Source organism: Apium graveolens, chromosome 4 (assembly GCF_009905375.1).
Source record: "Apium graveolens cultivar Ventura chromosome 4, ASM990537v1, whole genome shotgun sequence".
In the NCBI taxonomy this organism is placed as follows: domain Eukaryota; kingdom Viridiplantae; phylum Streptophyta; class Magnoliopsida; order Apiales; family Apiaceae; genus Apium; species Apium graveolens.
Genome location: NC_133650.1, coordinates 282951480 through 283023568, shown reverse-complemented (window position 1 = coordinate 283023568; position 72089 = coordinate 282951480). Strand labels below are relative to the sequence as shown.

The window sequence follows — 72089 nt, the reverse complement described above, 5'->3', positions numbered from 1 at the left end:
AGGCTAGGCTTTCAACTTTTGATATACCTGACTTATGTATATTTATGAATTGTAATAATGGCAAAGAATATGTAAATTATTCAGAAACCCTTTTTAAGGTGTAATGGTTTATAATTGTGGAATAAAATGACTTGTGTTATTTTGGTATTCATCTCTGAGACTATAACTTGTGGTGTGTGTGTATATTGTGGGGTCACAGTACGCAATAGTTGGTTGACTGTTAAGATTAAGTATTGATAAGGGAAATGGAACTCGTGACAACCCGAATCCCCGACCCCGGATTTGGGGGTGTTACAGAAATGGTATCAGAGCTAAGCGTTATAAACCTCAGAAATGATGTGGCGTTAAGATAATAAGTTCACTAAGATAATAAGAACTCTTGCCAAGTTCATAGTCGGGCTACCTAACGTAGTACTGACAGTTAAAACCCTTATGGGAACCCTTATAAATATCGTGATAGAAGCGTAGTTCGTTATCGTATATGGTAGCGGGACTCCGAACCCTGAGATTGAGGAGCAACATTGCGATGATATTTTATTACTTATTGGAGATCAGATTGTGGATCCGATAGAACGTCCTAACGAGGGACCGAATGATGTTCATATTGAGGATGTAGCGGTTGAGGATGTTGTCCTAGAAGGGATTGTTGCTGAGTAGGATCCTGTGGAGGATCTTGACAAGAATGAATAAAGGACCACTGATGAATTGATAACCATGGTTAGGGAAACTATCAGAGGTAGGATTGGCCGGTCACTACCGGAGGTTCGTTCAAGTTTGTAAAGATAGTAGCCCCTTTAACGCGACTACTCGTAAAACTGAGAAGTTCGAATGGACAGAGAAATGCGAGAACAGATTTTAAGAACTGAAGCAAAGATTGGTGACGGCCCCTATGATGGCGTTGCCAGATGGAAAAGGAGATTTTTTGATGTGTAGTGATGCTTCGCATAAGGAATTAGGGTGCTTCTTATACAGCACAACAAGGTAATCGCGTACACGTCAAGACAATTAAGGGAATATAAAATTCGATATCCCCACCCATGAGCTTGGGCTCGTGGCAATAGTTTTCCCTAAAGATTTGAGGCACTGTTTGTATGGAGAGAAGTGTGAGATTTACATAAGCCGTAAGTGCTCTAGTATATTTTCACGCAGAAAGAGCTCAACATGCGCTAGAGGAGGTGGTTAGAGCTAATCAAGGATTACGATTAAGAGATTCTTTATCATCCAGGGAAAGCCAAAATGGTGGCTAATTCCCTTAGTATAAAAGAGAGACTCAAGATGAAAATGTCTTTGGGAGAGTTGATAATAGATTTTGAAAAAATGGAAATAGAAGTGAAGGTAACTGGAGCCGATACTGAAAAGCTGTTTGAGATTGTAATGCAGCCCAAATTATTGGAAAAGATCATATGGTGCCAAGAAAAAATGATGAATGAAGGCAGAAAGCCAATAACTGGAGAAGAGATTAATACTGAGAAAGATGATAAGGGAATAATGAGGTATTCCTACAGAATTTGGGTTCCAAACGTTCAAGGGCTTAAGGACGAGATCTTAGATGAAAGTCATAGTTCGAGGAATAAGATTTAGGGCAAACCCTGAATGTGATAGTCAGGGAGGTCGCCATCAAGAAAGAAAGAACCCATAATATAATGAAATGAAAAACAAGGATTTTAATGTATAAGATAACCCTGATTATGGGAGAAGGATGAAACATTTCATACTGAGAAAACAGAAGTTGAGCAAGATAAGGAGACCCGAGACGGTACTCCTATACGGAAATTCATGGACCTGTCTAAACAGAACTTATTCTTTTATTTCCAACCACCACCTTGAGGAAACAATGCGGTAGGAAATTCTTTCATGACCTTTAAGTCGCTACGCTCTCAGAGTTCCAAGGAAATAGCTGACCCAGTCGAGGCAAGAGCCTGGCTAAAAGAAATACAGGAATTATTTGAGATTCTAAATGATTGACGAATCACAAAAGACTATTTTTGTCACTTACCCTCCTAAGAGAGAGGCCACCCGCTGGTGAAAGGCCAAGAAAGGCACGGAGCCAGAGGTTATAATAAACTGATTAAAGTTCAGTCAATTGTTTTCAGGAAAGTACTTCCCAAGGTTATGGAGGTAGTGTAAAAGCTTTAGAGCCAGAACAAAAGTGGACGAGTATAATGAATCATGAATCTAAGTTGTAAAAGTTGTCAAGATTCGTTCTGAGGACACGAATCCAGAATGACGGGATGTTTAAAATCAATGCTTATGTTGTGATGGTTCATGTAATGGTTGTAATGGAAATGAAAATAAAAGAATGAAAAGGGAAGGAGTATAAAGGGATATAAAGGAAATAGAGTTGAGAAGTGATAAGGGAGTTAGGTATGGGAAACCCTAAGAAACCCTTGCAATAAATATAGAGAAGTGTGTCATCATCAGCGCGATGGTGACTGATCATGAGATAAATTCAAGGTTTGAAGGCGTAAGCGATACGTATAGTTAATTCCCTTGAAGTTGACAGTATTCGATGAAAATTTGAGATTGATCGATTGATTAATAAGGAAACACGGATGGGCTGAGGAGACAAGAAAGTAAGAAATTAAGAAAATTGGATGAAGGAAGTGACCTTCAAGAATGTGAAGTGTAAGTAACGCATGTGAAGATACCCAAAAAGGGAGACACCAAGTATAGAAGATATCTCAACATTGAGATGACTGTTGAGATAAACAACAAAAGTAAATGAGGATTTAGTAAAAAGAAGTTCACGTTGAACACGACCAATATCTTCTAGAACATCCATGTTATCATTACTGAATCAGGCAAGAAAAATAGATAACCGTTGTTATCTTTTGGAGGCCATATTGATTGACCTCATTTTGAATACAGATGTTATTGTGAAATTATGCATATACTATCGAGATGGGAATGATTGAATAAGATACCCTTATCAGGGATATATGACTTGATTCATCCATATAAGGATGCAAGTACCTTTTTAAAGGTGGAATTAAGGACATAGCCTCAATAGCTTGAGATGAACCATAGAGGAATGCATAAAGGTTGGCATTTCACCCTTAATAGGGACATTATGAGTTGGGTAGTATGGAACGAAGGACTAAGGTAACAACAACCTTTAGAGATCAGTAGAGAAATTTTTCAGAAGTACTTAAACAATGGTTCTAGTATTAGTAAATGGTATCTTGATATGCCCTGTACCTAGGGAGTATCGGATGAAGAATTTAAGGATAACCTTAGAGGTTTTACAAGGAAAAAGGTAATATTCAAAGTTCTCAAGAATAGAAATTTTGATAAAGAAAATATGACATAATTATAATAATGCCAGGTGGGCACGTGTTGAACCATAAGAAAGTATAGATCGACCCAATGAAGGTCGAGATTGGTGAAAACGAGAAGGACTCAAGATAAGAGACGTCCTAAGTATGATCGAGAGTCAGTCATGACAATGTTCACATCTAAAGACTAAGGCAATGACTTATGGAAAAATGGTGATTTTTTTTCTCTTTTCTTTCTCACCAGGATTTAAGAAAAACATTTTCACATAAGCAGTGATTGAAATGAGGTAGAAAATTTAGTTGGAGGTGGTTAAAATGACATTGATTGTAAGGAAATTTTACTATCAGGAAATGCCAAAGAGGTGGCCGACACTTTAAATGTAAGAGGATAATTATAGGCGCTCGTGCCAGAGGAATACAGTGATGATGGTTGAAGCCGTGAAGGTTGTATTATGCTTTGGAAGATTGACATTCCTTCTGATGACTATGCAATACCCAACCGTAATAGTAGTTTGGTAAAGGTTTAATTCGTGTAATTTCCATGAGCGGGCTATCTATCTTAGAAGGTACTATCTTGAGATAAGCCAGGACCATGTTACGAAATGACTAAATGAACCTTTGAGATGCATGTCTCCCAATAAAGACATATGGTTAATAATGGTATTAACCTGCTATCATTGCTTTGATTGAAACTCTTCTGCAATTTTATCTGCTTCATGTCATGAAAGTACGTCAGGATCTGTAGTGTTCTTCATGAATTATGAATGGTGATTATTTAACTCCTTAGAAGAATTTGATACGACAGGTATGGACTCCGTATGGTTAGCTATTAAGATTCCAAGGAAAACGAATGACGACAGTAGGTCAGTGGTGGACCATAGTAATGCAACAACGATTCTTTGAATAATGAGCCGATTACAACCATGAGAGTTGTAGTGTAATGGATGTTGAGATTGGGTACCACTAATCGGGTTGTGGTGATGTATAAGTTATCATTAATAGACTAATTAAGTCAATTATTTACCTATTGAATACTTATTCCTTCTTATCAATAGAGAGTCGTATTACTATACGAGGAAGGTTGCGGTGCAAGCATAGAATTCTAGTAACGATGATGTCTAGAATGAAATCCCAGATTCGATTTTTGATGTCGAGGGAGTTTCAAAGGTGATTGTGTATAAGCTCGAGCAAGAGCATGGGTTCATAGAATGATGGACAGAATATCAAAAATATTTAGGCATGTGAAATACGATGCTATAATACCTGATGTTGATATATATACGTATATGTTTTGTTCTCCTATGACAAACCTCTATAGTTTAGAGGTAGATTCCAAGCCAGATATTTTGTGGCAGTATATTTTATATATATACAATTCTCTTCAATTCATTCTTTTCTCTCCTTTTCATTTTATATAAGCTGAGAAGAACAACCCTTCCAGAAGGGGAGGTATTATCGAATGACTATCTATCTGTGTGATAGAAGCCTAGTAGGATACCACATATTATTTAATTGCTTGTCAAGTACTAAAGGCTGGCCACCTTCTGTACTAACTATACAATAGAACAAGTGTTCATGATCATAGTGATCTCTCAATAAATTCCTTTACTTCTATATGATTGATCAAACTTTGGGAAATAGAAGCAGCTGAAAAAGGAGTAGTAAAAGTATGGTGGTATTCATAATGGAAACGCATTCGTGACACTAAGGTTTATGCATTTATTAAAAGGTTATAGAACGCTAACGAGCAAAAGTATAACAAGTATAATATTAGGAACGGAAGATAGTAACGGTTACGAACTGGAAAAGAATGGGTATTGAGAAGTAAAAGCTATAATGCTAGAAGCTATGGTGAGAGTCTGTGTAATAGACTTGAAAGAATTCGGAATGGTCACTTGGCACGGATTGAGTTTTCTTACGACAATAGATCATATGTCAGTATCGGGATGTCGCCTTATGAGATCCTTGAGGGAGCACGATGTCGATCTCCCTTAAATTAAGATGAAGCTGCAGAGCGCAAGATGCTCGGACCAGCAGTGGTCCAAAGGACCAAGGATATAATAGATCTAATCAGAGGACGGCTGGTAGCAGCCCAAGACAGACAGAAGAAATATGCAGACCTAGCCCGAAAGGACAAGGAGTATGAAGTAGGGGACTTAGTACTGCTAAAAGTATCCCCTTGGAAGGGATTAATGAGGTTCGGAAAGAAAGGGAAACTAAGCCCAAGATACATTGGACCTTTTGAGATACTAAGACGGATTGGGAAGTTGGCTTACGCGCTAGCCTTACCCCCGAACCTACAACAAGTTCATAATGTGTTCCATGTGTCAATGCTAAGGAAGTATCATCGGGATGCCAGACACATAGTAGAGTATGAGCAGGTGGATATGCAACCAGATCTGACTTACGTGGAGAAACCAGTAAAGATTATGGATAAGAAGGAGCAGTAGCTTCGGAACAAAGTGATCAAGCAAGTCAGAGTGCTATGGCAGAATCATAATGTGGAAGAATCAACTTGGGAACTAGAGAGCGCAATGCTAGAAAAGTACCCCATTTGTTTTCTATTTGATTCCGGGACGGAATCCTTTTAAGGAGGGGAGACTGTAATAACCCCAAAATTTTGGACTTTTTGTAACCCTTATGAATAGTGATTTTGCTGATTATGCTGAATAAGAAAACTTTTCATGCCACACTCTGTAGGGGTTCTTTTATTGTTATTCTGAGATCTTATTAGTACTCTATATGGTATATAAGTGTATGTAAAGATCGTCAGAATCCAAATTCGAACACTTTGATTTTTCCCGAAAATCCACCAGATACCGAAAGGATTGAGTAGAAGGTAACAAGATAAAAAGGATTTAAATTCAAGGATTATAAGAGAGGATCATAAAAGGAATATAATGTATTGAGAAAGGTTAAGGGAACCCAAGTAATAAGATCCCGGGTATGATCCCTCAAATGATAAACGAAAACGAAAGTTAAGCGAAGCGTATAACAGATCATCGATCATTAGCCAAGTAATTAGGAGTTAATCAAAGAGGTTAGTGATGATGATGTCATCACACCAACAAGAAGAAGACAAGTGTGGAAAGATGACATAAGAGGATGACGTAAGCATGACACAATGGGAAGGAATTGTTGGTTGATTATAAGCCACACAAATTTTACCATGGTAAAAGGTTAATTAACAACAAAAACAAAGCAACCAAGCAAACACATTCATTTCTCTTCCCCCCATCTCCTTGCTCACGGTTTTTTGAAGAAAAACAAGAAGAAAAATTTCCAAACCCAAGCTCCACTCAATCATAATTCAAGAGGTTTATTTCTTTGGATCCTATATTTCATAACTAAGAAGAGCAAGTAGTTTGAGTGCTTGAATCAAAGGTTTTCTATCTCAAACAAATCATTTTAGTTTAGGGTGAATAGTAACTTTCAAAGAACAAATTTTTGATTTTTGATTTTATTTGTAACGTCAAGGTAGCTTAAGCATAGATAAAGGCTTCCATGGGCATTCCAAGGATCTTTCATGGATTAAAAGCTTCAAGGAAGGTATAAAACTTCAAACCCTAGTTTTACTTTGAATATTTAGGAGTGGTTTTGATTAATATAGTTCATGAGAAGCATGATGCTTGTGTGTTTAAAGTTTGCTTGGGTTTGTAGTGATTTAGATAATTGAATCTTGTTTATAGTTAATGAAACTTAAGTATAGTTAGTAGTTCATGTTTGTGGTTGAATAAATTGGAAATCTTGAGGATATGGACTGATGTATTAAGGTTTGGATGAAGTTTGGTTGTATTGGTGGTTATGGGTTGAATTGTGGTTGATTTGTGGATGATTGGAGTAGTTAAATTTTGGTAATTGCGTAAACATAGCGTCGTAATGCCCAATTTACCTTAGACTGCTTTTGTTCTTAACATCAGGACCCATGAACTCACTGTTAGGTTTTGACCATTCCCATGATTAGATAGTTCATGTTACGAGCTTCATTTTAATATGTGGTTCGCTTGAATCCGATGTGCGGTTTAGGAGAAACGACCGTTTTAAGTAACGGCGTTTCGCGAACGAACCATCACCCCTCGCCTTACTTTGAAACCTTGGTTAAGGTCCTTAAATGACTAATTGGAGTTTGAAACAATTATGTAAAGTGTATTAGGCAGTTGGTAGGGTAGTCGCGAAAGAATCGCCTTAAAATTCCTAATGGTTAATTTATTAAAAATGGTGGTGTCGAGGGTACTCGAACGACTATGTGATTCGTTAAGCGTAGGAGTGACCATAAGCGAACGTTAGGGTTTAATTGGTTAAAGTCTAGTTTCTTTAGCGATCGGGGTTTAATTCCGACTTATGTTGTTGTTCATAGGTTATCGGACCCACTCTAAGCTTAAGTCTATCCGGGAACACTCAGACAAGTTTTCTACCCGTTATACTGTTGTTGTGATGTATATGTATATGCATTATCTAGTTATAGATGCATGATGGTTAATTAGCAAATCTTGCGATATATTGGAGCATGATGATATGGTTTATATGCATGTCTGTTTCATAATCTTGATATCTATCTATTGATTCCAATGCATATAATTGCATAATAGCTATGCTAGAGATAAGCAGTAGTTGCGTATACCCTTAGTATAGGGGACCCAAAGACGAACATTTTCTAAAACCGGGAGTCGATGTTCCCGAGTATATTATATATATTTACATATATATATATATATAGATATAGTTTTCAAAACTATTAATCGAATAAGGTTTATTCGATAACTTTATTTTTATTAATGAATATTACTTTGAATATTCATTCGAGGACTTATGACTCGGTTTATTTTATTTAATGAATATTATCTTGAATATTCATTCGAGGACTTATGACTCTGTTTATTCTATTTAATGAATATTATTTTGAATATTCATTCGAGGACTTATGACTCCGCTTATTTACTAAATAATATTCTTTATTTTATTAAAGAATAATGTTTCGATAATCAAACTTATTTTCAATTATTCAAATAAAGATCGTACTTCGTATAAGTATACCTTTGGTTATTTATTATTCATTTCAAGTATGAGTTTTAAAACTTCTACTTCAAATTATTTATAAAGAGATTATCCTTATGGGAATATTATTTAAATAATAATATTCAGATATTTTCTAATATATCGGGACTGATTTATTTCCTTAAATCAGCATTACTCCAAACATTCTTAAAAATGTTTTCAAGTCTTCAAAATGATTTTAAAAGTTAAAGCGGATCCCAAAACTCATTTTTATATTTAAGATCTTCCTTTCAAAGGGGATTTAAATACTTGCTCAAAACCTGAGGGATCCGGCTCTGTGGTGTATTTTATATTCGCAACGAGGTTGCTGTTTTGATAAATGAATTGATTACTTACCCAACCTTCGGGAAGTAAGTCCATCTATTGAGTCGGCATAAGCAACATGGGCTCAGTGGGCATCCATGAAAGTGTAAGTGGCTCAGTGGGAGTCCATCAAATACGTAAGTGGCTGAGTGGTAGTCCAGCATAAGGTCCTATTGCGGCCAGGGTGATGACCAGTTGGGAATTCGTCCATCTACTAGTAGAAAAGGTTACTTATTGGTATCTTTGCCTGATCAGCAAGATATCAGGTTTATGCCAAGGTTTTCTCCTTTCCAAATTCATTGGATATTACAACTCTGTTTATAATTTTCATAACAGAGGTTTTCAAGGAGTGTATGAAATGTATATATATAGGTGTGTATATATATCGGGACTTAATGAAGTATCTCGTAACTTCATTATTTATAATGATATTTCAAGGATTGAATCTATACAAATCTTATCTTGTAGTCTCATCTATGTGATGAACTTTTGAAACGGATTATACCTTGAACGGTGGTAGTTCAAGTAGTATTCGGAAAAGATATAAGTATATTGGAGTATCTCGTAACTTCACCTTTTCAACTTATATCTGGTTAATGATTATCTTATACATGACAAAGATTTTCAGAAAAACGTTGAGACAAGGTTTGATATATGAGATCACCTTGCAACGATATTTTTATACAGTTATAAACTGGAACTCTGCGTATATTATGCATGGCAGAGGATTTCAAAGATTTTGAAAAGTATATATACATATACACTAAATATTTTGTGACTTGGTCGCTAAGAGGTCAAACTTGGTCCAATTCTTCTTGACCAAGACTTTCATGAGTGCTATGAGAATGCTCATATATTGTTAATCATTATACATATTATTTTGGTGGGCTTGTTGCTCACCCTTGCTTTCTTCTTTCATCACACAACAACAGATAGACAAGATGAACAGGACCAAGCTCCCAATTCGTGAGCGGATAGGAAACTTTCCCCAGTTTCCTGTAGGCGTTGATGCCGTTGTAGCTGAGGTAGGATCTACCAATAGGCTAGGCTTTCAACTTTTGATGTACCAGACTTATGTATATTTATGAATTGTAATAATAGCAAAGAATATGTAAATTATTCAGAAACCCTTTTTAAGGTGTAATGGTTTATAATTGTGGAATAAAATGACTTGTGTTATTTTTGGTATTCATCTCTGAGACTATAACTTGTGGTGTGTGTGTATATTGTGGGGTCACAGTACGCAGTAGTTGGTTGACTGTTAAGATTAAGTATTGATAAGGGAAATGGAACTCGTGACAACCCGAATCCCCGACCCTGGATTTGGGGGTGTTACAAAAACTATTTTATCATTATTTATATAAATTCTCTAATTTATTAAATATGATTAATTAATAAATTAATCATGTTTATTCTACATCGTGAGGAATACTTCTCACCAAATCACGACTATCCGGATAATACGAATTTACTGCTTAGAATACCAAGAACATTTCAGTGAATAGTTACCGTATAATTAATTCCTTCTACCATGCAATGTCATGATTAAATACAAGGCATGGAACTCGTGTCAAGCCTATCTTATTTAATCATATGATTTCCCATTCACTATGCTTAGTTCTAATTAATGTGAATTAGAAACTCCTTTCTAATTTCATTCACTCTGGCCAGAGATTCCTGAACTAGCATAAGTGGATCATCATTGAACATTCTCTTCCTTTCACTGGAAGGGGTAGATCCTTTATTGATCATACACTATCTTCGTGTACAAATTCCTACACCCAGTAGAGCCCTTATTATTGTCCCTGGAGACTAAGAACTAAACCAAAGTATAGTTCAGTGTACACAAGATGACTATGATGACCTTAAGTCTAAGGATACTTGTACAACTATCACTATGTGAACATCTGCTGATACGTGAGTGAACTTCATCAGTTGTTCATCTGTGTGAGTCATGTTCAATGGACTTATTCTATAATAAGCACCTACATACTAGCTATAGTGTCACCACACAAATGTCTATGAGAACAGACATCCTTCATAATGAAGCAAGCATAGTATGTACCGATCTTTGCGGATTACTAATTACCAGTTAGTAATCCTACGACCAGGAAATATTTAAATTCAGAGTTATCATCTTTTTAGGTCTCATTATTATGATCTCATCATAATCCATAAAAAGCTTTACTCTGAACTGTGGTAAATCTTATTTAAACACTTAAATAGATAAAGCCCGCAATAAAACCAAAACAAGTCTTTTATTAATATCAATGAAATCAAAACAGATTACATAAAAGTTATTCCTAAATCATCATACATGATTGAACTTAGGACACATCTCTCTCGGGATCAATCTCAGTTTTTGATATAGTCTTGACTTTGAAGTCTCAGAATTTGACATTTCCCTGATCACAATGCCTTTTCCTTAGGCCTTGGAGGTTTCTTTGCATCAGAAGCTTTAGACTTAAGATTTGTCTTCTCAGCTGTAAATCTAGATTTTTCCTCCTTGAGAGTTTCCAAATCCATTCTTGGATTTTGTTTCAGAAATAATCTTCTAGCTATCTCCTCATCAAGTGTCTGGATTTTAGGATTTTTATAATAAACAGTAGTCTGCTTCCCTTTTAGCATCAGAGTTTGTAAAAACTTTTGAGAGTCTTTAGATCCTGATTGAATCAGAATATCAGAACTTGACATCAGAATTTGCTTATCGGAACTTGACTTTAGACTTTTAGCATTAACAACATCAGAACTTGACTTGTTCTGTGTAGAAGATTTTCCTTGAACGTTTCCTTGACCTCTACTCTTATCAGAGTTTCCCTGGTCATAACCTTTATCATCCTTTTTCTTCAGTATTTGAGTAGGTGAGCAGTTGGACTTAACTACCTTCTCCCCCTTTTTGGCATCATCCGGAAGTAAGAGAGAAAGAAGAAGTTCAACTGAAGATTGGATTTCATCCAATTGAGTTTTCTGAGAAACTTGGTTAGCCAGGACCTCAACAATTTGGGCCTGTTGCTTCTCTTGAATCTTCTCAATGGCTTCAATTTTCTCAAGAGTAGGTATGATATATCTGTTCTTGTCAAGCTTGATCTGTAGATCTAGCTTATCAGATGTTCCTTTAGTGTATCAACCTTTTCATGAGTAGAAGAATGTAGACCTTGAAGATGTCTGGTAGATAGAGCAGTGATCTTGAGTTGTGTCTTTAAATCAGCATTTGTGAGCAACTCATCAGCTTTAGCAATATTCTCTGTCAAAATGTTAGAACTTGGAATGAAATCAGTGTCATTCCACTTCTTGGTCCACTCCACACCTCTGTGAGTATCCTCCCTGGGAATAGGTGCTTCCTGTTCAATAAATTTCTTCACCAATTCTTCCTTTCCCAGAATGAGAATTGGAGTCTCAACAGAAACATTGTCTTCAGAATTTGAGGAAGACTCATTATGTTCTGACAGCACAACAGTGTGTGAAGCAACTGGAGATTCGGGAACAGCTTCATTTGAATTCTGAACATCAGAATTTATCTCCAGAGCTGGTGTGGTTCGTGTAGATGGTATCTCAACATTTAAAATTGGAAAATGAGTTGGAGATTATTGAGCTTCTTTAGATGGAGCTTGCAGATAAAGAACATTTGGTATATTCAAATTATGAATATCTATTTCAGAAGTTGTAGTTTGTTCTTCAGCATCATCTGTAGCTTTAATAGGAGAGACAAGAGGTGTTGACACAGTATCCTGAGCTTGAGTAGGGAATGGCAGAGCTTCAATTACCACATGTTCTGATGAGATTAGAGATTCCTGATCCCCTTCCTCAGCTTCAGTTGAATCCTCAGATATAGGCTTGGCCTTGTACCTTTCTGCCCTCATTTTCTTTAGCCTCCTTGCCAATGAAGGAGTTGCTTTAACAACTTCAGAACTTACAGATTTCTTCTTCAAAGTATCAGAACTTTGAGCTGCAGTTTCTTTCTGAGAAGTAACATTCTCAGCTCCCTCCAACTATCACAGATTTTGATGCATGAACCCGTGCTTCAACTGTTTCCTCATCATCACAATTTATTATTGACCATAATTTTAATCGAAACATTCATCAAAGGATAAAGTTCAAATAGATGAAGTAAAGATTAACAAATTACAATTAGAACATGCACAGTCACATAATATGAGAGAAACAGAGACTAAATCTTGCAATTAAGGGAAATTCCATTAATATATCAAACGAGTACATTTCATGAAATTTATAGATTATATGCAAAAATTACAAGGTAGTCCTAGTCTAAAAATCTTAACATCAACAGCCTTAGTCTAAGAAGTCTGACAAAGCTGATGGTGAAGAGATACAGATGGATGACATTTAATTCTTCTTCCTACTTTCAACAAAGAGAACAGCAAGACGAATGATTTTCTCCTGCTGTTTAAGTATACGGAGATGAACTTCTCTTTGGAAAGACAACAAATCATTTTTAATGTTGTTTGGAAGTTGAATCCAGATGTCGAAAGGAATGTTGTTGATAGGATATGAAGTTGGAATTCCATTTCTAAAAATGGTCACAGTGTCTGTGCCATAGCAGTAAAACCAACTAAAATGTGCCATTATTTGAGGGAAATGAAAAGATGTGATTTTACTGAAGGATGATCAGTCATTTAAATAGCCAATGGAATACCAAGGGACGTGAGGACTGTTTAACGATTAAGAGTAAAAAATAATGATGTCTCGCCTCCCTAGACCGATGTGTAATAATAATAGTCAGTAAAAGTTAAAGCAGGAGTTAATGAGCACGAGAAATAAACAATAATTACTGTGCACATTCAGTTTTTCAAGACAAAAACGTTTATCACTAACCCATAATGATTATGACTGTTTTTATCTTACCCAAATATATTCTGATTTAAATATGACTGTTTCAGTTTTTACCACAAATAAGTCAAGTAAAGAATAATGCCACGTAAGCATCAAGGATTCCATCAGGATTTAATATCAGAACTTAAACTTATATCAGATTTTAACAGTCATCAGAATATGGCTTCTGTACTCAAAAAGTGAATATCTTTTTCTGTGATTCTTCATACAAATACTGACTTGTTTTCTTCAGAGTTTGATCATCAAAACTTCCATCAGAACTTGTCCTCAAAATTTATGTAAATGACACTTAACTGTTTGTCAAAAACAACTTGCTCACCACAATAATTTTCATCATTCATATGGAGTGAAAGTGTGTGCATTCAGCAAAATATCAGATAAAGATTAAAGTCTGATAAACTTCAGTACATCTTAGAAATAAGGCATAACTAAGAAAAGTGCTTAAAATCTGTCATCAATCATGAAGTCTATTATAGAACAAATTTATGCAAGAGTCCACCTCAACTGTTTGTGCTCATTTTATGCATCTTTTGAAATTCCTTTTTACAGTGGCTTCTCAGTGTAAGTGAGTCACGACTGCTTATCAGGATTTATGTTGTTGTCATAGTATTTCTCCAGTAATCAGAGAATGTGAAAAGTCTCCAAGAAAAATTATTTGCTTTTCTAATGCATATTACTTAATACCAGTAATGCACTTGGGTCTCCCCTTCCACATATTTACTCTAGATCTCAAAGGAGTACCTGACTTTTATTTTCTTTTCTTTTCTGTTCTTTTCTTTTGATAAGTGAGGCTTATCAGCATTTAGTTCATCCTTAAGATTTATTGACATCAGAATTTGACAGATAAGAAGTAAAAATCTTGTTTGTGACTTAGTAATAAGATACACAAAGTAAACTTGACTAAGCTCAAAATCAGAATTTGCTTGTGTTAATGAGTTTCCACATAAACAACTAATTCAAACATGGGATTTCTAGTATGTTAAAGACTACTAGGTCAGCATCTAGCACAGTTATCCTCATTGGATTGAATAGTCACAGAACATTCAAAACACTATCAGAGTTTAAAGATCCACATCAGATAATAATCAGTATTTAATGAATTTCAATTAAAGAACAGATTTCATGAAGATAAGACAATCTGTAAACACTGATCATAAAGTCGGATGCATGAGAACAAAAACTAAGCAGATTTAGAGAAAGAACCTGAAACCATTCCAAGTTCATTTACCAGTCTTGTAAAAGTAGCTTCACATAGTGGTTTTGTGAAGATATCTGCTAGTTGTTGATCTGTTAGAATAAAATGCAATTCCACTATACCTTCCATCACATGTTCCCTTATGAAATGGTACCTAATGTTGATGTGCTTTGTCATTAAGTGTTGAACTGGATTACCTGTCATAGAAATAGCACTTTGATTATCACAGTAAATAGGGATTTTAGAAAATTCTAACCCATAATCCAGTAACTGATTCTTCAACCAAAAAATCTGTGCACAACAGCTTCCTGCAGCAATATATTCTGCTTCTGCAGTTGATGTGGAAATTGACTTATATTTCTTGCTAAACCAAGAAACCAATCTGCCTCCAAGAAATTGGCAGCTTCCACTAGTGCTTTTCCTGCCTATTTTGCATCCTGCAAAATCTGCATCCCTGTAGTTAGTAATATCTACTGGTGAACTAGTATCTTTATCTAACTTGGTTGCAGTGGCCATGGGAGTGGATGCAGTTGAACAATCTTGCATTCCACATTTCTTCAGTAAATTTCTGGTGTACTTGGATTGACAGATAAAAGTACCTTCTTCATTTTGCTTGACTTGAAGGCCCAGAAAATAACTAAGTTCTCCCATCATACTCATTTGATATCTTGACTGCATTAGCTTTGCAAACATCTCACAGAGTTTGGCATTTGTAGAACCAAATATGATATCATCAACATATAACTGTACCAAAAGTAAGTCCTTTCCATGGTTGAGGTAGAACAATGTTTTATCAATGGCACCTCTGTGAAATCCACTTTCTAGAAGGAATTGAGCTAAAGTCTCATACCATGCTCTAGGAGCTTGCTTAAGGCCATAAAGTGCTTTGTCAAGCCTGTAGACATGATTTGGAAATTTTGAATCTATAAAGCCTGGAGGTTGTTCAACATAGACCTCTTCTTCCAATTCTCCATTAAGAAAAGCACTTTTCACTTCCATTTGAAAGACTTTAAACTTTTTGTGAGCAGCATAAGCCAAAAAGATCCTTATGGCTTCTAATCTAGCAACTGGTGCAAATGTTTCATCATAATCAATACCCTCCTGTTGAGAGTAGCATTTAGCAACCAGTCTTGCTTTATTTCTTGTAATTATGCCATCACTGTCAGTTTTGTTTCTGAACACCCATTTTGTGCCAACAACTGATCTGTTCTTTGGTCTTGGCACTAGGGTCCAAACTTTATTTCTTTCAAATTTATTTAACTCTTCCTGTATTGCTTGCACCCAATCAGCATCTTGAAGAGTTTCTTCCACTTTCTTTGGTTCAGTCTGAGATAGAAAAGAATGATAGAGACATTCATTTGATGTTGCAGTTTTAGTTCTGACACCTGCTTCAGGATCTCCAATAATTAAGTCAGGTGTATGTGATTTGGTCCACTTCCTTGCAGATTGAAGTTGACTTCTAGAACTGGATCCTCCCCCATGATCCATACTGTCTCCATCAACATTTTCTGATGCTCCCCCTGTAGTTATGATCTTTGAGACTTCAGAATTTGACTTGGATCCTTTAAGATTTGAAGTATCAGAGCTTCCATAATTATCAAAATTTGACTCATCAGAGCTAGATGAATCAGAACTTGAAGAGTTAGTGACAGGTTCTGATGCTTCTGGAGAGTCTTGAGATGTGGTAGGATTTCCAGCTTGCTCCCCCTGGACAGGAGCATTTTCCTTTGGAGTTGTTACCACAGATTCAATGACATCAGTACTTACAAGATCAGAGTTTAAGTCATCAGAATTTACAGAATCAGAATTTAAGTCTTCATTTTCAAATCTCAGCTGATCGTGATCATTGAAATCTTCAAGTCCAGTAATCTTCTTATCATCAAAAGATACATTGATAGATTCTATGACAACCCTTGTTCTTAAATTGTAGACTCTGAAGGCTTTTGTGGAAAGTGGATATCCAACAAAAATTCCTTCATCAGCTTTTAGATCAAATTTTGATAGCTGCTCAGGATGAGTCTTAAGAATAAAACACTTGCAACCAAATACATGAAAGTATTTCAGATTTGGCTTCTTTTTCTTCACCATCTCATATGGTATTTTTCCTTGCTTGTTTATGAGTGTTGCATTATGTGTAAAACAAGCAGTCTGCACAGCTTCAACCCAAAAGTAGGTTGTGTAAGTCATATGTCATACCCTATTTGTATATTCGAGGATTCAACTCAACTCAAATAAGAATGTAATAAGTAAATAGTGGATCTACCGTCAGAGAGATCTCGCAAAGTAATATCTGTCAAAGGATTCAGAAACAAGGTTCATCTACAGACTTGAGGAATTAATTCACTGGAAGAAGTTCAAGAAATTGATCATGCCTCAGTGATATAAATCAAGAGTGTGGATTTAATCAAGTGACAGAGATCTCATCAGAGTATCATTAATTACAAGGATTTAATCTGAAGAAAATCAAAGTATCAAAGTCAAGACATGAAGAAACGTCACGGAAGTTAGTCACTCATGAACCAGACAGTACATCGAGTGTCAACGTTGAAGTGGTGGAATTGATTCATAATTCTCAGTGATTTTCAGAAGATATTCAGAAGATTGGTTGCTGCTCAGGGTTAGTATTAATTCTCTATTAATTAATTAAGTCATATAATTTAATTAAGAAAATAAATTATATCTGCAAAGATTAATTTATTGATTAATTGAATTAATTGATTAATTAATTCAGAATTAATATTAAGGTTTTTCAGAATTTTAATTGATTTAAAATCTGTTATTAATTCAACAAAACAACTGATTGTATTAGTATGACAATCGGTATGACAATCAATAGTCATACCGAAAGTCATGCTAATTCAGTTGATTGTCTTATCAGAATTATTATTAGATTAAAATCTGTTATTTATTCAGTAAGACAATCTGGTTTGAACTAATATGACAATCGGTATGACAATCAATAGTCATACCGAAAGTCATTGTAGTTCAATCAGATTGTCTTGCTACCGAAAGTCTTGCCAGCTGTAGGATTGTCATTCCAGTGCAATTCAATTCTGTTGAATGAATTAAAAAGACAGAGAAGCAGCAGAAAGAAATTATCATCCAATCCAAGACAGAACAAAAAACAAGAACACAGAAAGAAAAAGTAGCCGCCTCTGAAACATTCCATTTTTCATCTGCTTAATTCAAGATCAATTTCTAGATTGTAAAGTTAAATCCAATCAACTAGAAATCTTTATCTTGTTCTTGTGTAACAATCTAGCGGATCAAAATCCCTAGAACTTAATCTCAAATTGCGTTTAGCATTTGAATCTTTTTATTACAAAAATAGAAAAAGTTCATGTCGAATTTATTCTAGATTTGTGATAATTAATTTGAGATTAATTCCTTGTAATCGATACAGTTGTTGTAACACCTTTTAAGTTTAATAATATTTTTATTTAACTTGAATTTTGTTTCACATTTTTTATTCCGCATTTAATTCGATTATTCGGTACTGTTTGTATTCAACCCCCCTTCTACAAACACATTGGGACCTAACAATTGGTATCAGAGCCTTCTGATTAACGAACAAATCAAGATCCTAGACTTTTGTGATTTTTCAACTCCTTGAATTTTTATTTATTCAAAAATTCATAATGACTTCACAAAAAGTTGGAACCGTTAAAATTCCACTATTTGATAAAGAAAATTATATCATGTGGAAGAAGAAGATGCTATTATTTTTACAAGTTGCAAATCCCAAATATTTGAACTTGTTAAAGAAGGGTCTAAAAACTCCGATGGTTATTGAACCAGAGGTGATAGTAGATGATGTTGTGATTACCATAGCTAGAACCTATCCAAAAGAGCCTGAAGATTTTACTCCTGCTGAGAAGGAAGAAGCCTCCTTGGATGCCAGCCTTCAATTAATATTAATTAATTCCCTTGATCCCTTGATGAACAGACATGTGATGAACTGTAAAAATTCCAAACACATGTGGGAAACTATTGAGGTGATTAATGAAGGCACAGAGGAAGTTAGGGAGAACAAGTTGGAGATCCTAACCTCTGAGTATGAATATTTTAAATCAAATCCAGGAGAAGGAATTACTGAAGTGTTTGAGAGGTACAATGCGTTGATCAACAACCTGAACATAAATGGGAAATATTATTCAATCAGGGAGGTCAACAAAAAGTTCCTTTTAACACTGCCAACTCATCTTGAACATAGAATCACTGCCATTAGAGAAGCTAGAGATCTGAGTGAGATTTCTTTGGACAGGCTCTATGGAGTGTTAAAAACCTATGAGTTGGAGCAGATTCAACAGAAGGAAGTCTACGGGAAGGATAGAATGGTCAGCACATCTACTGCACTTGTAGCTGAAGGTCAACCACAACAACAATCTCAACAGTTAGAAAGAATGGTACAGTTTTCCAAGGGTGAGGAAAATGAGTTAGTAGCAGAATATGATCCTCCTACTACAAATCAATCAAGTGATGATTTTTATTCCTTGGAAGAGCTGGAGCAATTGGAAGATGAATCAATGGCCCAAATTGTCAAGAGATTCTCTAATGTCAGATTCAGGAGGAATCCCAAGCTTAAGTATAAGTCCAACTACAACAAATTCCAGAAAGGTGGATCTTCATCCTCTAACACCAGCAGTGGTGGATACAAAACAGGGATGGTTGATCGGAGCACCATTAGATGCTATAACTGCAATGAGTTGGGACATTTTTCCACAGAATGCAGGAAGCCAAAGCAAGTAAGGAAGAACTCTTATGATTCCAATCAGAAGAGTAACTCTGAAAGGGCTTATCTGGCAAAGGGAAGAAGCTGGGATGATACTGATAGTGAAGATGAAGAAGAAGGGAATCTTGCTCTTATGGCTATTGAGGGAAAAGCTTCATCATCAAGAAAAGAGATAAAATATACTGATGCTGAATTAGTATATCATCTAGGAGGCAACTTAGATAATGCACGTCGTGATAATGAACTGTTAAGTTTACAGATCAAAGACCTTGAGAAAGAGGTCAATGAATTAAGACTTGTGCATATTAATCAAGACAAGTTAAAAGAACAAGTATCTTTTCTAGAGAATAGAGTTGACTGTTATAGAAAACTCGAAACTATTCTCAAAGACAAGATCACTGGTCTTGAGACTAAGGTTAGAGCCTACTTCAATTCTTGTTCGAAGGCTAAAGAGTTCTACAGTAAGCAAGCTGTTAATCAAACATCTGGAATAGGTTATGATTACAATGTTGCTATTGGAGAATTAGACATAAACTCCCCTCCTCATGTCTGTGCAAAAGGGAGGGAAGTACCACATGTGCTTAAGGGTGTTAATGAACCCCTCTATAAACCATCAATTGCTGAACCATTTGATGCGACCTCTTCTGTTATTCAAGAAGAAATACGTGCTGAGGATCATGCTTATGAGAAGATTGTTTCCAAGTCATGTGAGTCGAAAGTTCCAGTCAAAGTTGTGAAAGCAACTGAGACTAACTCAGACACACATGAGTTGGATAACAATAATGCCATGTCTACCATGCATAAATTGCCTGCTGTTAATCACTCTCATAAAGCATGTAGTGTTGCTAATTGTATATCTTGTGCTTTTAATATGATGTATGCTTATTTTAATGGTAAGCATGTGTCTAATGATAAGACTACTCCTCTTCAGCATGTGAATAACAAGAAGCATGATAGGTCTAAGACTGCTAGTCCTTCTAAGGCTAGAAAGGAGACATTTGTGCCTAAGCCTTACAAGGTCAAATGTTCAGTCATTGAGGATGTTGAGATCGTTAAAATTAAAAATGTTGTTTTGCCTGACAAAGGACAATTCTACAAGTATGCCGGGCCCAACCAAGTTTGGGTTCCGAAGAAGGTCTAATCCATTTGAAGTGCAGGGCATTAAACAAGTGTAACTGGTAGTGTGGATTCTTGACAGTGGATCATCAAGACATATGACCGGAGATAGAGCCCTGCTATCAAATGAGGATTGAGAAAGCTGGCCCCCTGGTTACCTTTGGAGATAACAGTAAAGGTTTATCTGAGGGATATGGCTGTTTGCAAGCTGGGAATGTTATCATTGTAATTTTGTATATTGTGCTAGGTTATTATCAGGAAGCAGTATCCAACATATAGCACCAGTGACGAGACTTGAGAATATTACGACATATCAAGCACCTGCTGTACATTACACTTGGAATTGGACTCTAGTAAGATGTGTACAAGTGTACTCCTGGTTGGTGAGTCAAAAGAGGAAGTCAATGCACCACAGTTCATGGACTTTGCAGCTGCAGATCTATTGGACTATGCAATCTCTTCTTCACAATCTCACTTCAGGTTGGTATGAACTAGTGTACTACTCAAGCAATCGTCAAGAACATGGTATGGCACTCTAACTGAAGTTATTGTTTAATATGAACTAGTAGAGTCGTCATATTTTTAACTCTCTTATCACTAGGCACAATCATATTGTTTTATATGTGCAGTGGTATATTGATTATGCAATATAACAATTAGTATCTAAAGTACTTGACAAGTATCGGTCAATGATATGTTGTTAACATTATGTTGCAGATATTTGTAAGCTTTTGATATGAATGAGAATTACTTAGACTTTACCCTAAGTGATCAATGTTTTATCAAAAACTCATTCATATTGAAAAACAAAATCAAACTTCTTTCTACATTAGTGATTTCTTATTTCATGTAAAATCTTTTGAAATCACTATTGTAAATCATTTTCTCTCTATTACCATATGTTCTGTGTTACAGGTTCAGTCTCCAATGACTTTCTTTCATTGACAGTCATGAGGTTGAAAACCCACAACATCTATCCCAGACTGTAAAGACAAACACAGAAACAGAACCAACCAACACTCTCTTACCACTAAATGTAGTATGAATGAGCGTGAGGGAGATAGTGCCTTAGTGCACCACATAAGGAAGGTTCTGTAGTCAACCCAGTAGCTCTGTCTCCTACATAGATGAGTAGTATTTAAAACGAGACAACTGCTAGCCCCCATACATCTTCTCAAAAAGATGTAATGGCTGAAAAGGCACAAAAACAGTTACTAGATTCATCCTCTCAACAGGGTGCGTCTATTGAATTTTGCCTGTCGGCCAAGGTATCCGATGTAGTGTCACCACTTCAAACATAATCAATTCTTGATGCATAAGGAGAGGTTACACACACAAAGGATGAGTTGACGGAAACAAGAGTTTCGACCATTTTAAGGTCAGATTCGATTGTTCAAGGTTCGTTAGTGGACCAATTGCCTTTACAGGTGTTAGGAGAGGATACTGATCCAAAAGCCATATGTCAGTGGTCAGTGTCTACCTCCCCAGGCTTAAATCCCCTGGATGCATCTGCGGATAGTGGATCTAACATAGGCGCAGATCGGCAACTTGTTGACAATGATTCAGATATTACCTGATGAGTCACAAGGAAATGTCTTCACAGACATTAGAAGGGAACTTTGATCTTTATGCTAAATTCATTGGATCATTGTTTACCTTCCCAGAATTCAAATCTGGAACCCTAAAAGGGAAACTAGCAACTTGTAAATTATGACTCAGATTCATCTGACGAGTTTAACAAGGATGGGGATTTGTGAACTCCCATTGCACCACCTGTGACCTCCTTAAGGATGGCTAAGGTGATTTTCCTTGCAGGTACATCTGATTTTTGGAGCTATGAGAGGAGTGATACACTTGTGAGAATGAGTGTAAACACGAGTGGAGAGAAGAGTGAAACACATGTGAGGTACACTAAAACACAATCACACACTCACAGTGAGGAAGAAAGAGAAACTACTTGTTATTTCTTTTCCAACCAAGTGAAATATGAGAACTCCTTCAGACGACGGCATACATTCCTTCTTTAAGGGGGAGATAAAAGCTTAAGAAATAGTTTGGAGGATTCCTCAACTAAGGGGGAGAAATAGCAGGGAGGAAGAAAAAGATCCTACATGTACACTACACCACACCATTGTTGTTTGTAACTACGGATCCTATTGTACGGGAGAGGTGGTAAACACAAGGTGATTTTCTAGTAAGGGAAGAAGCTGTTTTCAAACGGGGAGTACCATTGGCTTTTATCTGCGGATCCTATTGTACGGGAGAGGTGGTAAACGAAGGTGATCTTCTTTAATCAGTTGATTCTCATAGGGGGAGAAGCAAGAGAGATATGGGCTTCTCAACAGGAAATGTGGTTGTACAAATGAAGATGGAACTACTTGAAGATATGTTCAGTCTAGAGGAACATCTACTTGGAATCTGGAAAATGTTAAATCTAGTCCAGAACTTTTCTACTATTTACTTTGCATTTATGTTTATATCTTTTTCTTATTTGTTAGTTGAATTATCCTCTAGGTATTTGTGTGTTATTGTCTAACAAACAAATAGGGGGAGATTGTAAGTCATATGTCATACCCTATTTGTATATTCGAGGATTCAACTCAACTCAAATAAGAATGTAATAAGTAAATAGTGGATCTACCGTCAGAGAGATCTCGCAAAGTAATATCTGTCAAAGGATTCAGAAACAAGGTTCATCTACAGACTTGAGGAATTAATTCACTGGAAGAAGTTCAAGAAATTGATCATGCCTCAGTGATATAAATCAAGAGTGTGGATTTAATCAAGTGACAGAGATCTCATCAGAGTATCATTAATTACAAGGATTTAATCTGAAGAAAATCAAAGTATCAAAGTCAAGATATGAAGAAACGTCACGGAAGTTAGTCACTCATGAACCAGACAGTACATCGAGTGTCAACGTTGAAGTGGTGGAATTGATTCATAATTCTCAGTGATTTTCAGAAGATATTCAGAAGATTGGTTGCTGCTCAGGGTTAGTATTAATTCTCTATTAATTAATTAAGTCATATAATTTAATTAAGAAAATAAATTATATCTGCAAAGATTAATTTATTGATTAATTGAATTAATTGATTAATTAATTCAGAATTAATATTAAGGTTTTTCAGAATTTTAATTGATTTAAAATCTGTTATTAATTCAACAAAACAACTGATTGTATTAGTATGACAATCGGTATGACAATCAATAGTCATACCGAAAGTCATGCTAATTCAGTTGATTGTCTTATCAGAATTATTATTAGATTAAAATCTGTTATTTATTCAGTAAGACAATCTGGTTTGAACTAATATGACAATCGGTATGACAATCAATAGTCATACCGAAAGTCATTGTAGTTCAATCAGATTGTCTTGCTACCGAAAGTCTTGCCAGCTGTAGGATTGTCATTCCAGTGCAATTCAATTCTGTTGAATGAATTAAAAAGACAGAGAAGCAGCAGAAAGAAATTATCATCCAATCCAAGACAGAACAAAAAACAAGAACACAGAAAGAAAAAGCAGCCGCCTCTGAAACATTCCATTTTTCATCTGCTTAATTCAAGATCAATTTCTAGATTGTAAAGTTAAATCCAATCAACTAGAAATCTTTATCTTGTTCTTGTGTAACAATCTAGCGGATCAAAATCCCTAGAACTTAATCTCAAATTGTGTTTAGCATTTGAATCTTTTTATTACAAAAATAGAAAAAGTTCATGTCGAATTTATTCTAGATTTGTGATAATTAATTTGAGATTAATTCCTTGTAATCGATACAGTTGTTGTAACACCTTTCAAGTTTAATAATATTTTTATTTAACTTGAATTTTGTTTCACATTTTTTATTCCGCATTTAATTCGATTATTCGGTACTGTTTGTATTCAACCCCCGTTCTACAAACACATTGGGACCTAACAGGTTGGCTGCTTTGCTTCATCAAGCATAGTTCGTGTAGCTTCAATGAGAGTCCTGTTCTTTCTTTCTACAACTCCATTTTGCTGTGGATTTCCAGGTGCAAAAAATTCCCGTTTAATTCCATGCACTTTGCAGAACTCTTCCATGATTGAATTCTTGAACTCAGTGACATTATCACTTTTTATAATTTTAACAGAATCTTTGACCAACTTATCCAGCTGTCTGACATGATCAGTTAGAGTAAATGCAGTTTCATTCTTTTTGTGCAAGAAGTACACCCAAGTGTACCTTGTGAACTCATCCACTATAACCATAGCATATTTCTTCTTTGCAATAGACATGACATTGACCGGACCAAATAGATCAACATGTAGTAGGTAATAAGGCTCAAGAATTGATGACTCAGTTTTGCTCTTGAAAGAAGATTTTCTTTATTTTGCCTTCTGACATGAATCACAAAGGCCATCCGGAGCAAATACTAATTTTGGCAGTCCTCTCACAAGATCTTTCTTTACAAGCTCATTTATGTTGTTGAAGTTTAAATGATAGAGTCTTTTGTGCCAATTCCAGCTTTCTTCAATTTGATGCTCTACTCAACAGACAGATTGCAGAACCATCAGAACTTGTTGAAAGTATGGATTCATAAATGTTACCATGCATGTAACCTTTCAGAACCACTTTTCCTGTAGAATTGCTTACAACTTCAAAGTGTTCTTCAAAGAAATCCACATGATAATCTCCGTCACAGATTTGACTCACACTCAGCAGATTGTATTTAAGTCCTGAGACAAGAGCTACTGTTTCAATGATAACATTCCCAAGATTAATACTTCCATATCCCATAGTTTTTCCCATGTTGCCATCTTTATAAGAAACTCTTGGGCCAACTTTCTCCACAAAATCTGAGAGCAGGGCTTTATTTCCAGTCATATGTCCTGAACATCCACTATCCAGTACCAGGATGTTTTTCCTGTTGCCCTGCAATCAGAAAGACCACTAATGGTTAGTTTTAAGAACCCAGACTTGCTTGGATCATTTGGCCTTTTTAAGTTTGTTAGAATTTGCAACGGATTTAATATCAGAGTTTATGCTAACATGTTGTTTATCAGACTTTGCATCAGATTTTATACTAGAAGGAATTAAAGCAACTTTCTTCAAAGAAGGTTTTATTTGATAATAATCATAGTATAAACTATGATATTCCTTACAAGTATAAATGGAATTCCATAAACTACCACAATGAAAATAAGGATTTTGTGGCTTAAACCTAACAGAATGACTCTTAACTCCTGACTTAGGAGGTAAAGAGTTTATATTCTTATTCTTCCTTCAAAAAGAAGCAAGATGGTTAGAGTTTCCATAGTTATAACATTTCTTTCTAGGAGCATTAGGAACAGGCATATAATTATATCTTTTATTCACACCTTCCTTTCCATTCCTATTTTTGCTAGTTGCCTTAACCTTGTTGACATTCCTTATTTCTTTTAGCTTATGCTTAAGCTGCTTCTTTGTCATTAAGCCTATGTTGACTTCAGCTGGTTTATCCTGTTCTAATTTGTCAGAAGTTGACTTCTCTTTAACTTCTATCACAGACTCTTTCATCTTTTCAGAATCAGACTTTACAGTTTTAGCTACAAACTTAATAGGATTTACCTTTGGCTTAACAGTTTGTTTAACAACAATTGGCTCAATTTGTTCAGTTCCTTTTTTACTTTTATCATCTCCATAACCTAAGCCCTCTTTCCAGTTTCCACTACTTAATAAATTCTGAGTTGTTCTGCCATAGTTAGTCCAAGTCCTGATAATCTCTTTTTATTTTTCTAACTCAGTTTTTAGAGATTTATTCAATTTTAGCAATTCATCTCTAACATAAAAAGCATCATCTCTTTCTTTCTGAGTTTGATGGAACATAACTAACTCTTTTTCTAAATAATCATTCCTTTTCTTAAAAGCAAAATTTTTAGAAGTTAATCTTTCACATGTTAAAATTTGATCTCTGTAGCTAATAAACATGGTTTTATGATATAATCTCAACTCAGTAATATCATCAGTATGAAAGGCATAAGTTGTTTGAGGTACCTTTAATTCAGCAGTTTCAGGGCTGCCATCAGCATTTTCCATTAAAGCATAACTCACCTCATCTTCAGAATCTGAAGTGTCTGTCCATCTTTTCTTCTTTGTGAGAAGTGCCTTGCCTTTGACACTTTTTCCTTTCTTGCAGTCAGGAGATATGTGGCCTCTTTCACCACAGTTATAACATTTGACATTTGAGTTATCTCCTCTGTCAGACTTTGCACCTTTGCCTTCATATTTTCTGAAACCTTTCTTATTAGTACTTCCACCTTTCTTGAAAAACTTCTTTCCCCTTCTGAATTTCCTGTAGGCTATCTTTGTGATACCTTTCACCATAAGAGCACACAATTTCATCATCTCTTCATCAGCATCTATTTCAGGTAAACTTTCAGTTTCTGAATCATCATCATCAGAACTTGATGATTTTGAATCAGACTTTATGATGAGAGCCTTTCCTTTGCCTTTCTTTGATACAACCACTTTGGGAAATTCCTCCTCGGCCTTAAGAGTAATTGTCCTTGACTTTCTCCCAATCTCTTGCTTCTTTGATCCATCTCAAGTTCATAAGTCTTGAGCATATCATAAATTTCATCAAGAGTAGTTTCATCAAGAGCATAGTTGTCTCTTATAGTAGTAGACTTCAAATCCCAACTTTCAGGAAGAGCTAAAAGGAATTTTAGATTTGAATCTTCAAGATCATATTCCTTGTCCACCAGTGACTGATCATTCAAGAGTTTGACAAACCTGTCATATAAGTCAGTTAATGACTTATCACCTTTTGAGTCAAAGTGCTCATATTCTTGAGTGAGTATAGTCCTCCTGTTCTTCTTGATTGCATCAGTTCCCTGGCATCTTATCTCCAAAGTATCCCAAATCTCCTTTGCAGTCTTGCAATGAATTACCATGTTTGACATGACATTATCAATGGCACTATCCAGCAAATGCCTTACCTTTGCATCCTTGGCAATGGATGAGATATCTTCAGCTGTATATCACTTTTCTCATTTGGTATGGTCTTTGCTGGCTGATCTGCAACTACAACAGAGAGCTTGGTTGGCTTATGCGGTCCTCCATTAATTCTGTCAAGGTATTCTGGATCTGTAGCTTCTAGAAACATAGCCATCTTCACTTTCCATATGGGGTACTCAGAAGGTCTCAGTATGGGAACCCTAATAGTCTCATATCGACTGTGGATTTGAGTGTTTTTAGTTTCTTCAGTTTTGGTGGGCTTGGTTGGATTTTCTGCTTCTTCAGACATGATTGTTTGGATCTTTACTGTATGTGTATTAGCAGATAGGCTCTGATACCACTTGTTAGGTCACACAACACTGTAGAAGGGGGGTTGAATACAGTGTAGAATACAATCAAATCAATTTTGAACACAAGTAACAGTAAACAGATATATTCGATATAATAAACTCTGTTACAATGGAACTGTTTTCTCTCAGTGATGAACAAATATCACGAGAGCTGCAAGGTTACAATGTATGATCTTCTCGATAATGATGACACATATAGTGTAAACCTATGTCTGTGTTTATATAGTACACAGTTACAAGATAACCTCTAATTGATATGGAATATAATTCTGTCTCCTAAAATATATCAATCAGATATCTTATATAATTCTTTCAGTCCTCTAACTTTTTCCATGCATATCTTCTTTTGTATTAGTCTCGATCTTCTTTCATGTAAATCAGCTTCCTTCCTTAACTATAAGTCCTCCCGTACTTAAGTTCTGATATCCATCTTCTGATATTTATCTTCTGATATTCCTAAGTTTTGACTTCCAGTAAGTACTGATTCCAGTAAGTACTGATATTTCCTGTTTGTTAAGATCTGAAAACTAAACATGAAACATATTAGACATGACATCTCAAATATATCTAACAAGGAAGTTATCAGAACTTAAGCCATCAGGACTTACATCAGAACTTAAGTGCGGATACACTTCAGGGATGAAAAGCTGCTGATTTACAGGAGAGGATCTGAGTTAAACAAAAGAAGATATGCTTGGAGAGTTGTACAACTAAAGGACAACAATAGATAATCTCTGATTGATGAATTTTAGGAAACAAAACATATCATATCAATTAGGAGATATCTTGTAAATGTGTAGTATATAAACACAGATTAGGGTTTACACTATATGTGTTATCATTCACGAGAATATTATTCATTGTAACCCTAACAGCTCTTAGTGATATCATACATCACTGAGAGAGTAGATTAAACCTACTGTAACAGAGTTTGATATATTGAATAAACTTGTTTTATGTTACATACTTGTGTTTATAATCGAATTGATTGTAGATACTATATTCAACCCCCTTTTATAGTATCATTGAGGCCTAACAGATCATCATCCTTCATATAAAACTTCACTAATCACCATCGTAGCTCCTTATCATCGATAGTCGTCGCAAATGAATCCCATTCTAGGCTATCCCCGTATAGGGCATGCCGGAGCTCCAGAGATGCGTTCTTCAGCGCTCGTCCTTCTTTTTCCTTTACAGTGATCCGACCCGTTTCCTCGAAGATCCAATAAAATATCAATAACGATTTTATGACATAACAACTACCCCCGATTTTCTAGTTTGTTAAAAATAAAGTGGAAAATCTTCTTTACTTCCTTCGATCTTCCGCAAGTAATTCTAGTATTATTGTCTGCAACATCTTCACTTCATCCTTTGCAAGATAGCTCTTTTACATAAATATGGGTAAACTTGTTTTTCTGTAAAAAAGCGTCTAGTTGATATGATTTGTCGTAAAATTTTCTTCCAATTTTCCATGACAAGTACTTCAGTTTTATTCCACAAAATCTTTCACAAATATTTTTCACAAATATCTTTCACAAATATTTTCTGCAAATATCTTCCGCAAATATCTTCCCCTCCATCATTAAAATCGTGCGGGGCACGTCCTAGCCCACGGGGTTCATTCCGGGATTGAAACTTCAAATTTTAAATTTTGCTTCCAGGCATACATCTCTTCTTCAGCTTCATACGCTTTCTCATTGACTTGCATGTTATATATACGTAACTTGTAGATCTTATATAATCTTCGCGTTGACCTCCAATTATGTTTGCTCACGAATTTAATTTGAAAATCAGGGCATCAATTGCACCCATTTTATGCATGAGGGCGCACTCGAGGCACGCCATGCAGCTCCTAGGTCGCGACCCCAAATTTTCCTTCACGAGGCGTGCCCGGAGCTTATTTGGATCCCGGGTTGTGACCTTGTTTCCTTGTTGGGGTGTGCCCTTACTCCTTCAAAATATATTTTGATTTTTTTGGTGTTATGGTTCATCTTAACCACTTTTCCTTTTATCACAACTGGATGACAACTCGCATACTCCTTTCCATTCATTTGCGGAATTCAACTGTAACTTGAGGCTTTTCACCACCCCGTTTCGGTCACCATCTCCTTTGTCATCTTCATTGCTTCATCTTCATCATAATTTATCAACTTAATTTGGATGTTCGTACGTCTCTCTAACTTGTCTTTCATTTGGCGTCGTATAAATATTTCTTTCTTTTTGTGACATTATTTCTTTTGTTCTGAAAAATGACAAAAAGGTGACGAAGTTAAGTGGTGCGGCCGCGAAAAGAGAGAATTTCATAATTCGTCTTCTTGGAGAGGAATTTATCATTGAGACTCTGATTATGGAAGATAATCTTAGAAAGATTGGAGTTCTCCACTCCGGCTTGAAGTGCAAGAAATGAGTTTTCGTTGAGAAAATAAATTATGCAGATTCCGAGAAGGGCTTCCCTTCTTCCTCTGGTATGTCCCGGGCGCGCTTTAGGTAGTACGCACCCTCGGGGCACGCCCTAAGAGGTGTAAATCCTTAGGGGTGCACCCATTAAGAGTACTCTCCCTTTATTTTTTTTGCCTTAACTTCTTTTTCACACCCTTATGTGCTACACTTTGCATATATTTATTCGTACGCACATATATCATCTCCATGTTCACTTTGCTCACACCTTAACACATATATCTTTACTTCACATATTCCCTTCATATGTCATGTCTTACTTGCGTATATCATACTGAGCAGTCTTATATTTATCTCTCAAGTGTGGCACCTCATATTCTGAAATGCTTCAAGCTTGATTTGGCTTCTAAGAAGGTGGTTCTCAAGATGAACGTTATTGAGCCTTCTAATCGGCGCAAGGTGCACCCTAGTCCTCCTCCCATTAGGGTTGTTCATGTGTTCCTAGTTCCTTCTCCTAAGCGTATGAGAGTTGATGTAAAAGGTTGTGCTCCTCAGGATGATATTGCTCATACAGATGATATTATCCCCCGAGTGATGTTCTTCCAACTATGGCTTCTCCCTATATAGACTATCTTCTGCCCACCCCCAAGAGTAGGGGTGCGCTTTCTAATCCCTCTGTCTTTATGAAAGTGCGCCTTTTAGGCCTTTTACAACTTTTGTTGCTTTCCATATGTTTTTCTACATTGTGACTATCACTATGACTTTTATTCGAGGTACAGGCCTATGTAAAGTCCCTGCAAATTTGTAAAACTTGTTTACCTATCACACTTTACATTTAGACTCCATATTATGTATCTTGTTGCATGTTGTCACTTTACTTTTGACTTAAAATATTTTCATCTTGAAAAAATAACCAAGGAACTTGTAACCAAAATGAAGTAACTCCAAAAATTCTTCCATTGGGGAAACCCACTTCGGGCGCGCCCTGAAAAGTATAAGGCTCCTTCGAAATGCCTTGCTCCTTATTGCGTGCCCGAAAGATATTCTTGATAATCTTGAAATCCGAGATTAAAACGAGAAGATGAGTGAACTCGTAAATCAAACAACTTAAATTAAAAAACTTCAATGTTGAAGGAGATGATGGAGCTTCCTCGAAAACTTTGCGTCTTCTTGTTTACTTGAACAATGTTCTTATTCTTTGCGTGTTCTAAAAATTATCTTCGACTTTCATGCGACTTCTCATTTGCACTTCACGTCTTGAAGTAAACATAATGACGAGAATTGATCTTCTTATCTTGAAATAAAAAACTTCAAAATTTCATCGATGATGCACAACACACCTTAGCACAATGCGCTCTAGCGTATGCACTGCCCCCCAGGCTAGGAGGAATTTTATTGCTGCTTAGTCTACTATTCAAGGATATTTTAATTTTGATCGAAGATATTGATGCATGTGGGCTTGTGGTTCCAAATGATATTAATGAAACTCTGGATGATCCTGGAGATATTAATGAAAAAAGTAGCGTTTTGGAAATTGAAGATAAACCTTTGATCGGGAGAACTTTTTCTAGTACAGATGAAGGGTACAATTTTTACAACAACTATGCCAAAATCGAAGGATTAGGTACTCTTATTCACTGGATAAGTAGACCAAGAATTACTAATGAAATAATAAGACGATGATACGTATGCAATAAGAAAGGGAAAATATGATGGACAAAAGACAAGCTGAAAAAGTTGTCAATTATCGTCGAGAAGTACGTACCAATTGTAATGCTATGATAGAGATTGCTTTAAAAATGGGTCATGGATAATTGAAAAATTCATTGACTTGCACAATCATTCTTTGACTCAGTGTCCTTATCAGGTACTTAAATATCGATCTTATAATAACTTTCATAAAACATGTGAATGCAAATCTTTGATGTCAAAACTACATCATACCGGGTTCAAACTTGTTGACATATCAAGAGTGGTCAGTGTTGTAAGTTGTAAAAAAGTGACATAAATTACTCCGAAAGAGTGTTCAAATTACTTGAGGATTGATAAAAAAATTATGTCAATCGTGAATGTTATGAAATTATAAAACATTTTTAGAAAATTTCAACAGCGATAGTAATTTTAATTTTGCAATGGACTTGAGCCACTTGGAAAAAGATGGGACACTCAGAAGTGTTTTTTGGGCATATGGGATTTCAAAAACTGCATACTCTCAGTTTGGTGATATTTTGGTCTTTGATGTTACATACAAGATAGACAAATTTAATTGTCATTTGCTCCATTTGTAGGCGTTAATCATCATCTTCAGTCTATTTTGTTTGGATCAACTTTGTTAGAGAATGAGACATATCAAACATTTGAATGACTATTTCAACAGTTCATTTAAATGGCTATTTCAACAGTTAAATAGAGCAAATTCAAATTATATTTTCAGTTTTTATTATTAAATTTAGTATATGAGGTAAAAAATGAACCACATGGAAAAATAAATAAAAATTGGCCCATTGAAAATTATATTTTATATTAGTTGGTTTTATATTATATCTTTGCTTATCAAAAAAATAAATTCAGCCCGATTTCCTGCATTACATTGTTCATATGTCAATGTATGATAACTCAATGAATGGTGCTGCCCAACTTATATTTTTATTTAAACGACCTAGTTTCAAGATGTACTAGTAGAATGGTACTCTAATGTAGCCTTTATAATTTTATTCAGTTGTAATGACTAATTTGCCCCTATATTTAAATTTTAGTTAAAAAACGTGTTGTTAGGTGGAATCAAACTCTCGCATGTACATTAACAAACACATGTTCTTACCACTACACCATATTTTCACATATGTTATTAGTAATACACATAATATGTGAGTGTTATAGATAATAAAACATTTTTTTTTAATTCAACATAATTAGTAGATAATTTAAATAATTAATTTTTATAAAATAAATAACTTTATCTATCTTCCTACATCCACATGTATCAACGTGTTCGAGATTTTTATAAGGACAAATCGATAAATAATGTATATCAAAATTGCTAGCTTGATTTATTATGATTTATTATGGTCTTGACCTAATTTTTTAAAACTACAAAGGATTTGGTCCAGATCATCACATGGTCGGGTAAAGCGACGGGCTTTGTACTCAACCAACTTTTTTTTCCGAATTCCACTTTGTTAAAACAATATGTACATTAATATCAAATATAAACAGTGTGTATGTGAATTTTATAATAATGGTGAATTCTTAAAGTGCAAATTTTAAATTCTAATTTATATTTCATATAAAATCAAATTTTGTTTTTTTTACAATTTAATATTAAAAAAATTATGGCAGTTAATGTAATTTGAAAAATGTATTGACTTAAACAATTTTAACAATACTTTGTTTACAAAAAAAAATATAAATTATATATTATTTCATATCATTCAAATTACATATATTTAAAAGTTTGTGAATGAAATACGATACCTCTAGTAATTGTTTATATGGTAGGAAACAATTTAATGTTATCATATAATTATTTTCATCTTTGAATTTTAATATATGAATAAAAGTTATGCACACACTAAAAATATGATTTTATTTGATCTATTATAAGTTAAAAATGAAAAATAAAATACATTGATCACAAAATTATCGTACTATTTCTTTCATAATAACATTAAAATATTAGAAATATAATTACTAATATTTATAAAAAGTTTGGCACGAGAAGCTAATATATATAATTATTGAATTTGTATATGAAAAAAGGTTGAAATCATTCACGAACAAAATGAAGAACGATTGAAAAACACTACATTAGTCTCTATACTAGAAAATAATATATTTTAAAGTACATGTCACATGCATAAATAGTAGATATGTTTATATTTGCTTAATAAATATTTAGTAAGCACGAACTCTTCATTTTGAATGTCATATGTGAGTCCGACTCTCTGGACTCTTCGGACTCTCCGACTTGGCCCCGATTCTCTTGAGTGCGTATCGGAATTGTTACGTGACGAGTCGGCATGAAAACGGTATTGGATTCGCCACCGACTCGAGGGCGACAAGTCTCGGACTTGATCCAATTAGGATAAACCTGTTAGAATTTATACTATACTACAATAACCAGGATGAGGTATAGTTTGGTTTAACAGTTATCCCCTAATTTTAGTTATTAAAAAAAAATAAACAGTGTTATATATCCATTAAATACTAAATTATTAAACTACTACACACGTAGTCTACTTATCCCACTAAACTACAACCAAAACTTATCTTACTATTTAAAAATAAAATAAAAAATAGTGTTATATATCTGCTAAAACTACTAAATTGTTAAAATACTAGATATAGTATACTTATTCAATTAATTACGACCACATGTTATCCTATTATTTTTTTTATAAATTTATTATTATTATATATTTATATAAATAATTTTAAAAATTATAATATAACAGGATAAATAAAAAATTTATATTAACGGGAACCCGTGCATTGCACGGGATTTAAGCTAGTCATGATTTAACAACCAAAAAAATTGATTATTGGTTAGAGTAGTGACCTTATTAATAAAATAGTTCGTTATTTTGTATTCTTGTGCATAGCAATAAATATTTCGTTCAAATTTGCAATCGAATACAATTCAATGTATGTTTTAATTCTTTGTTTACTTCATGTGGATATACTGACGATTTCAATCATTCTATGGATTACCTTTTGATTTTTTTAAATGTAGACTAATTGAATAACCTAAACCGATTACAAATTACATGAAATAAACAAGAAAATATATTATTTACTTAATGATCTAAATTTGTAACGTTACGTCTTACATGCAAATTGATAGTACATGCAGTTCCTGCAAGGACCATGCCCGGACTCTTAACCCAATCCAGTCCCGCATACCACTAGTCCTAACTGGCCCAGTCCCGCAAGCCCAATCTTGGGGAATCCCAGCACGTGAGATACTTGCCTAAGCACATGATAGAGACAGTTATCACCCATCAATCATGGGAATAATCAGGGCGCGTGTTAGAGGATCCTCAAAACATTCCTCATCCAGTCCTGAACTGACACGTGTAAAACATTCACCCCAGCCAGGTGTCCTCCGCTCCTAGAACCAATGGCTATGATTCGAAGGTACCAACCCCAAAACCCTATTCTTGGGCTATAAATAGCCCAAGAAGGTAAGGTTTTGGGGTTAATCGCTCTCTTGCACTCATATACACACACAACCACCCTTCATTCATATATATCTTCATCTTCCCCGAAAGCGAGTTCTTACTCTCACACCGGAGGCGCCGCGAGACCCAAACCCCCTTCCGGTGTTGTTTTGTAGGAACCCCACCACAGCTACACCTCCACAGCGGCGAAGGATCCAGACACGGCATCGAAGGAGCGGCCCCCCACCAGGAGTTATCACAAATTATACATATTGATATTTATTCAGAGCATTTTTTTGTGAGCCATACACAACTTATCAATAATAAATAATCAAAACACTATAATTATATGTTAAATAAAAATATTCTATAAAATAACTAGTGTATTTTATATTTACAATATAATGGAAAACTAGAGAAGGTATTTAAGCACTGCGGCATCGGGGTTGAATGGTAAAAATTTTGTCCATCCTCAAACTTGTCTCTCGACGAACCAGAGAGGAGGGGTATGTTCTTAAACAAGTTACAAGTTTTATTTAATTTTTCATTATTTTGAAGAATTAAGTTCATTACTTGTTATTAACTTATGATTTATAAATGAAAATTTAAAGTATTTCACTTATACAAATCTTATCATGTATATAGATATATGAAAATATTTATTTTATTATTTAATTGCCTAAATCAGTATCCAAGACTATTCAATAAATATATAACTTGCGTTTAATATTTGAATGAGAGTTATACTTTGTGTTAAATTTCAATAAATAAAATAATTTTAAATTCATATAATTAAAAATCTATATTAAATTAATAATATTTCATATTTTTAATACCCTTTTTCTACCCTATAGTTTAAAATACTATATCAAACAATTAAGGTTTTTGTATATTTTTAACACCAATTTTGATATTAATGAACTTCAAAAAAAATATTAAGGATTAAATTATGTGTATTCAATGAAGATTTAATTATTATATAATAAATGATATTGAACATTTTATATCGGTGTTGAATAATAAACTTGAACAATTTCCACGTTGGAAAAATTTGTATTGATCCCCAATCTATATACAATATATATAGAAGTTCTATGAAGACCGCATTTTTATCTCGGAGACCTCAGACCTATATTCTGCAATCAAAACATTATAAAATATATTATTTTGTAAAGTATAATTTACCAATATTACTAATTCATTAAAATTGTTGAAGATTATTTAAGTTTGATAGATATATTGTGTATGTTCTAAAATTTGAAAAAATGTTCTGCAAACTAAATATGTTTCGAAAAATAAAACATTTTGTAATGTTCTACATGCAGTACATGTATGATATTCAAAATTTAAAAAAAAAAAATAATCTTTGTAGAATATAATTCATAAAATAATATATTTTGCAATGTTTTTATGTAAGATTTTAGTTGCAGAATATAAGTGCTCTCCGTGGTCTCCAACAAAAATGTGGTCTGCATTAAATTTGACTCATATATATATATATATATATGTTACACACAATTATATTAAAAATAAAATATTAATAAATTCGCCCATTATTTCAATAGATCGGTCTATAATTTGATCACTTAATTTTAATATAAGTGTTGTAATATTAATATTTAAAATAGTATTATTTGATAATAAAAAGCATTAAATTCAATAATAAAATATTGTATTACAATTTACAAATAGCTTGCGTTTTAGAGAACAGAAAAATGAGAAAAAGGATCCAAATACGTGGAGGGGGGCATGGGAAATGGAATAAAAGACTTTCGAGTATAATCAAGACCAAAGATTAAGAAAGGTGATATTTGTTTATAAAATATTCAACCTGTTCGAAGGAAAAAAATGTCAAAAATAACCATTTTTTTCATTTTTTTTAAATAACAAAATAACCATTTGAAAAAAATAAAATGATCAATTTTAATTGATTGAATAAAATTGATCAACTTTTCAGAAATTGGTCATTTTTATTATTTTTATATAAAAATAAACTAAATTTATCTTTCACCCTAAACCTGCTAATTATTTTTTAAGATGCATCAATAATAAGCTAAATTATATTTTTAGAGTTAAAGTTGGTGCCACTCTCTTACAAAAATGAAATAAATTTCTGACCAATCAAGCAAAGAACGGAAGTCGCAAGGAAAAAAACTTTAAAGGGCAATTCTTACATGGGTCCTATTCCCTGACAATTATGTGTCAGGGGACCCTTAACCAACACATTATTTCCTGGCCGTTGGATGAACAATCATAAGTTGTTATTACAGGGATTACGCAAGGACATGATTCAAACATAAGGGATTACGCAATGGTATTACAGGGATTACGCTAGGTAGCTGAGGAGGAGGAGGCGGAGGCGGAGGAGGAGGCGGAGGAGGAGCCTAAGGGGAAGAAGGGGAAGGAGGTGAAGGGGAAGGATGTGAAAGGGAAACAGGGGAAGACGGTGACGGAGGTGAAGGAGGTTAGGGGTAAGGGTAGGGGAAGGGGAGGGAAGGGTAAGGTGCAGGCTGATGTTGTTCCTGATGATCCTATGGATGAGGATGTTCCTGGGACTGGGATTTTTGTTAAGAGAAAACGGGCTATAGGTAGGCGTGATAGTAGATTGGCGCCTCATCATAGTTTGCCACATTATAGAGGCGGGTTTGATGGAGTAGCAGCTAATATTGTGTCTTGGACGCCATATGCCCACTTTCACGAGGTGGAGGAGGATTCAGATGGGGATCATGACATATCGGCTGAGGATTGGGAGGCTCATTACTTTGGTCTTGCCAGGATTCCAGTGCTATGCTATGATGTTGTAGAGTATCAGCATTCAGACATGGTGATGAGACAATTCGGGTTCAGACAGGGTATCCCACGGTCACCTGTTAACATGACAGAGTATAGGAAGCCTATGATTCCGTTTAATCCCTATGACTGGCAAGGTATATGGTTTGCTGAGATTGGTGAGTGGACCCGTTTTAGTCAGCACCCCGAGGTTGTAGTCGCTCATCAGCCAGACGCAGTGGATGACACAGGCTACATGCAGTGGTACTCGGGCATTGCACGGATGCGTGTTGGGAAGCCACAACCATTGCCAGAGCCACAGTACAGCACCCGCGAGTTGTTTAATAACTCGCAGACATTTGACCTTGTAAGTTTGTTAATAATTGTTTCCCCGATATTTTGTAGAATTATTTCCTCCTTTGCATTATAGTAACATCTGATTATATGCCACAAATGTATTTTGCAGATACAGAAGGGGTTGGCATGTCCGCAAGCTATGGATAATAGCATTCCCCCTGAGTATGAGCAGGATAGCATTCCCCCTGAGTATGAGCAGGAGTTTGGGAGGATTGCCCCTATATGTCTTGAGCCGTACTGTCGATTCATGCCGGGATGTTAGAGGTCCGGCATATATGGCTTCAGTGTTCCAGCATGTTTATCTTTCTCCCAAGGTGCTGAGGCCTAAAGTTGGAGAGACTCGAGAGGCCGATGTAATTGACATGACACAGCCGTCTCAGCGGGTGTCACAGGCCCCGACATAGGCATCTGTATTTGCAGCAGGCTCGTCTTCCAGGGCTGAGAAGATGGATATCTGCCGCCCTGTGGAAGAGAAATGGGATATAAATAAGAGACTAAAGTGGGAGAGGATGGACGCTATTAGGAGGGATTGGGGATGGGGTGGTTTTCCCGGGAGTGGTCCTAGTAAACACGATCTTAAGTGGACCTTGGACACAAGTGTTATGCAGATTTTGGAACCCAAAGGATGGCTAGATGATAGGATCATATATGCCTACATGGTATAATCTTTGACCTTCTTTCATTTATGTTTTTCTTTTTGTTTCATTTATCGTATAACATGTTTCTTGCAGTGGTTATTGCGTGATCGTGAGGAGGCCATAGCTGCCTCGGGGGTGTATCCGAGGATGCCTTCATACTACTACATGGATCCACTTTTTATGGAGTTGGCGAAAAAAGTGGACTACTCACGTCCGTATTCTGCGAGGACCATGCATTTCTTTGTTAATTGGGCGAGTTGTGGGGTAGGTCCACCAATTAACCAGGTGGACTACATATTTCTTCCTGCGAACGTGAACCAGAACCATTGGATTCTCATGGTATTTTCTGTGAAGGAATGGGGCGTGATGGTACTTGATCCTATGCACTTCAACGCTCAATATCCCGAAGAGGAAGAGTGTGTGGTAATAGTTCTTCGACGATACCTTATATTGTAATTTATAAATCTTTCCTTATTGCTTACGTGAACTAATGTTGTTTTTTGTTGTGTGTTAGGTTGGAGTTGTTGGAGGAATGTTTCGTTATGTTGGAAAGAATAGAAATATCCCAGATGAAGAGCCTTTAGTTCATATTTGGGATGCAATGCCTAAACAAGATAACTACTCAGATTGCGGTGTGTACGTGTGCAAATATATGGACTACACCTTGCAGGGATATGACCTGCTAAAGTGCGTTGGGATGCCTCGGACGTGGAGATCTTTCGTTATAGGATTGCGAAGGAGCTTCAAAGAGGGATGGCTAAACCCATACCAACACATCACATGAGGCAAAGGATGGAGAGGGTAGCCGGAAAGAGTAGTAGTTAGGTCATTCATCTAGTTGTGTAGTTTAGTTGAACTTGTTTTGTTACATTTGAACATCATCGCGTCCCCTTTATTTGGTTTAATGACAATTGACACTTGTTTCGTTTATATCGGTCGTTTATCGACCGTGTCCCTTTCCCGTCCCCTTTTTAGTTTTATGTTTCTATTTTTTATTGATTTGTATATATAATGGCCCCCATACACTTGTGTGCAAATTTTAAAAGGTTTGGAAAAATTTCAAAATTTGAGGTTTTGTAAATTTTTGGCGATTTCGCCCATATTTGGAGGGGTGCCTAAATTTGGCGAATTTTTTTTTATATATTTTACAGGTTGCTGTTGTTTGACTGTGCATAGACTGTTGCTTGTTTGGTTGGTATCCTGTAAAACAGGTGGGATGTGCCTTTCCAGAAGGAACATTTCCAAAAATCTTTCTGCGCTTTCCGCGGAAAATAAGTGCGGAAGGGTTAATGCCTTCTACGGTTATTTTCCGCGGAAAGGACAGAAAGATTCTGGAAATTTTATCCCCTATTTTATGTAAAATCTGTAAAATAATGATGTATTTCAACTATATGAACTGGATTATGAAATAAAATGTAGATTAGAATATCGATTCTTAAGACTTCCAAAATTTAAGAATTACTTGACTATAATGACTAGCATATGGTCATTTTGCCAACTTTGCATGTAAATTCCCATGCATGACAAGCATAAATATTACAAAATAAAGTTGCATTCTATTTCATATCACATTAAAAGAGTTGTGTTTCGACATAATAAGTTTTCAAGTAATGGATCAATGACAAATTAGAAATTACATAATTGTCGCAATTCAAATTCAAATAAGTGCTTAACTTGTCTAGTTTGACAAAATTACATCGAAATAAAAAAATACTTAAATAAAGGGAATTCTCGTACGAGCTACCCTAACTAAATAGATATCTCTAAAAAGTTAGAGAAGCCGCCCGATAGTCGGTGCGTTGAGACCCCGGGGGGGGGGGCGTCGGCCCTGACAATGCATGTAACCCAATAGAGCACAACAACACATTCTTCACGGAGCACACCTTCAGTGACTTCTCTATGGGTCTCGTGATCATTCCATATTGTGACCGGAATGGTGCTTGACCCATCGTAGAGAGTGAATTTGCACCATGGTGCACGCCTCCAAGCCCATGCGGTGGTATCATCACCACGTAAGTGGGACACCCAACCCTTGACGTGATCAATGCGTACTTGGTCCCAGGTGGCACCCTCACGAGGCTTCAACTTACGTATGTCCGCGATCCTATCACATTTCATAATTTTACCGCCATCCCATTCGGACAGTCTCCAAGGGCCATCGGGGGAGTCCTTACCCAAGTTCAAAAAGGGGAGAAAGTAAGGCGGGTCATTGCTCCAAACTCTTACAAACATGCAAGGAAGGGTTAACCAGTGGCATGCTTCGGCCCAAACCCTTGAACGGTATGCCTCTTCTTCTGGAGGGTGTAACTACGGGTATTCTTCCTCCACTAGGGGAGGTCCTTCGTTTAACCTTGCTAGTTCCTCGCTCCATTCACGAGCGATTACATCCAACTCGCTAAATATTGGTGACATACAATCCTCGAATTCAGAGTCCGAGTCCGAGAATGTGTTGCTAATGTGAGACACCGACTCATCATCCAAAGTATTGGTCATTTCACCTACATATAACAAAAACAAATGCATGTTAAGAAAATGAGGTGGAACTACTAAAATCAATATAAGTGTAAAGGACGACAAAACAATATATAAGAGATTGTTATATAAAATTTGAATTACAATTGGCCACTTTGACTTTTTCTCAATTCTTCCAATTTCACTGAACATTTTCTAGCATCATGTCCCTCAATGTTGTAATGTCCGCATTTCCTTTTTTTCTTTGCAAGTTCCTCAACGGGACTTTTAATTCAGTGCTCTTTTTTGCGTCCTTTGGTTTTTGAAACAACGGGTTCAAGAATAGTTTCATGCAACTTCTCTCCACTTTCTTGAGAAATTTTGGTATCAAATTCACTTCCAACACCTTCCACCCCATGAACGGGCATTTTCTCAATAATTTCGGTCTCTCGATTAGTAACTCTCACGACATACTCATAACGTTCCTTCGACGCCATGCAACTATGACTAAAACCCATAGTAAGTAAAGTCATGTGATTAAATCTTTCTGTTGGAGTCAAATCATGGGATAAGGCATCATCTCCGGGCATGTGATATGGCAACACACCATCAACTCTATTGGCATCCCTAGTCCACCTCCGTTTTACAAAATGTTCGGGTAATTCGGCAACACACCTCTTTGTCAACACGGCAATAATATGACGATACGGCATGCCCGAATGCTCAAACATTCTACATATGCAAGAACCCCGAAATGACAACTTGTTGAAGGTAACGAGATAAGTGGTTCTCTTATACTCAACCATTAATGGTTGATAACATTTGTAGTACGTATCCTCCACATCTTCTAAGGAACGGTCTCTATCCTTCTCCACAAAGTACTTTGCGGCCTCAACCAATTGCTCTTGAAATTTTTTGAACATCTCTTTCGTATAAATGGAAGCGGCATGTTGCTCCAAGGCGGTGTTCAGTCGCATGCAACGAATTTTATGATATGTATTATAATCCTTTTCTTTCTCACGCATAAATTGTCTTTCTAATGCTTTTTGTGCACCCTCAACAAATTCTTTCAACCCCGTGCAAGACCCTACATAAGCATCAAAAAAGGCATTCATTCCTTCGCTTCTTGAAGTTGTTTTTTGACCCGCGGAAAAAATGTTACGTGTATAAGCATCAATCCACTTATGCTTCAATTTATACAAGCCTTGCAACCGTGTATTATCCTCCAACTTGTACTTCAAGATCAATGTTTTCCAACTATCCTCAAAAATTTCTTCGGTCAACGAGTGATATATGCAATTGTTGAAGTCACCTTTAAATTCCTCCTTTGCATAGTAGGTTGAGAGCTTCTCCAGAAATTTGTTACTAATGTGCCACGAACACAACAACTGTGTCATGTTCGGTTGTTGAGATTGAATTGCCCCCGCCATCGCTTGATCTTGATCGGTGATAATAGCCAAAGGTGCTTTTCCTTCAACAGCCTCTAACCAAGTACCCAAAACCCACTCAAATGTAGTCTTCAATTCATCACGCATTAGTGCAAAACCAAAGAGAACCGATTGATAGTGATGATTCACCCCGGTGAACGGCACAAACGGCATAGCATACCTATTTGTTCGATATGTTGTATCAAATGCAACCACATCACCAAAATTTTTGTAGGCCAACGACGACCGGGGGTCAACCCATAATAGACACTTCAATCTTCCTTCTTCATCAATTAGAGTCCGAATAAAAAAAATTCTTCCACTTTCCTCTTCAAACCTATGTTACAAATCCAATCCCGCTTGCGCATCATTCACACCCAAATTATCTTTTCTAAAATCTCGCACGACATTTCTCAAGTGTTGGGCATGAAACCCTACTTGCTCCTCTCCTCCATGCATTTTTCCAAATATATTCATTTGTTGTCTAGGCGCAATACCCGAAACATGTAAACTCTTAATTAAATTCTTTTGGGCGGCGTTTACATGTCACTCCCTTTTAATCAAATTCATCTTAGAAGGCGACACAATATCGTGATTGTGATTTAACTCCAACGATGTTATCTCCCAATGCCTTGTATTTCGCCTATTAATCACATAGATCCTAAACTTACATCCACTTCTAGGAAGTTTATCTCTACGCCTTTTCTTCTTCTCACTACCGACACTTCCTATCAAAACTTCTTCATCCTCTACGGGTTCTTTATCGCGATTTTCTCCCGCTAAATTACAAACATAAGTACGGGCATATATTATTTTGTCCACACGCCTTTGTGTATTTTGGATTTTAATTGCAAACCCATTTTTCAAAGCATATGCCCTAATTATATTTTCGGCGGCTACCAAATTAGGGAAATTTTGACTCAAGAAAGGAATTATAATAACTTCTTCCCCAACAACACTCTTATCCCTACCCTCATGCACAAACTCACTATTTTCATGCAAATCTTCATTTTCAAATCTATGTTCACTAACATAAACATTTTCATCACAATCATCAACAAGGTTTACATAATTTACATTATCATTACATAAGCAATTACCACTAATATCAACAACCTCACTATTTACAACATTATCATTTTTTCTCAAAGCTTTTTCTACCTTAAAACCGAGCAAACATCTTATCCATAACTACAACAAGAAAAAAGCAAGAAATTGAGTTTACCAAATGTAATTAGTGAATAAGGATGAACAAAACCAAGAATTCCCCCAAATTTGCTCTCCAAATTGACAAATGTTGCACAAAAAGGGAAGTGTGATCGTTTTTAGGGTTATAAACTGCAAGTACAGACGTTCCGCTAATATTATCCGCGGAAGGGAAATATGTTCCGCGGAAAAAAAGCGCGGACAGGGTAGCATTCCGCGGAAAAAAAGCGCGGACCGGCCAATTTTTTTTTAGTGTGTTGGTTAAGGGTCCCTTGACACATGATCGTCAGAGAGGGAACAGGACCCTTCTTACATAGTCTTATATCTGTACAGTTTCCCTTTAATCTCCAACAACTGAGAACTGTTGGTCTGTATAGACAGTTTCCCTATAATCTCCAACAACTGAGAACTGTTGGTCTGTATAGCAACAAAACAATATATGATATTTCTTCACTGATAGTAAATGACTAAATGTACATACAACTCTGATGTCACTGGCTTATATCACCGGTGATTAGTGCTGACTTGACTAACTAACAATCTCAGACACAATTTTCTAGAAATATAACAAGACACGGACACAATAGACTATAGCTGCTGAATGCTAATTAACTCCAACCCTTGAATCTTGATCACTTGACTTCCCATAAGGTGCGATGATTTGTGTTGCAGACTGAACCTATTGCACCCTGCTGCTAATTTCATGTTCTTGCCTTGTATCTGTATAAGAAGTCATATTACAATTGACATAACTGGCTCTTTTACATTTCATAACCCAGATACAAGTAACATGTGCCACGTATATACAATATATGCATTAACCAAAGAATCCTTCTGCAGTAGGATCTGCTTCATTCATTGGATCAACATTGCTACTATCAGTACAATAACTTTTGAACTGGACCGTGTCTAAAGTTGCTAACAGAATCTGTTAGCTCCCAGAACTTACAATCACCCTGCATTATATTCCTTTGTAACTAAAGAAGCCAATCCTTCAGCATCAACACTCTCTGTTCCAGCAAATGAAGTTTTGTCAAGGTTACACGCTCTTCCAGTTTCAGGTAAAGATGGTGTAGCATCAATTGCTGTTTTGGCTTTGGACAATGAACATGAACACGTCACACGTTAACTTAAAGTGAATTGGGGTAGATTTAAGCTACCCCAAACAAGCTTTTGATTCTACTCACAGATGAAGCCTTTGCATATGGCAGTATATACTGAAAAACATCAGCACACTGTTCCTTCGTCTGATGGTGACCGCGGCTTGTATTTTTGTGTATGACTAGATCTTCTTCACACAACGAATCAGATCTAAGCTGCAAACCGTACAAGCAGAAAAAACACTGATCCAAGGCATTTTCAATCTTCAACTCGAGTTCCTCCCTTTCATCTTCAGTTAATTCATCGCTACATTCAGTATAATGGTTGCTTACATTGTCCGATTTGTGAACCACCACATCAAACCCATCACTAGAACCTTTGCCGTATTCTAAACCTATCTTTTCCTTTTCTAGATCTTTTTGAGATTGGATTACATTTGATGTCATCCACCTAACAGTCTCCTTTTCAAAATTACTTGTTTCATTTATCCCAGTAGGGTCCAGGACAAAAGATGAATCCAACTTTCTTAAACTTTGATAGTGAAAGCTGCTCATCAGCTGGGTCACCTCCATTCCTTTGTTAGATGAGTTTGAATTTGATTTTAGCTTCATATCCAAGGCAAATAGATGTTTTATTGCAAGTTTAAGAAATTTTCCTTCATCCTCCTCACCATCTCCACCCGCACAGCAGAGGCCATACTCTGCAAGCATTTCAGGAATTGCGACAATCAGTTCAATCTATGGCAATAAGTCAGTCAAATGAAGCATGACAAACAAAAAGGAGAGAATTAAACAGCCAAACCAACTAAAATATAGAAACATTTTCCAAGGGAAGGTGAACTTGGTTACCTGTGATTTTACAGGAACACTGGGGATCAGATGTTGAAGTTTAAAGAATGCAATTGCTGCATCAACAAAGCAGCCTTTCTGCCATTGTTCACTCTCCTCGGAAATAGCAACACCGGAAGACCTCCTAGAAAAATTCATGTTCACGATGCTGCACATGAGAGCTAGCAGCGATATTTGAATGTTGCCAATGATAAAAGTGAACTACAAATTATTGCAGATTCCCAACACTTCAGAAATAAAGCTGTTAAGGCTACTATGTAGTGGCTTTTAACAAAACATCCCCCCTGGGGTTCCTAATTGCCGCTTCAAGCGAGGAACAGACCAAAATAAATTGAAATGACAGATAATTGTGCACTCCTTCTCTTCTTCTATAATGTAACTATAGTAACATAGGATTTCACGAGCACGAATTTTGTTTTTAACAAAATAATTATTGGCTAACAGCATCCTTGTGTTAGTGAGGGTTGTACATTGACTTTATCGGCATATAATATTTTATGGAGCACAGATATTGCTTCCTATGGAAAACAGTTGTGAGAATAATGGAGTGTCTTAAATGTGCACCGAGTTAATTGGTATTTAGGGACTACGATGACATGAAAGATGCCAAATTTAGATATTAACATGAATATTGTCACTAAAGACGAAGTAACAGTTACTCTAGCGGTCAGTGCAGTGCTAGAACTAAAGTGCAACAAAGTTATATCACTTACAGAATTTCCACAAGGAGTAGTGAAGTTCTTTATTCTTGAGACATCTTGAGAGATCGCTTTCACTTCTTCCGCAACCAAGTGATTCCATCGGTTGGTTGAGCCTCTCAATTCCTCCGGAAGGGTGCTTGACTTGAATTCTGACATCTTAAATGTCGAGCTTTCCAAGGCAGGATTTGCAGAGATACCGGCTTTTTTCATTAGTATTTGCAACTTCCGACAGTGACACTTTAATTTAACCTCCACATCCAATGGCTTCACCTTTTCACAAGCTTTACTAAGAACATTTCTATAACTTTGCTATGTGGCACGAACACAGATGCAACAGGATTGTTCACAATTTTCTGATCAGCCAGAAGTGAGAAACATATACTAAATTCTTTGAGAGCCTTTGCCTTATCACCATTCAGGACGGATAACTGACCACATAACCAGTAATACCGAACCCAGAAAGAACTATTATCATTTAGCAAATAACTAAAATCAAAGCTTCTTTCAGAATTATCTTCTGAAGTTTTGTTCCCAGATGAACCCATAGAAATTGGATGCTCCAAAATTATGGACTCGATGACTTTACAAAGAAGATAATTTGCATCGGACATCGAGTCAAGTTGCACAGATGAGTCTGATGAACGAGACCCAAAATCAAAATACAGCTCTGACAGAAAAAGACTGCACTCAGGAGTCCTGTCCTGTCCCCAGTGCCTTGTCAGTTTCTCCAACTCAAGAAACTTAATAAATGCGTCCTGGTAGAGAATGCCTTTAGCAGAAACCTCTTCTAAAAGTAAGTGGGCCACATGATAAGCACCATAATTTTTTGAAGCTTTTTCGGCAAATCTGGTAACTTCATCAAATTCACTACTGTACGAATTGGTTGCAAGTCTGATTTACAACTTCTAAGCCTTTCAAGACGACTGCTGCGCCTTTCATGGGGTTGTTCTTCAAATGCATTTGGTTCTTTCACCCTAAAAACATTGCCCCTCTCTGAATTACAATAACCAGTCAATACATTCATCGCATTTGGGGTGACTGCAGGTCCTCTCCTTTCCTCAAAGCTGATGACATTTCCTGAAGTTTAAGGCAGATGTATAATCAGTCTAGTGTCTCCGTTTCTGCACGAATCTTCAGTCACTACTTTAGAACCAGTTACATTGGATGGGAGTAGTATGTCAAGTAGTGCATCAACAAGAGCTGTCCAGGTAGCTTCCGCAAGGTGGACATCTAGATTCTGGTTAAGCTTCTTTGCAGAAACACCCTCTACTATTTCATCATTTGTTGGCTTTCTTTTGTTCTGGAATTTCAAGCGGACATGTTTGGGTTCCAACTTATCTATACCTCTCGGTGCAAATGGTATTGGTTCTGACTCTACAATGGTATTTTTCACATGCAAAGCACGAGAATGGGAAGGCCAGTGTCTCAAAATTAACTCTGCAACAGAAAGGCAAGCAATTTCATCGCCAATAGCAATAAGAACTTCCATTAGTTTCTCCATGCAATTCCCTGAAGACATTGACAAGAAAACATTCATGATGCACGGCTCTATAAAAGGGGAACTTATAAATTTTTCCACATGAAAAACTTCATGGACCCATCAAAGCCACAAAAAATTACATAAAATATAACACGAAAAGATAATTTGATGCAGGACGCTTTCTACACTTGAAAAAAAAAATGTGATTATAAAAACAAAGAGGATGCATTTGTGTGTTGTACAAGAGAGAGACTCACAGTTGTTAGGACTACAAACAAGCCCTTGCTCAAATGCCCAACGGGAGATGCTCAATAAGCCCATTGAGCATGACAATGTGCCCAGCTGGTTCCAGACAACAGAATCTTTGGAATCAATCTCCACTGCTTGGAGGTAGCAACGAAGAGCGTTTTCATGAAAATTACAGCCTTGCTGAAGAAAAACGGTGGCAAGATTCTTTAATGCCAAAAATCTACAGAAAAGGGTAACTGTGTTTAGGCTGACCTGACTACTTCATGCAACTGTTGTTTTAATGATTTTATATGTATATACCAGAAGTAGCAAGTAATTAGACATATTTAAATTTTGTCAATGCATTAATTTCAAGCAATGAAAAGGTCTGATTTTTCACACATGCTAAAGACATCTGCGTACTAAAATGTGAACAAAGCCAAAACCTCCCTTCTGTTATAAATTGATTGTTATTGTCAAATATTAAATAATAAGGTTACACTTAGACTTGGAAATATTTGCATTACATTAAATTTTATGTTCCTTGTTTTGCCTATAAATAGCCTTCTTCCGAACAATGGAAAACACTATAGCCTTCTTCCGAACAATGGAAAACACACCAAGGAGCTTCCATTTTCTCTCTAGTCTGCTCTATTTCTCTCTTTCTGCTATATTCACTTTTACAGAGGTGCGATATAATACTGTTATAACTAGTATTTTACAACACGTTATCATCACGAAACTCTGCCGAAACTGAGAAGGTATAATTTTAATTTAAATATACATATATATGAGTAGACGTGGTTATACCATCTACATATAATTTATATATATGACCGAAGTAAACGTGGTTACACCCTCTACTAATAATTTAAATATATATGGCCGGAGCACCGCCTATTAAAATTATTTTACGGTACCATTTATTTTGGGTAATACCGAAATATAGTGGGAACCTTAATTTATAAATTGCATATTTATCGGATAATAACTTTGCCCATAACTAACTTATGCAGGATTGTCCACTTTAATTTATTATTGGTCGGAGATAACCTGCATACGCAGACGTCCATATAGCGGGTGAAAATTCATTTGTCATTTTATATATAGATATGTTTATATTATCAATGATAATAATGATATATACATTGATTATTGCGTACTTGTTAACGCACCCGATTAACTAGGATTTTATGTAATATTCACATTGATGAATTAATATTTAATAATTTTCGTGTTAATTCAGATTTAGTATGATAAATATTACAAACTTGTCGTTCGTTGCCTTGGACATTTCTAACGATAATTATTTATCATGGGTACAAGATGTAAAGTTGCATTTGGGTTCAAAGAAATTAAGCGATACAATAAAGATATAAAATAAATCTACGGCTGAAGAAAACTTTATCTCTATAATTTTTCTCCGACACCACATGCATGAAGATTTAAAATCTGAGTACTTAGAAGTCGAGGATCCCTTTATTTTATGGGAAAATCTAAAGGATAGGTTCGATCACCAGAAACTAGTTTATCTACCTGCAGCTGAAAATGATTGGGCTAATTTAAGACTTCGGGATTTTAAGAGTGTCCGAGCATATAGCTCTGCTTTGTTCAAAATAAGTTCTAGGCTTATTATGTGTGATAAGAAAGTTACGGAGAAAAGAAAAATAGATAAAACACTATCAACTTTTCACTCCAACAATATCAACTTAGCAGAGATGTACAGGGAGCGCAAATTTACTAAGTTCGGGGATCTTCTATCAACTCTCCTCGTCGCTGAATGAATTGGTGATTACGAATCATCAATCCCGTCCAACAGGATCTGCCCCATTACCTGAAGTAAATAACATGTCATTCCAGCAGAATGTACGTGGAAAAGGGTATAGTGGTGGACGGGGCCAAGGTCGGTACCGTGGACGAGGTCGGAGCCACGTGCATTTTCGTCCATATAACAACTCTGGTCACCAGAAGTGGCAATCTGAATCACAGAGTAAAAGAAAGGCACCACGAGGAGGAAAAACTGAAAATATTTGCTATAGGTGCGGCATGGATGGGCACTGGACACGTAATTGTCATGCCCCAAATCATCTTGTTAAGCTATACCAATCTTCTCAAAAATCAAAAGAGAAAATGGTAGAAACAAATTTCGCCAACAATAACATAGATGATTTTCGGAGAATCACAATTGGAGGAATAAGCATTAATGGTCTGAATGAACCTAACGAAACTCCCATATGGGAGGCTGAAGATTAGTTTCATATAATTACTATAGTAGTGTGTATTGTGTGCTTTATTTTGTTTGAACTATGTAGTGTGTTATGTTTTTATCAAATAAATTATGTTTATTAATTATATACATAATGGATTCTGAAGATATATGCATTGCTGATTGTGGTAAACTCATACGATTCTACAAAATCGAAAATATTTTACCCAAATAACCAAAACTGAAGCTCAAGTCAGAACAATTTCCGGCGTATCTAATATAATCGAAGGTTTTGGAAAAGCTAGTTTCGTCCTACCTAATGGTACCCACATACACATTCCAAATACATTATATTCTAGTAAGTCTACTAGAAATCTTCTTAGTTTTAAAGATATCCGACTCAATAATTTTCACATCGAAACTTCATCTGAGGCTGATAGAGAATATCTTCTTATTACTTCCGCTAATCCTAGCAACAAGAAAATCTTAAAAAAGTTTCACTCACTTTCCTCAGGTTTATATATGATGAAAATTAGAACTATTGAGTCACATAATGTCATTGCTTCCAAACTCATAGATCCAAAATCTTTTACACTTTGGCATGAAAGATTAGGTCATCCTGGCGTCTCTATGATGCGTCATATTATAGAGAATTCTACTGGTCATCCTCTTAAAGATTTTAAAGTTCTTTCCAACAATGACCTTCCATGTTCAGCATGTTCTTTAGGAAAACTGGTTACTCGACCATCCCCTACTAAAGTTCAGCTTGAAAGCCCAACTTTTCTCGAAAGGATTCAAGGCGACATATGTGGACCTATACACCCATCATCTGGCCCATTTAGGTATTTCATGGTATTAATCGATGCCTCAACTAGATGGTTTCATGTTTGTCTTCTCTCAACTCGTAATGATGCTTTTGCAAAATTACTTGCCCAAATAATCAAATTACGAGCTCAATTTCCAGATCATTGCATCAAATCAATTCGTCTAGATAATGCCGGTGAATTCACATCTGCAACTTTTGTCAACTATTGCATGTCTGTAAGAATCTCAGTTGAACACCCGGTTCCTCATGTACATACACAAAATGGGTTAGCCGAGTCCTTTATCAAAAGACTCCAACTTATTGCAAGACCACTATTGTTAAAAGCAAAATTACCTACATCTATTTGGGGTCACACAATACTTCATGCTGCTAATATTATTAAGATTAGACCAACTTCCTACAACCAACATTCTCCGCTACAACTGGTACTTGGTCAAGTTCCTAATATTTCTCACTTCAAATTTTTTGGATGTGTTGTATATGTACCGATTGCTCCACCACAAAGATCGAAGATGGGAGCTCAAAGAAGAATAGGTATCTACGTTAGTTTTGATTCCACATCTATAATTAGATTTCTGGAGCCTCTAACCGGAGACTTATTTACCGCAAGATATGCAGATTGTCATTTTGACGAGTCTATGTTTCCTCCCTTAGGGGGAGATAAACATTCAAATAAATTAATCCTAACATAACATGGAATGCGTCAGGATTATATTTTCTAGATCCACGTACCGGTCAATGCGAACTTGAAGTTAAAAGAATTATTCATATGTAAAATATCGCAAACCAAATGCCTGACGCATTTAACGATTCTAGAAATATAACTAAATCTCATATACCTGTAGTAAATACTCCAGCTAGAATAGATATACCAATTCAAAAATCAGATACAAAAGAATTGGTTACAGAATCAAAGCCGCGCCTGAAGAGTGGTAGACCGGTCGGTGCAAAAGATGTTGTACCACGAAAAAGAAAAATAAAGAAAATTGCCCCTGAAGTGGCACATGCTCCAGAAGAAGCAAATACCCCTGAAGTGGTATTATCTCCTAAAGGGATTCCAGTCCTGGAAGATACAGGATTAAACAATCATGAAATTTTAATAAATTATGTGCATGATATGAAATTATGGGATCGAAGTAAAGCCATAATTGATGATATATTTGTGTATTCCGCAGCATTGGATGTAGACATAAATTCTGATCCTGAACCACAAAGTGTGGATGAATGTCGTCGAAGAAAAGACTGGCCAAAATGGAAAGACGCAATCCAAACAGACTTAATTTCACTACGTAAAAGAGAAGTATTTGGACCTGTTGTCCAAACACCAATCGGTGTGAACCCTGTTGGAAATAAATGGGTATTCATAAGAAAATGAAATGAAAAGAATGAAAGTATGAGATATAAAGCCCGACTTGTAGCACAGGGGTTTTCTCAAAGGTCTGGCATTGATTATCAAGCGACATACTCGCCAGTAATGGATGGAATTACTTTTCGTTTAATATTAGGTATGGCATCTAAAGAAAAATTAGAAACACGTCTTATGGACGTCGTTACTGCATACCTGTACGGTTCACTTGATAGTGAAATTTTTATGAAAATCCCAGAAGGGTTAAAAATAGACGAGTTCAAGAAACCTCGTCATATATACTCCATTAAACTTCAACGATCATTGTATGGACTGAAACAGTCTGGTCGTATGTGGTATAACAGACTTAGTCGTTATTTAAAAAAGAATGGGTATATTAGTAACCAAATTTCTCCATGTGTTTTTATCAAAAAATCATAATTTGGTTTTGTGATTATTGATGTATATGTGGATGATTTAAATCTTGTCAGAACAGCTACAGATGTTGATGAAGTTGTCATATACCTAATGACAGAGTTTGAAATGAAAGATCTTGGAAGGACAAAATATTGCCTTGGTATACAAGTCGAGCACTTGCCATCGGGAATTTTCCTCCACCAATCTACATACACAGAAAAGGTTTTGAACAGATTTTACATGGATACATCTCATCCATTGACTACTCCAATGGTGGTTAGATCTTTAGAGCCTGATAAAGATATATTTCGACCACGAGAGGATGATGAAGAAGTTCTTGGCCCTGAAATCCCATATCTTGGAGCAATTGGTGCACTTATGTATCTTGCAAATAATACAAGGCCAGATATTGCATTTGCTGTGAATTTATTGGCTAAATTTAGCTCTGCTCCGATGGACAGGCATTGGAATGGGATCAAGCATATATTTCGTTATCTTCGTGGAACAATCGATTTTGGGTTATTCTTCCCGAAAAACTCAACATCTCAGCTGATTGGATATGCAGATGCTGGATATTTATCAGATCCTCATTTTGGCAAATCACAAACTGGACATGTGTTTACATATTGCGGTATAGCCATTTCCTGGAAATCGACAAAGCAAACTACAGTGGAAACCTCAACAAATCACTCAGAACTCATTGCGATTCATGAAGCCAGTAGAGAATGTGTTTGGTTGCGGTCTATCATCAAAAATATTCAGGAATCATGTGGATTACCAGACATCACTAGAAGTCCTACCATTATGTTTGAGGATAACACTGCATGCATTGATCAACTCAATGAAGGATATATCAAAGGAGACAGAACGAAGCACATTTCACCAAAATTCTTCTACACTCATGAACTTCAAAAGAATAGTGAAATTGATGTACAACAAATTCGGTCATGTGACAACCTTGCTGATTTATTCACGAAATCATTACCAAATTCAACATTTGGGAAGTTACGGCATAACATTGGAATGCGTCGACTCAAGGATTTTTACAACAAAACTTCGGAGAATGATTAGTTTTTCCGAGGGGAGATTGTACTCTTTTTCTTTCGTCAAAGTTTTTATACCATGGGGTTTTTCTTTGACAAGGTTTTAACGAGGCAGCCTATGATCCATTTTAAAATAACAATGAAAGGGGAGTGTTATAAATTGATTGTTATTGTCAAACATTAAATAGTAAGGCTAGGCTTAGACTTGGAAATATTTGCATTGCATTAAATTCTATGTTCCTTGTTTTGGCTATAAATATCCTTCTTCCGAACAATGGAAAACACACCAAGCAGCTTCCATTTTCTCTCTAGTCTGCTCTCTTTCTCCCTTTCTGCTATAGTCACTTTTACAGAGGTTCGATATAATACTGTTATAACTAGTATTTTACAACACCTTCATTATAATACATGTCTTTAAGTTGCAGTACGGACAACAAGCTTTGATATATACGGGCAAATTCTGCAATAATTAAATCCTGATTGCAACTCAACCTGGTGAAGTTACTATTAGCAGCAGAAAAAGGCCTTCGAAGTGACCCTCCTAGTTAGTTACCGGGTTTGTAAGTAAATTTAATAGCTAATTATACTTTACTCAACCACACTCCATAGGTACCTCTCATCTCCATAATTTCCATACTCGGGTCATACAAGAATAAATAGGAAGTATCAAGCAACAAGTTTATTTAGGGTCTTGGAGAAAATTATGACTAATTTATCTAGTCAAAGATGGCCATCGCAAGCACTAACGGCATCCTGCAAAAGCGAAGAGGTCTGGTTAAGTAATTTATCACGAGAACTAACGTTTGATCAAATAATAAAGGCTCATATGGCACCTGAACACTTGACAAAATAGGATCTTTTAACACTTCCTCTAAAAGCTCCCGAGCCTTTTCATAATCTTTAGACTGTAATTTCCGAAGACCTTCATGGTAAGTTTGTGAAAGATGAAATTCCTGATATCAAAGGATCCCCAAGACCTTAGGCATGAGCAGAATTCCAAAATCATAGCACTACCAAAATATTTATACACTATAGCATCATAATTAATACAATGAAAATTATGAAATTCACACATATGTATTAAATATCACATTCTCTTGGCAATCTATGTGATAGACACGTAAAGTTACGCTGGCATTTGCATATCTTTCAAAAAAAATCCTAACTTTTCATAATTGATTTTACCTCTATCTTTTAAAGCCCAATGTCTTCTCGGAGACGGCCTCTCTACCCTACAAAGCAAAGGTCTCAGGCCTGCCTAAATCCTAACACATCATATCCTCCTATATAGCATTCCAAAACCCTAACACAGACACAACAAAATCGGAAAAAAAAACCCACCAAAAAATGCATAAACAGAATCACATACATACACATGTACGTACAAACAAAGATAAAAACTTTAAAACAAATAAACCTACCGAAAAATATATCAAGAACTATAAACAACAAGAATCACATATACATACAAACAAAAACAATCAAGAAAATATAGCATTACATACCTGGGCTTCTTTAGTAGGGGTTAAGGCTCCCATTGGCTTTTAACATCTGTATCATTGATAGCTGCAATTGAAAACTACAAAAACAACAACAACAACAAGAATCAATAAAAACAAAAATTAAAAGTGACCCATTTCAGTAATAACCAAAACTAAACATAATTCAACAGAAAAAGAAAGGACTTGTGAAAAATCACCATTGTTGGATTATTTATGCTTTAGCTCGCAGCGAAATAGGAAGAAGAAGATGGTTGTGTCTTGCTTATGCTTTTGCTGCATGATTCTTTGTTGGCTTTAGCTCTGTTTGGAAGTTCCGTAGAAAATTAATCTGTTGTGAGAAAAAGTGCTGGTGGAAAAAGTGCTGCCAGAGTAATTAGATGATTGTTTGGTAATTTTTTTAAATTTATACATATTTTGAGATATAATATATAAAAATAATAATTTTGAGAAAGTTTGATAGTGAAACTCATAGCTAATTCCTACAAAAACTGAAAACAGCTTTTTTCAAAAGCATTAGGGACATGCTTTTGCTAACCGCAGCTTTTAGACCAAAAACGCTAAAAAGCTGTTGTAACTATATGCAACACCAATACCAAACAGACCCTTAATCACCTTTTGAGCGGTTTGCACAGCTTATTACAAAAACAGTGTTTTGAATTATGGACATTTTTTATTTTGGACCGAAAAAAATTAAAGAATCGGGAAAAAATCGGTATAAATTAAATGGTTCAATATTTAAAAGTTATGTTTTCAGTAAATGTCTTCAGTAAATACATGAGAATATTGGTAAAAATTTTGAGATTTAAAAAGTTATTACTTTGGATGTAATTTGAAAATTGATGTTAGAATTGCAAGAGTTTGAACAAATTGTAAAACATCTTTTATAATAAGTCATAACCTCGGTGGTATATATGCTTGTATTGTTTGCACTAAACTTTTTTTTCTGAAATTTGTAAAGGCCCCTAAGATTTGTATACTTCAAGTCTTCAAAAAAAACTGTTAAATAAATATTTTTTAAATTTAATGTTTTAATTTTTTAGGGGTATATTTTTGGGTTGGGCGGAATATATTTGATTGATACAAATCTGGCTGGGATAAATACAAGGGTATATTTAATCGAGATTTTAAAGAATATTTTTGGATTTTAAAAAATACAGGATATTCAATTTGAATTTTACAAAATCATTTAAAATCTGGTGATATTCAGTAAATATTAAAAAAAGTCTTTTTAAATTTGTTGATATTCAATTTGATTTGAAAAATATCCATTATAATATTTTTAAAGTCTTTTCATAGTAAAGTATATCAAATTGTTATGACTCATTCACGTGTAACATTTTTACGAGTACCTACGCATGTTAGACAAATAGATGAGATGATGTAAATTTTAGACTACTGAATAAAATTTTCTGATTGTTACTAAGGTCTTTTCTTATGAACAATAAGAACACATGTAACCATTATTTTGCTTAACGCTCAAAAATCATTTTATTTATATTCAAGTGTTTTACCAAGTAATAAGAGCGACAATGGTTCCTGTAGTTTTCTTTGCATATCACGATCATGTTTTTTTTTGGAGCATCTATATATTTTTCTAATTGTTCGTTAATATAATTAAGAGGATGATCATTTCAAAATACGGTGTTGTGATTCCTTACATTTATAAGAAGGAATACGGTGCATCTATACGTTTTTTGTTGTCCGGTAATTATAATAGAAATGTGACTGTTTATTTTTTATATTTTTAAAATGTCAGATAATAAGTGTGTGTGGCGCGAATAAAAGTCCATAGTCTTTTATAATAAGTCATAACCTCGGTGGTATATATGCTTGTATTGTTTGCACTAAACTTTTTTTTCCTGAAATTTGTAAAGGCCCCTATGATTTGTATACTTCAAGTCTTAAAAAAAACTGTTAAAATTATTTTTTTAATTTAATGTTTTAATTTTTGAGGGGTATACTTTTGGGTTGGGCGGAATCTATTTGATTTAAAGATGCACAAAAGGCCCATCGGGCTGTGCTTTGATCGGGCCTTAAAAAGCCCGGACTTTGACCGGACCGGGCTTTTAGGGCTTTGACTTTGACCTGGCCGGGCCGGGCCAGGCTTTCCGAAAATGTCAGGGCCCATTTGGACCCTCGAGGCGGGCCTCTGTTAGGGCTGAAACACGCGCTAATATTCACGCAAGTATACGCGATCGCAAGTAATATATAATAAAATCTAGTTCATTCCCACATGGATTGGTTTAAGTTAATTTCAATTAATGTATCTATGTATCACTAGTATGGTTATTATCCAATGCTAAGACGAATAACAAATTGAGGTTGTTTATAACTAAGATTAACTAAGAATTATACTAAGAACATAAACTACGAGATTAAAGAGAGTTGAATAATATATGACACAAACATGAGATTCTAACTTCATTAAATACTTTATTCAATAGCCTTTTCGTTCTTAACCTTAGCATGTAATGGTGATGACACTAATCAGATAACACGAAACTGATAAACGCTAACTTTCGTTGAACGAATACCATACTACCAGACATCCATAAAAGAGATAGAAGCTGAATACACACCAATTATATTGAGACCCTATATGTCTATAGAATTTGACAACATAACGATTTAATGCACAAGTTATCTATCGTGATTACATAGGGCAAGTAAGATGGTTAAAATTACCTACGAAACATGCATATCAAATACATGAACCTATGCTAGCATGGCAAGTTCTAAACCCTTAAATTCACTTTCACTTCATTAAAGATTAACACACTATCTTATAAGTTCACGAGCTCACAAGACGAATAAGCACAACTAAAACTAGGTTATCATACAATCACCACACACGAAGGCATCGAAACGAATTAACTAAAGAAATCCATAAATAAATCTGTTAGAACCCCACGATAACGATTAGCTCATAATCGGACTCATCATCAACGTGGGTTCCGATAAAAGCATGGTATAATAAACATTGTCTTTATACTGAATAAATAAAACCAAGTAAGAAACAAGAGTATAGGTTCACGAATAAGAAAACAAGCATACAAAGTTATAACTTAAAACAAAGAATTACAAGAATAAACTAGATCTTCTTCTCCTTGGTTGAATTGTGCTCTACGGTCTTCTTAATCCTTCTCCTTACGCTCTGGTACGTCTATTTTTGAAAAATGAACATAAGTTTTGTATATATATATATAGCAACCCATGCAGAGTAGAAGTCCAACAGATCAAAATTCCAGAAGAAATAAGATTTTATTTTCCCGACCTAGCACGGCCGCGCGCTTGATTAGCGTGGGCGCGCTGACATTCGGCTTTTTGGGCGCGGGCGCTCGCTATCACAGCGCGGGCGCGCCGTCTCTCTGGAGAAATTTCTGAATAACTAAACCAATCAACAAGCAACATCTCAACAAATACAGTTATTCGCACAAATATCAATCAAGCCCCACAAATCAACTTACAAGCCAGAAACGTGCGTATGTGCAAATGCTTACAGATATATTATCACAACTAGATCAATAATCATGACTCACTACTCATCAAAGTAATCGCAAGATTATAAATAGAAAAAAGGTAGAATCGAAATAACTTATAACACTTCAATTCTTATATTAAAGTTTTACATGGATTCACGTTTTTATTCACAACACAAAAATAACACAAATATGCTTACTTGACCGTGCAATGAGTGAGGTCCACAAAAGACTTATACAATAACACCCATGTAGTGAGCGTTAGGTTAGTGGATCCTAGACTATAAAAATCCTTAGGTCAATAGGCACAAAGTCCCCTAAGAACTTAATAACTCGAGTATTAAAGAGCCCACTCGTGATCAATTATGCATAAACACATATTTTTTTCTTTTTCTTTTTTGTTCTTTTTTTTCACAAATTTCTGAACGAATGCATTTCGATCCATCTCGTTCAACCCTAGACTACTCATATAAAATGAGTTGGCTACTAGCCATTTGACACCTAGCCACAACAACTAGCATTGAAATCCAATTTTCTCCAATTTTTAAATTTCCATGTTATTTTATCATTAAGAGAATATCTTAAATTCTAAATATAAACAAGCGATTAAACCTCGACAAACAAATAAATCATGACCATGATCTAGCCCTCAAGCAACCTATAAAACTTAGTGAAATACAATTGTCTCTAGCATGCAAATCAACTCGATAAGACTCAACATCACTAAACACGACATCACTACACTAGCATCAATATCACAAATCAATCGAAAAAATCATCTTAGGGATCATGTTATTATGCAAATACATGAAACTATATGCAACAACTATCATAAAAACTAAAAAAATAAAAAAACTACTACATGGAAAATATGCAACTATATGAACTAAACTAACATGAATATGCAACTATATGCGACTCACACAAAACACATAATCCTTAACTACTACCCCTAAACTTAAAATATTCACTGTCCTCGGTGAAGGTAATAGCAAGAAATCAGGCATACCAAATCAGAACCACGATCATCACCCTCAAGGGGTGGAGTGTCAGGAGTGTCTGGAGGCGGATACACCGAGTCCTCGCCGAATACTGGCCACTGGATGTCAACTCCTGTGGCTCTGAATGCAATCCTCAACGCCTGGGTGAGGTAATGTGCAAACCTACTATGGATGTCATGCATCGCATCCATCCTCCTAGCTAAATGCTTATACTACGTCGTACTAGAAGTATTTGGACCTGTTGTCCAAACACCAATCGGTGTGAACCCTGTTGGAAATAAATGGGTATTCATAAGAAAATGAAATGAAAAGAATGAAATTATGAGATTTAAAGCCCAACTTGTAGCACAGGGGTTTTCTCAAAGGCCTGACATTGATTATCAAGAGACATACTCGCCAGTAATGGATGGAATTACTTTTTGTTTTATATTAGGTATGGAATCTAAAGAAAAATTAGAAACATGTCTTATGGACGTCGTTACTGCATACCTGTACGGTTCACTTGATAGTGAAATTTTTATGAAAATCCCAGAAGGGTTAAAAATAGACGAGTTTAAGAAACCTCGTCATATATACTCCATTAAACTTCAACGATCATTGTATGGACTGAAACAGTCTGGTCGTATGTGGTATAACAGACTTAGTCGTTGTTTACAAAAGAATGGGTATATTAGTAAGCAAATTTCTCCATGTGTTTTTATCAAAAAATCACAATTTGGTTTTGTGATTTTTGCTGTATATGTGGATGATTTAAATCTTGTAGGAACAGCTACAGAGGTTGATGAAGCTGTCATATACCTAAAGACAGAGTTTGAAATGAAAGATCTTGGAAGAACAAAATATTGCCTTGGTATACAAGTCGAGCACTTGTCAACGGGAATTTTCCTCCACCAATCTACATATACAGAAAAGTTTTTGAACAGATTTTACATGGATAAATCTCATCCATTGACTACTCCAATGGTGGTTATATCTTTAGAGCCTGATAAAGATATATTTCGACCACGAGAAGATGATGAAGAAGTTCTCGGCCCTGAAATCCCATATCTTGGAGCAATTGGTGCACTTATGTATCTTGCAAATAATACAAGGCCAGATATTGCATTTGCTGTGAATTTATTGACTAGATTTAGCTCTGCTCCGATAGATAGGCATTGGAATGGGATCAAGCATATATTTCGTTATCTTCGTGGAACAATTGATTTTGGGTTATTCTTCCCGAAAAACTCAACATCTCAGCTGATTGGATATGCAGACGCTGGATATTTGTCAGATCCTCATTTTGGTAAATCACAAACTGGATATGTGTTTACATATTGCGGTACAGCCATTTCCTGGAAATCGACGAAGCAAACTACAGTGGCAACCTCAACAAATCACTCAGAACTCATTGCGATTCATGAAGCCAGTAGGGAATATGTTTGGTTGCGGTCTATCATCAAAAATATTCAAGAATCATGTGGATTATTAGACATCACTAGAAATCCTACCATTATGTTTGAGGATAACACTGCATGCATTGATCAACTCAAGGAAGAATATATCAAAGGAGACAGAACGAAACACATTTCACCAAAGTTCTTCTACATTCATGAACTTCAAAAGAATAGTGAAATTGATGTACACCAAATTCGGTCATGTGACAACCTTGCTGATTTATTCATGAAATTATTACCGAATTCAACATTTGGGATGTTACGGCATACCATTGGAATGCGTCGACTCAAGAATTTGTTACAACAAAACTTCGGAGAATGATTAGTTTTTCCGAGGGGAGATTGTACTCTTTTTCTTTCGTCAAAGTTTTTATCACATGGGGTTTTTCTTTGACAAGGTCTTAACGAGGCAGTCTATGATCCATTTTAAAATAACAATCAAAGGGGAGTGTTATAAATTGATTATTATTGTCAAACATTAAATAGTAAGGCTAGGCTTAGACTTGGAAATATTTGCATTGCATTAAATTCTATGTTCCTTTTTTTGGCTATAAATATCCTTCTTCCGAACAATGGAAAATACACCAAGCAGCTTCCATTTTCTCTCTAGTCTGCTCTCTTTCTCCCTTTCTGCTATATTCACTTTTACAGAGGTTCGATATAATACTGTTATAACTAGTATTTTACAACACCTTCATTATAATACATGTCTTTAAGTTGCAGTACGGACAACAAGCTTTGATATATACGGGCAAATTCTGCAACAATTAAATCCTGATTGCAACTCGACCTGGTGAAGTTACTATTAGCAGCAGAAAAAGGCCTTCGAAGTGACCCTCCTAGTTAGTTACTGGGTTCGTAAGTAAATTTAATAGCTAATTATACTTTACTCAACCACACTCCATAGGACCCTCTCATCTCCATAATTTCCATACTCGGGTCATACAAGAATAAATAGGAAGTATCAAGCAACAAGTTTATTTAGGGTCTTGGAGAATATTATGACTAATTTATTTAGTCAGATGAAAATAACAAGGCATATCTCTCCTCCAATCATGCCCCCACAGAGTAAATTTCATGTACCGAAAAAATAGGTGGTGCATAAACACACAGAGAAGACACAGATGGGAGGGTAAATCTATACATGTATACTTTCCTACATCTATTACACAAACTATACCTCAAAAATTACAATAATTATAGATTTTCTGTAGTGTCTTAATAAGGTGAAAATTGTCTTTTTATGCCGTGATTATCGAGATAATTTTCCCTAGGGAGATACATAAGGGTGTGCAAGTTCTGTAAACACTCATCAGTCGTTAGTGAGATCTGATTCCAGAAAAGAACGTTAAAAAATGGAATACTTAATGGATTTCATTGCAGAAAAAGGAGAGGGAACAACTGATTATTAATAACCACATACACTGACTAATTTCAAAGATTAAAAAAGCCTGCACTTCCGGTATCTACCATAGTCCCACTTTATTAAAAGATGATATATCCACAAAGAAATATGGAACATATCCAGCATGTTATATAAATATATCTAAAATTGACTTCTTTTTACACATCAGCGAATGTAGCCAAGAAGGCATAATATTGTGTCTAACACAGACTTATATCATCTTTACTCCTCCTGGGTAAAACAATAGTAACATAGATATTATATAAGAGTAAAACTTATAATTCATAATAATTTTCCAGAACTAAGGGTATACCTTGTAAAATTCCTGATTTAAGTGGATGACAATTCACGACATTTTAATAATTAACAGGTTCAACAAAAAAACTGTACAGTCTTGCTTTATCCTAAATATTTGGCATTCAGGGGAAAACTAACAAAGCACTTACTTTATATAAACTTAATGCTTTAGTACTGGAAGTAGAACCATCCTTAAAACAAAGTCCACGGAAGGAAAATGTGACACAGAATAGAAAACCCTGTTAGCTCAAACACCAGACTTGATGATGTGTAAAACTTAAATAAATTCCAAAGTGAGACCCGAAAAACAGATACATTGAATTAATTAAACACCATGGAAATCAAAACTGAACCTGAGCTGTAAAAGATGGCCATCGCTAGCACTAACGGCATTCTGTAAAAGCGAAAAGGTCTGGTTAAGTAATTTATCACGAGAACTAACGTTTGATCAAATAATAAAGGATCATCTGGCACCTGAACACTTGACAAAATAGGATCTTTTAACACTTCCTCTAAAAGCTCCCGAGCCTTTTCATAATCTTTAGACTGTAATTTCCGAAGACCTTCATGGTAAGTTTGTGAAAGATGAAATTCCTGATATCAAAGGATCCCCAAGGCCTTAGGCATGAGCAGAGTTCCAAAATCATAGCACTACCAAAATATTTATACACTATAGCATCATAATTAATACAATAAAAATTATGAAATTCACACATATGTATTATAATATCACATTCTCTTGGCAAACTATGTGATAGACACGTAAAGTTACGCTGGCATTTGCATATCTTTCAAAAAAAATTCTAACTTTTCATAATTGATTTTCCCTCTATCTTTTAAAGCCCAATGTCTTCTCGGAGACGGCCTCTCTACCCTACAAAGCAAAGGTCTCAGGCCTGCATAAATCCTAACACCTCATATCCTCCTATATAGCATTCCAAAACCCTAACACAGACACTACAAAATCGGAAAAAAACCCCACCAAAAAATGCATAAACAGAATCACATACATACACATGTACGTACAAACAAAGATACAAACTTTAAAACAAATAAACCTACCCAAAAATATATCAAGAACTATAAACAACAAGAATCACATATACATACAAACAAAAACGATCAAGAAAAGATAGCATTACATACCTGGGCTTCTTTAGTAGGGGCTAAAGGCTCCCATTGGCTTTTAACATCTGTATCATTGATAGCTGCAATTGAAAACTACAAAAACAACAACAACAAGAATCAATAAAAATAAAAATTAAAAGTGACCCATTTCAGTAATAACCAAAACTAGACATAATTTAACAGAAAAAGAAAGGACTTGTGAAAAATCACCATTGTTGGATTATTTATGCTTTAGCTCGCAGCGAAATGGGAAGAAGAAGATGGGTGTGTCTTGCTTATGCTTTTGCTGCATGATTCTTTGTTGGCTTTGGCTCTGTTTGGAAGTTCCGTCGAAAACTAATCTGTTGTGAGAAAAAGTGTCGGTGAAAAAAGTGCTGCCAGGAAAATTAGATGATTGTTTGGTAATTTTTTTTAAATTTATGCATATTTTGAGATATAATATATAAAAATAATATTTTTGATAAAGTTTGATAGTGAAACAGATAGCTAATTCCTACAAAAGCTGAAAACAGCTTTTTCCAAAAGCATGAGGGATATGCTTTTGCTAACCGCAACTTTTAGACCAAAAACGCTAAAAGGTTGTTGTAACTATATGCAACACCAATATCAAACAGACCCTTAATCACCTTTTGAGCGGTTTGCACAGCTTATTACAAAAACATTTTTATTTGTTTTGAATTACGGACATTTTTTATTTTGGACCGAAAACAATTAAAGAACCGGGAAAAAATCGGTATAAATTAAATGGTTCAATATTTAAAAGTTACGTTTTCAGTAAATGTTTTCAGTAAATACATGAGAATATTGGTAAAAATTTTGAGATTTAAAAAGTTATTATTTTGGATGTAATTTGAAAATTGATGTTAGAATTGCAAGAGTTTGAACAAATTGTAAAACATCTTTTATAACAAGTCATAACCTCGGTGGTATATATGCTTGTATTGTTTTCACTAAACTTTTTTTTCTGAAATTTGTAAAGGCCCCTATGATTTGTATACTTCAAGTCTTCAAAAAAAAACTGTTAAATAAATATTTTTTAAATTTAATGTTTTAATTTTTGAAGGGTATATTTTTTGGTTGGGCGGAATATATTTGATTGATACAAATCTGGCTGGGATAAATACAAGGGTATATTTAATCGAGATTTTAAAGAATATTTTTGGATTTTAAAAAATACGGGATATTCAATTTGAATTTTACAAAATCATTTAAAATATGGTGATATTCAGTAAATATTGAAAAATGTCTTTTTAAATTTGTTGATATTTAATTTGATTTGAAAAATATCCATTATAATCTTTTTAAAGTCTTTGCATAGTAAAGTATATCAAATTGTTATTACTCATTCACGTGTAACATTTTTACGAGTACCTACGCATGTTAGACAAATAAATGAGATGCTGTAAATTTTAGACTACTGAATAAAATTTTCAGATTGTTACTAAGGTCTTTTCTTATGATCAATAAGAACACATGTAACCATTATTTTGCTTAACGCTCAAAAATCATTTCATTTATATTCAAGTGTTTTAACAAGTAATAAGAGCGACAATGTTTCCTGTAGTTTTCTTTGCATATCACGATCATGTTTTTTTTGGAGCATCTATATAATTTCTAATTGTTCGTTAATATAATTAAGAGGATGATCATTTCAAAATACGGTGTTGTGATTCTTTTCATTTATAAGAAGGAATACGGTGCATCTATACGTTTTTTGTTGTCAGATAATAAGGGTGCGTGGCGCGAATAAAAGTCCCTAGTCTTTTATAATAAGTCATAACCTCGGTGGTATATATGCTTGTATTGTTTGCACTAAACGTTTTTTTCCTGAAATTTGTAAAGGCCCCTATGATTTGTATACTTCAAGTCTTCAAAAAAACTGTTAAATAATTATTTTTTAAATTTAATGTTTTAATTTTTTAGGGGTATACTTTTGGGTTGGGCGGAATGTATTTGATTTAAAGATGCACAAAAGGCCCACCGAGCTATGCTTTGATCGGGCCTTAAAAAGCCCGGACTTTGACCGGACCGGGCTTTTCGGGCTTTGACTTTGACCTGGCCGGGCCGGGCCAGGCTTTCCGAAAATGCCAGGGCCCGTTTGGACCCTCGAGGCGGGCCTCTGTTAGGGCTGAAACACGCGCTAATATTCACGCACGTATACGCGATCGCAAGTAATATATAATAAATTCTAGTTCGTTCCCACATGGATTGGTTTAAGTTAATTTCAATTAATGTATCTATGCATCACTAGTATGGTTATTATCCAATGCTAAGACGAATAACAAATTGAGGTTGTTCATAACTAAGATTAACTAAGAATCATACTAAGAACATAAACTACGAGATTAAAGAGAGTTGAATAATATATGACACAAACATGAGATTCTAACTTCATTAAATACTTCATTCAATAGCCTTTTCGTTCTTAACCTTAGCATGTAATGGTGATGACACTAATCATACAACACGAAACTGCTAAATGCCAACTTTCGTTGCACGAATAACATACTGTCAGACATACACAAAAGAGATATTAGTTGAACAGACACCAATAATATTGAGACCATATATGTCTATAGAATTTGACAACATAACGATTTAATGCACAAGTTATCAATCGTGATTACATAGGGCAAGTAAGATGGTTAAAATTACCTATGAAACATGCATATCAAATACATGAACCTATGCTAGCATGGCAAGTTCTAAACCCTTAAATTCACTTTTGCTTCATTAAAGATTAACACACTATCTTATAAGTTCTTGACGCTCATAAGACGAATAAGCACAACTAAAACTAGGTTATCATACAATCACCACACACGAAGGCATCAAAACGAATTAACTAAATAAATCTGTTAGAACCCCATGATAACGATTAGCTCATAATCGGACTCATCATCAACGCGGGTTTCGATGAAAGCATGGTATAATAAATATAGCCTTTATACTGAATAGATAAAACCAAGTAAGAAACAAGAGTATAGGTTCACGAATAAGAAAACTAGCATCCAAAGTTACAACTTAAAACAAAGAATCACAAGAATAAACTAGATCTTCTTCGCTTTGGTTGAATTGTGCTCTACGGTCTTCTTAATCCTTCTCCTTACGCTCTGGTACGTCTCTTTTTGAAAAATGAACATAAGTTATATATATATATAGCAACCCATGCAGAGTAGAAGTCCAATACATCAAAATTCCAGAAGAAACAGGATTTTATTTTCCTGACCTAGCGCGGCCGCGCGCTTGACCAGCGTGGGCGCGCTGACATTCGGCTCTTTGGGCGCGGGCGCGCGCTATCACAGCGCGGGCGCGCCGTCTCTCTGGAGAAATTTCTGAATAACTAAACCAATCAACAAGCAACATCTCAACAAATGCAGTTATTTGCACAAAGATCAATCAAGCTCCACAAATCAACTTACAAGCCAGAAACGTGCGTGTGTGCAAATGCTTACAGATATACTATCACAACTAGATCAATAATCATGACTCACTACTCATCAAAGCAATCGCAAGGTTATAAATAGAAAAAAGCTAGACTCGAAATAACTTATAACACTTTAATTCTTATATCAGAGTTTTACATGGATTCACATTTTTATTCACAACACAAAAACAACACAAATATGCTTACTTGACCGTGCAATGAGTGAGGTCCACAAAAGACTTATACAATAATACCCATGTAGTGAGTGTTAGGTTAGTGGATCCCAGACTATAAAAAGCCTTAGGTCACTAGGCACAAAGTCCCCTAAGAACTTAATAACTCGAGTATTAAAGAGCCCACTTGTGATCAATTATGCATAAACACATATTTTTTTCTTTTTCTTTTTTGTTCTTTTTTTTCACAAATTTCTGAACGAGTGCGTTTCGCTTCATCTCGTTCAACCCTAGACTACTCATATAAAATGAGTTGGCTACTAGCCATTTGACACCTAGCCACAACAACTAGCAATGAAATCCAATTTTCTCCTATTTTTAAATATCCATGTTATTTTATCATTAAGAGAATATCCTAAATTCTAAATATAAACAAGCGATTAAACCTCGACAAACAAATAAATCATGACCATGATCTAGCCCTCAAGCAACCTATAAGACTTAGTGAAATACAATTATCTCTAGCATGCAAATCAACTCGATAAGACTCAACATCACTAAAGACGACATCACTACACTAGCATCAATATCACAAATCAATCGGAAAAATCATCTAAGGGATCATGTTATTATGCAAATGCATGAAACTATATGCAACAACTATCATAAAAACTAAAAAAAATAAAAAAACTACTACATGGCAAATATGTAACTATATGAACTAAACTAACAGGAATATGCAACTATATGCGACTCACACAAAACACATAATCCTTAACTACTACCCCTAAACTTAAAATATTCACTGTCCTCGGTGAAGGTAATGGCAAGAAATCAGGCATACCTAATCAGAACGAGGATCATTACCCTCAAGGGGTGGAGTGTCAGGAGGGTCTGGAGGTGGATACACCGAGTCCTCACCGAATACTGGCCACTGGATGTCAACTCATGTGGCTCTGAATGCAGTCCTCAACACCTGGGTGAGGTTATGTGCAAACCTGCTATGGATGTCATGCATCGCATCCATCCTCCTAGATAAATGCTTATACTGCGTCGTACTCAAACCAGCACTACTCTGTGCTTCCTCCTCCTGCTGCTGCTGCGATCCCAAAGGCCTATCCTCCTCTCCCAACTGATCTCTCCAAGCTGCTCGACGAGCCTGCGAAGTCCCACCAGCATAAGTCTGATCCGCTGGCCTTCCACTTGGCAGATGATCATAAGAATATCCAAGCTCCTTAGAATCGGGCTTTCCACCATACCACTATATCATATTCAACAATGTCGAACTATCAATCGGAGCACTAGGGAGTTGCAGCTGCTCATGTGCGGGCCAATGAACGCCAACCGCCACACACAACTTCGTCACAATGGACGTATAGGTTATCAAACCCGTAGTACTCCCTCGCAAGAACCTCAGAATAACCTGATGGATAACCATCCCAAGATCCACATAGTCTCCCTGCAGAATCCCCCACAACAAACGTGCACGCTCCACAGTAATCTCATGCACATGAGAAGATGGCATGATATTAGCATAAATAAATGAATTTCATACACGTGCAAACCTGTTCATGCACGAAACAGGAAACGTGGCATACTCATTCGTGCCCTTCTTTAACTTCCAATAAGTCTCAGGCACACAAAGGGTAGCAACAATCAAATCCAAGTTAAACTCCTCCGGAGTCTTCTCGTTCCAGTTCTCCTGCTCCTCCTTCCTCTCGGGCTGCGCAATCACCCTACGAATAGTCTCAGGGCTTATCCGCCTTAACATTAGCATAAAACTCCCGCACCACACTCATGGGCATAGCAGCAGGTGTTTCGCAAAAAATAACCCATCCCATCTCCAAGATCATCTTCAATAACTTACCATCTTTCCCGGATGGTATAAAAACCACGCTCCTTGGATATAGGCTTCGAAAGCAGCCTCGCATACTCCGCCTCAGCCTCGAGAGTTGAAAACCTAGGCCTCACACCACCTGCACTCGAAGAATTGGTGGTGTTGCTGCTTACTTGAGTTCGCTGTCTTTTTGGTGCCATTGAGATTGAATAAGTTTGAGAGAAAAGAAGTTTGTAAGAGAGATTTGTGTGTTTGAGAATTTGAGAAGTGATGGAGAAGTTTGTGTATAAGTGTATGTATATATAGGAGATTGAGAGATAATTAGTTATAGAAAAGGAGTGGGAATTGATTATGGGAATAATGGGTTTGATATGGAGAGGGAAATTTGGGATGTGGAAGAGTAAAATTCGGGTGGTAATTGATTTTGTATTAAAATTCCCGAATTCCTCTTCTTTCATGCCTTATACTTTTTTTCGAACACAGGGACCCAGCGCGGCCGCGCGAGACCTTGGCGCGGGCGCACCGTGCTTCTGACTTTTTAGCGCGGCCGCCCCTCCAGGCAGCGCGGCCGCGCGCAGTTTCTGGAATGTCATCGCGGCCGCCCCACTCTTCAGCGCGGGCGCGCCGTGCTACTGTAGTTGGCCCTGATTTTTTCTGTTTTTATGATTTTTTGGTGTTTTCTCTTTTCTTTCAGCTTACTCTACCTACTAATGTACAACAAACATGGGTTGCCTTCCAAGAAGCGCTTTGTTTATGTCGATAGCTTGACGTAGAATCTCGAGATCACGTAGACAATAAAATGGCACTAACAACCTCACAGTTTGCCGTATTCCCATAGTAGTGCTTCAACCTCTGACCATTTACCTTGAATGCTTGGCCTGAATCATTCTCAAAAATCTCCACAGCTCCATGCGGAAACACAGTTTTGATTATAAAAGGCCCGGACCATATCGACTTCAATTTTTCGGGAAAAAGACGGAGACGAGAGTTAAATAACAAAACTACCTTTGCATCATTTGTCAGAAAAGCCTTGACTTTATCCCATTTCGATACATAATCGACTGCCAAAAAGATATACTGATTATTGTAAGATGAGACAAACGACCCCATGAAGTCGATTCTTCAAACATCGAAGACTTCAACCTCGAGAAGCCCATTAAGAGGCATTTCATCCCTCTTGGACATATTACCCACACGCTGGCATCGATCACACTTCAAAACAAAGTGATGCGCATCCTTACACAATGTAGGCCAGAAGAATCCCGCTTGAAGGACACGAGCTGTTGTCTTCTCTCCACCATAGTGCCCTCCATAAACAGTCGAATGACAGTCTCGCAAGATCCCCCCCCCCCGTTTCGCTGTATGGAATACATCTCCTGATGATTTGGTCAGCTCCTTGCCTAAACAGATATGGTTCATCCCACATGTACCACTTTACCTCATGAATAAACTTCTTCCTTTGAGCGTACGACAAGTATGGAGGCATGATATTACTCACAAGGTAGTTCACAATGTCTGTAAACCACGGTTCTTCCTCTTGCACTCCAAACAGCTGCTCATCGGGAAAAGACTCATTTATCAATGTCTTATCCTGTGAAGTTGCGCTTGGATCTTCCAAACGAGAGTGATGATCATCGACTTGATTTTCAGTACCTTTTCAGTCCTTGATCTTTAATTCAAACTCCTGAAGCAAAAGAACCCATCTAATCAATCTAGGCTTCGAGTCCTTCTTTGAGACGAGATATCGAATTGCAGCGTGATCAGTGAAAACTGTCACCTTCGTCCCAAGCCAATAAGATCGAAACTTCTCAAAACCGTAGACAATAGCCAGAAGTTCTTTCTCAATAGTAGTATAATTCGATTGAGCACCATTGAGGGTTTTACTAGCATAGTAGACCACATGAAATATGTTGTTCTTTCTCCGCCCATGAACTGCTGTAACGACCGAGAATTTTGCGTCGTAATTAA

At 35.8% G+C, this 72089-nt stretch overlaps 1 protein-coding gene and 1 pseudogene across 1 annotated transcript; both read right to left on the bottom strand.

Moving 5' to 3' along the window:
* Positions 1–41901: 41901 nt before the first annotated feature.
* Positions 41902–43209, bottom strand: LOC141719743 (protein FAR1-RELATED SEQUENCE 5-like). Its single transcript, XM_074522117.1, has one exon. The coding sequence runs from the start codon at positions 43207–43209 to the stop codon at positions 41902–41904; it is 1308 nt and encodes a 435-aa protein (XP_074378218.1).
* A 1486-nt stretch (positions 43210–44695) lies between these two features.
* LOC141719742 (calcineurin-binding protein 1-like) lies at positions 44696–71231 on the bottom strand (annotated as a pseudogene).
* Between the last annotated feature and the right edge of the window lie 858 nt (positions 71232–72089).

Bases quoted from the DNA above. Each gene is read 5' to 3' on its own strand.
- LOC141719743 (XM_074522117.1), bottom strand. From the start codon at position 43,209: ATGCCGTTTGTGCCGTTCACCGGGGTGAATCATCACTATCAATCGGTT.